This window comes from Branchiostoma belcheri, unplaced genomic scaffold (assembly GCF_001625305.1).
Source record: "Branchiostoma belcheri isolate BF01 breed outbred unplaced genomic scaffold, Haploidv18h27 scaffold54, whole genome shotgun sequence".
Classification (NCBI taxonomy): domain Eukaryota; kingdom Metazoa; phylum Chordata; class Leptocardii; order Amphioxiformes; family Branchiostomatidae; genus Branchiostoma; species Branchiostoma belcheri.
Genome location: NW_017804176.1, coordinates 1,210,047 through 1,279,595, shown reverse-complemented (window position 1 = coordinate 1,279,595; position 69,549 = coordinate 1,210,047). Strand labels below are relative to the sequence as shown.

The window sequence follows — 69,549 nt, the reverse complement described above, 5'->3', positions numbered from 1 at the left end:
GGAATTACATAAAGATTACCTAGTTAAAATCCCAGTTGCTTCAATGCAATTATGTAAATAGTAAAAAAATGACAAATAAGCAACTGTTTTTAAGACAAAATATTGAAGACTCATAGGATGTATTGGTACTGTTGTATTGACTAGTTTGGTATTCTCTGTTCCATGTATGTTGAACAGTTACCGCCTGTAGCCCCTGATGAAGATAACAGGAGTAAGTATGGAAAAAGGCAACTCTGAGCTGCGGATCAGTTCATTAGCAGGCGGGGGATGGTTTCTCTGAGGGGGCAGCTTAGACAAGACGGCACGGGTCAGCTCAAACACTTAACCAGATGTAGAGCCTGTAATTGTTGTCATTCATCCGACCGCATCGTAACTAGCAGATCCGACCAAGAAGGTTGATCCGACTCATGAGTCGTTTGTTAAACATTTCAGAATGACCTCGGTGATGAGGTCACGTTTTGATACATACAGCAACATGCTTTTAGAAGATTTACGTGACGAGTGTCTGCAGTTACTTGGTAAGAACGTTAAGCAACCAGTTCAGTAATTATCTTGAGTATAGATTATTAAAAAAAGCTTTTGTCTGACCATACTAACACATTCTATATTCACGCACAGCATTTTTTCTTGTTATTCAAAATTCTTGACAATTGAGTGGAATCTACTGAAACGGAATCTTACTTCATGCTGATCGAAGCCAAGCCAAAAAGAAGAAACGTACAGACAGTACGTGGGCTTTTTCTCCAAAATTGAATGCTGTGTTCTCATTCCATGTTGACGTTCTCATCTCTGGATCTATAGAGCAATCGTGAGATCTCACCAGCATATGCCGTTTGCCTTTTCTATGTGACTTCCCTATACCACAGACCCATTGTTGTTGGACGTGACCTGAATGGTAGTTCCGCAAACATGGCTGTGAGATATTGAGGGGTGCTATGAATGATGCCGAGACATCCATCTAAAGCCAGAGGTAACTATGATTGCCACAGTAAGTCCGCAGGTGCCGATATTATAACTCTGTAGTCGTTACCAGGTCATGGTAGTCTGCAAATGATGGGTTTCTCTGCCTTCCTGGGATACAGATGGACATAGATGTATAACATGGTTTTGCTTAACCTTGAAATTTTGCAATGAGATACAATGTTGATAGCCGGATATGAAGGATGCTTACTCATACGAATTTCAACAGGACGGATCTTCGATTACCAAAGGAATACAATCATGTATCAATTTAGATTGCTTATGTATTGAGATACTGATAGGAATTCCAAGAAATGAAAACATATCATTGAGGGAACAGCCCAACATCACATCGGATTTTAGTTTGCGTAAATTCAAGGTTATACATGCGATGGAACGGAACTAGCGTTGTCCTCGAGTAAACCCTTTATGAAGATGCATGACCAGACCTGCCGTTGGTTATGTAATTCACCCATGACCCTCCCCGTACAAATATGGTACGATTGGTTTATAGTTATTACCAGGGTCATGGCAGTCAGTAATTGATAGTCTCAGCTCTCTTTGGCTGGGGTACATTTGCACTTATCACACCCATAACCTTATTGGAATAACATAATGATGTACGACATTTGCGCTAATGATCGGTATGGAGAACGCTTGCTCTAGGCGGAGGGAGGAAATTAAAGGTGTTTAGGTTCACAGGTTTCACGCAAGATCACACTGGAATTAAGATCATACAATGTAAGGCACCAAAGGAAGGGGGTGGAAGCGGCAAAGGAAAGCCAGGACAACGGTAAGAAGGCGAGGTCTCTCACCATCCCAGAATTTGAAATGCTAACTACATGTAGCTTCATTAAGGAGACCATACCCTTACCAAGATATATGGCAGGGCCACCATTTGTTATGCAAGTACCCTATCTCCTCCCCTCTCCCCAGACAAATAAGATAAAAGTCAACGTAATTGTGTCTTTTAAGAATCATTGACCAATCTTTCCTCAGCGTGTCCGGGGAAATATAGGTTACCTTGTCGCAGCTCCTTATATGGAAGAAACCACAGACGACATGAAGTACAGGGGTCTCTGGATGAAAATTGACAGCGCCGTTTTTTATGTAGCCAGTAATGAAACAGCGAGGGGCGTGGCTTCTATATGCATGGGTGATTTAAGCCTTCACAACTCACGCCTGCAGGTGCACTGGTTTATTTGATCAAGAAATTATAACAGACAAAGATGAATGTTGGTGGGAAAAGTCGTCAATCAAATGGATCAAGTGGATTTCTGGCATTAGGATGATGAGTCTGTAGCTAGTAATGGTCTGTCAGGCAAAGGCATTGTAGGAAACCATAGACCAATAAAGCTGCTTATAATCCACACTCGGAGCGCGCCGCAGACGAAAAGTAATCAGGTTTACAATTACGGCGTCAAGATGAATTTTTGATCCTGATTGTTACCACGAAAATCCCTGTGGACGTACCCGTAAAAATCGCTAGAGAGCGCACCTAGTCTTGCATCTTGCTGCAATACATGCATTATATTGACAGCGATTTTGATATGCATTTTCCAATAGAATGTGAAGTAACGCATGGTGACTTTCATCACAACAAAGTATTCAAAATTTCAGTAGGTTGACCAAAGCACGCTACGGCGTGCCTCAAATAAAGTCATTTTCCTGTTGCAGTGCATTTGGTTTGTCAGCACTATTCTCCCATGTCTCTGTGGTGTCCATCATTATTCTGTGCGTGCTTGTCTACTGTAAACGCCTATCTGCTGCTGACCTCCCTCTCACCATAACGCTACCGTTTTAATGGGAAACAAGAGATATACCGCCGCATGGAGGGAAGCGGCACAGCAAAAGTGAAATCTGCGATAAATCTCTGCGGTGCGTCTGAGGAATGTACATCAAACATCGCCGTGCCAGACGTGTAGTACGTGTTTAAACGTTAGTCAGCATGTAGGGAAGGATGTTTAGAATAAGTCATCCTCAATCTAGATATCAGAATAATCACAACATGGCGAGACTGTGTAACTGTCTCTGACGGTATTAGAGAGAGTACAGCAGAGTGGCGTTCTGGTGTTCCTTGTTTTTATTTAAAAAAAACTTGTCTTTCAAGGAATATCTGGTGATCGAATCTCAGTGAGATCATGAATATTTCTGTCAGCAAGCCTCATGAGTGATGTCAACTCCCAATTGCACTTGATAAGACAATATTTCTTGTCAGGGCTGGACTGATTATTTTTTAATAACACCCCCCCCTCCCTAACACCAGTTGTCGGTAACGTAAGCATTTTAGTCAAGATCGCTGTTTGGTATAATCTGTATCATAAATCATAATCCTGTCTGATTTTATCGGCAATTGTTCCGCCTGCCGATATGTATCCACCCGCGATGACAGATGGTCGTGCCCCATGGTAACGGCTTTACATGGCGCTAAATAAATGATGACTCTGAATGATGTCAGACTTAGATTTCAGGCCGTAAAGAGGAATCTGGAGTGTTTATGGGAGTATAAAATGTTCCCTACAAATAAACATAGAGGTTTAAGACAGCACATGATTTTATATCGATTTTATTGGAAGGCAGGACCACAGGAGGAGAGGTCCTGTACTTGTTGACATTGTAATCAGATTATTCAACATTTTGCACCTGACAGCCATTTTGAATTATCTGTGATTTAATGCCTCAAAATCTAGTATAGTTGTAAACGTCAGACAACTGTACGGTAGTGTTATTAGATATCATTTTACCAAGAAATCTTAAAGGCTCATAGGCTTCACTTGTCGTGGTGTAAATGATATAGGATCGGTGTCAAAGGTTATAGTTCTCTGCGTCAAAGGTTATAGTTCTCTGCGTCAAAGGTTATAATTCTATGCGTCAAAGGATATTGGTGCCACAAACATGTAAGAAATATTTGAGGCTGATCTTGGTGCAATTTAGACTCAAGCGACTGACCTTTGACACATATGGACAAGGCCGGTGTACAAGGTCTATTTTTTTACCATCACTCTCTACTACATACATATATCAATTCGTCAATGCACCTGTTCGTACCCGTACAGAGATATCGTGCTATACACCCAAGGACGCAGACGCACAGTTCCGGATTGTACGCCTTTTAATGTTGTCCCGATACAGTCATAAAGATACTGTGAGATTCCAAGCCTTTTAAGCGACTTTCCATGCACAAAAGGTCTGTCAGTGTTTTCCCTTCATGGTTGAGTAATATTCAACAGTAATGCATCTTACACAGTAGTGTTCCACTGGAATTGCACGAAAACATATAGCAGTCTTTAAGTTTAATAATTTTCTGTAAGGCTGTGCATTTCCAACAATCGATGATGTTCGTGCCCTAAAAAGGTCAACGCATTTTATGCAACGTGAAAACAATTAGCTGGAAACAATTCAGTCGATGGCTGACAAGAAAAGAACCTTTCCCAACAATTGGTCATATTTCATAGATATTCTGCACGAAGACAATCCAACCACAGGGCCGGGAAGAAGATTTGATGGTCAATCTGCACCAATGACTGGTTGTCCAATCAAATCACAGGGAAGATGGTATGATTTGGTGGCTAATCAACAGCAACGAGTTGTCTACCAATGAAAACACTCGGAAGGAAGATTTGATGGCAAATCAGCACAAAGGATTGTTTAGCCAATCAACTGGTGGAAAGAAGAATTGATGACCAATCAGCACCAAGGAGATGTCTGCCAATAAAAAGGCTTGGAAGGATGATTTCATGGCCCTTCAGCACCAAGGACAGGCTGGCCAATCAAATCGCTGGAAAGAAGACTAGATAGCCAATAAGAGCCAAAGATTTGTGGACAAAATAGCCGGACATTTTTGCAAGACTACATCAAAATTGAATTTTTTTGTATTAATTTTTGTGCGAGATAAATGTTAAAACAAAAATAAGATTTTGGTTACGGTAGAATATTCAAACATGAGGCAGCCCCTTTTACATCCGGTCGCTAGGGGGCAGTGCCGGGTGACGTCATTGGTAGAAATCAATCGATACCCGATGTTCATAACCGGTTTGGCTCCGGTCCAGACTCGGTAACCGAGGTGTCAGCACCAACCTGGTTTGTGTGCTAAGTTTGGTCTCCTTCGTAATCACGTTGTAAACAGCTGGTGTGTTATGCCGAAGGGCGGTCATACCGGCTATACAGATACAGAAACACTATGTAAAGGAAATGGCGACTTAACGAAAATTTAGTTCACAGTTCATAAAAGTTTCTTACTAAACTGGGATGAAGAATTAGCGCCTGGTGTGCTGAAAGTATACAAAACAATTACCGCTGAATCAATGCCTGGAGGATAAAAACACTCTCTACTGTGATGATTACCATTCAATCTTGGATTAAAGGTAGATCTACAAAAAGCTGTTCGTTTCCGTAACAATTGGTCTCTAGATGTTTCCTTATAACCTAGACATATGCGAACCTGCAATGTGTTTAGGAGTTCACAAAGACAAATCAAGGCACTTAATGCATTATCTGCGATACACGTTGATCGAGTCATGCGTTACAATAGTCTTAATGGTACATGTACTTATGATTAATCTATTAAATTTTCCTTTCACGTCAAATAATGCTATTAGCAAGCATATCTGTAGAGTGCTGCCATAAATATCCTGCCAAACACTGCTGAGTGCGGTATATTGGGTGGTTTATAAACCGTTATAAACCGTAGACATATGAAAAAGCAGTTGTGGTCGTCCGTAGACCGTGACTACCGGCAACCTCCCGTCTGGGGGTGACGTGTTATCGATCAGATGCCGGGACATTGTGGATTCCAGATGTGTCGCTTCAAACGTGATCAATTTCTGCCTTTGTTCCCTGCTGTGACGACGCACGCGAGCACCGATCCCGGGGCCAGGAAAAACCTTTACAGACGTCAGACATCGCACGTACCTAACACTTAGGGTCACGTTCAGCGGACAGTAACTATACTTTGTATCAAGGAAATAAATATATATGTGAGTGCCTGTTTAACAACAAAACGTATTTCTTTTTTGCGCAAAACATTTTACATTATTCTGTATCGTTACACGACGGATTAGAAACACCTGCACAGTCCCCAGGTTCAATACGAGGTTCACATTAAATCGACATAATCTTGGCACCATTCAAAGCCAACGTCAGAACCGTATGTTAAAAGCCATGTCAAAAGTGTGATTTTTCCAAATGGAATTCGACTTTGAGCGAAAAAAAATCCCCCCAAATACTACTATTGATCAACAAATGGTAGCAATACGTAGATTTAATTATTTTACTCCAAATGTCAAGGTTTAGAAAAATGATTTCATGTAGTTTTGATAATGTTGGAATTGTTCTTAAAACTTTCCTGTATCTTAGCAAAGTTGCTTTAGGTTTTGACGAAATGATTCATTGCATGTACTAAGTACTCATGTAGGTTCATCACAACGAACCAGCATCTATGCTTATCACTCTTTAAAGCATGACTGTCGTTTGCCTAATCAGGTGGCAAGTACCTCTACCAGCACTCAATTTGAGTACCCCCTACTGCGATATAATTCAATTTTCCCGAGTATGATTACCAATAGACGTCCATGATTAACTCCAATTGCCACCATAAACATTGGAAGGACATCATTTATGCACTTATTACACATTAAGGTCATTATCTGCTCGAATTACGCTCAGATATGACAGTAAACATTTGACAGTCTTTGATGCAGAGGGACTAGGCTAGGTGCGGGATTTTCTTCGTATGACGTGTGATACGCATCTTTGGACAATTTGTATGTCGGGTTACTCTTGATTAGATTTCTATGTTCTATGTTCTTTACAGTAAAGATGAAGTACATAGAGATGAGGCAATTGCAACTGACACGAAATTCCTGATTTTCTGTCCCAGGTGGACACAGATGGAATTGGTTGAATAGACAATACTAGTAATAGGTATGTATATACTTGACGAAAGTTTTAAATCCAGCAATTTTCCTGTTACGAGAAAGCACAGCACAAAAGCAGACAGGTTCTTGAAAGATTTTATCTAATTATACGTGCTGATGTTGCGTTTCTCATTGATCAATGACGCCATACCATCCAGGTGACGCCAACAGGCAATACTCTCAGAATCTTGGGAGAAAGGGCCAAGTGCACAGACGCCCGTTTGATCAATGCTGGTGGGCTTCAAGGCGGCTTTGTGTTCCTTCCTTTCGACGATCAATAAAGCCCACTTGAGACAGAACGTGCCTGACTTGGAGCATATATACACCTCACGCCTCCTGGGGATGTTTTGCCTTCAACCTTCCGGAATGACCTTTTCAAGGTAATGAAACACAGCGGTCAAACGTTTTACAAGAACGTACCGCATTCCTCTGTGAATAGAGGGAAATCTCCTGCTCCCCTGCAGATATAGTTGGAACAGATCTAGAACTTGTACGATTAAGCCAGCCATTTCACATAGACTACAACTACCAAGGCAGGAAAATGACTAGAAGAGCGTATAATCAAAGCTTGACCTGCACAAATCATATTACAATGAGATGACTCGGATGTTCCTTAAGTCGGTAAGATTGGCCATAAATCTACCGACCTTTGTCAGTTATTCTTGTAAGTAATTCAGAAGTCGTGTCCTTGTCTTGTTGAAACAGGCAGGGGTTCGGGCTACCAAATTTCCCCAAGGCATCGTAACAACGTCTTGCTACATGTCTTCACGTCTTCATGTCTTCAGACCTAAGAACACGTCTCAGCGTCGGTTGCAGTCGGTACCACAAGTATTCCTTCAACCTAGAGGTCATCACATGTTCTATTTCAGACATCAGCAGACTTACGTAATGAAGAAATGTAAAATATATGGTATCAGTAAGATTTGATTTGTGGCCGCATATTTCATGTTTCCATATCAACGACAAAACAGCCAGACGCTGTGCTGAGTTGTTTGATGAAATGTCCACGGCTATCTGTATCTGTCATTATCTATACTCAAGTACCATCATATAGGCGTAGTTTTAATCTCAAGAGGTTACTTACGTATACGTTGGGCACGTCTACAAACGTGGGCGTAGACAGCAATTATGTGAGCTCAAAAAGTGCTTTCTGGGGGTATTATCTATATCTGTGGGTTTTGTCTCTGACAAGAAAGCAATAAGCAACGAGATAGAGCTATAGACGGTCTAACCTATTGCCGTAACCATCGATTTAGATAAAATGGCTTAACAAGTATTTATAAACCCTAATGAAGTGCGGAATCCTGATAACTCTAAGAGATAACGTAATTTCCTCAGTGCGTCAGTACAGTTACAAAATGTCCTGTTGCCCATCCAGTTGGTTTGCGTTAAGAACAACCTTCCGTACCAACCGGAAAGCTAACAATGCTGCAGGTGTGCCGGCGGTACACTCAGAAAGGTCGATATCATTTTAACGCCTCACACAATCGTCAGCAATTTTCAAAATGTCAACCGTGCCAGGTAACATTTAATGTACGCCATGCGCCAGAAAGCACGAGCTGTTACGCATTTGGCGGCATTGGCTCCTTTAATTTGCTAAGATGAAGGATTGTTTAGGAGAAAAGGCGAGTAGTTGCTGTGATTTCGTTTCAGTTGGCAGCTTGTCGATACGTCCATTTTTTTTACCAAAGCCCCGGACGCTTTTAATCTATACAAGCGCAAGGCACGGCCACGTACGTTTTCACGTCTGCCCAGCTCAGTGCCAGCCCACTCAATCAGAAATACCAGACAGTCTGCGGGCTCAGATAGACTCCAAAGCGGTCGGCAACCACTCACACACATGCACTATCATTTCACCGTCTACAAGCAGGGATCGAGATGATTATCTGCTTACATAGCCACTTTGTATTGACCTAAAATTGGAGGTGAACCAAATTCTGGATGATAACACCCGATTTAGACGCCCCGTCAGCCATTATTATGATACACTCACTCCTTGCGACATCGGACGACATCATATAGACAGGCGCCGGTCTCAAAAAAATCTTCCACCCTCCACCGCTCAGGCAGAATATAGATGGGCCAGACGGAGAATGAAAATGAACTTACCGTCTACTCTATCAGGGAGTGGCACGGGGTGCTGCAGCCAGCTCGGTACGCCGGGCGGGGGAGAAGGTTGTGAGTGGCGACCATGGCGGTCTCGGCCCGCCTCCCTGCTACCATATCGCGCGCGGGCGTCTTCGGTTCTGGCGGGCGGTACAACCTGCATCACCTGATCCGGCAGCAGCCTCCGCCGGACCCATTGGAGCTGATCGATTACCCTGCAGAGATTCAGCCGGGAGGGGAGCGGCTCAAAATCCTTGCGCGTACGGCAAGGGATACGCTTTCTTACTTCGTGACGGCTTGGTTCAGTTTAAATCATGGATATTTTTTAAAAGAGAATGTATGATTGCGGCTTTTAAATGATTATGATGTGGAATTGCTTTTGAAATCGCAACCTTTAGCGTGTTTGATTTCGATCAGCCGTTATTTTACGATTACGCAATTCAGGCCATGGCTGCAATGTATATGGCTTTCTTAATAAATCAAACAATTCATCCGTATTCATCCTTTAAAATGGAATAGTAGCTTTGAGAATGATTGGCAAGATATTGCATGGTTATTTTGTCTATTTGCTGTGATAAGTCCCGGTATTCTATTTCTTCGTATTTTGTATAATTAGTAAAGTATATCATATGATATGAAAAATCTACAGTAAAACAAAATTATTAATGCACAAACGTATAGCTCTAATGCTTACCCTAACATAATCCTTACAAACATACATATTTGGGCGGATGTGCAATGCATGCGTTAAAGATGGCAGTTCGGTCCATTGACAATAAAAGCATGATTGACGACGACCTTGTACCTGCTACCTGGCAACAGATATGTACCACAGCCTACATTAGCACAAGGCCATATCTGTATCGGTATAGCCGGTATAATCGCCCTTTGGCATAACATACCTGCTTTGCAGGCACGCGGCGCGGCGGCAGCTGTCTACATTACACCGAACGACTTGTTACACCTAACCCTTGAACATCTAACATTGATCTAATGATAGTTATCTATCCTATGTTTGAGCAATAAAAAACGAAGCCCTCCACAAGGATTTCCCAAGCCCTATTTTCCGTTAGAGGTGACCTTTTCGCACAGGTCATTATACAAGAATATAATTACCTGTGTAGTGCCATGCACGCTGCCAATGCGTTCAATAAAGGTGAATTATTTATTCATTTGATTGCAATATTTTGATTGGGTCACTTGCTTGCCTCTTCCAAGCCTTACAAATATTTCATCAAAGGCAGCTGAAACAAGATACTGATGATTAAGATATAAGACAAAAGCCTAAGAACATCGACAATATCAATGGAAGGTTTCTCATAGTTTCTAATACGTGTAGTCATGTACCGGATACGTAGAAAATGTAAAATGCATCTACTTGTGTGCATTTCATGTATGGAAGGCATTTATGTTTTCTACCCAAATTTTCTGTTTTAGCTGCTGGGCGACTGCCGCACAATTTTTCATCAGACTTAAAAAAATTGATTTCGAAACTCGTCGCTCGAGGAATATTCCCATTCGCATGTTACATATCACATCAAAACAGTCTTTATATCAACGACTTCCTGGTACTGGATAGGGTTTACCTTCTATTCATCAACCTCTATACTTAATCCAACGGTTCATTAAAAATTGATAGCGCCGAATGGTTGGTTAGAGATTTATCCCACAAGGACCAGGTCTGCTGATGAATGACTGAGTACGTTCTGAGATCAAAAATCTTTACGATTCTCCGGGTATACGAAAACTATACATATCATCAAGATTAAAAAAAAACATCCAAGTCTAATTTCTTGTGTTGGCACTTGCAGTTTAAATTTGTTTCATAAAGTCCATACTATCGCTTCTAGTCGTATAATTAATGATTTGAATATAGTTCAATTGCCGGTAATATTTTGTGATTCTAGGTGCTTAGAACATCATTGTTTATAATCATGAATATACCAGGGAGCATGAGGAATATATAAGAGTAGTGAAATGAATATCTATTTGTTTAAAATTGGAAAACGTACGAAAGAGCTGTGTTCGGTAATACGACGTGTCAGTTTAATTGGTCGAGTATTCTCTCGGCGTAATTAAGAGAGCTCAGCTTGTGAGAAGAATAAATAACATGCCTACAACTTCACGAGAATGATCAACAGCAGTAATAAAGCTATCAGTTATTGTAATTACAAGGTTATAAAATATACTGACAAAGTAAGAGGGATTTTATTCATTAAGGGAGCTCCTATTACTACCAGGTATAGAGCGCTGCAGTCTAACATGATTTATATCCTATCAACATTGACATTTAGGATGGAGAATGTGGGTTGATTTTATTACAAGGAGTTTGGTATCAAATTTACGGTCAACTACTTCTAACATCATGTGAAGTACTTATCGTAAGAAATTGTGTGAGAATGAAGCTAGTGTTAACAAGGTGTGAGAATATTGATGAATCATGATGTCTGAACCTCCGCTGAGGGGAACTAATGGATTATGTATCCTTGACTACAGATCCTGGCGGCTCGTGTGGGGGGTATATATAATACATCCCCTCTCCTCTGGTAAGTCTGTGGGATTTGTCAACGCAGGGGGAGGTAAAGTGTTTTGTCAAAACGGATCTGTGGTTTATAACATCAAACTATTGTCACTCGCGACTAGACATGAGCCAGCGTATGTTTGTGTTCTTTCCTTCAAACGTCTGGCTTAAAATAGAGAACATGTTTCTATTGTGAATTATGCAAGAATACCCTCAAGTTGCCCCTCTTAAAACTGTCGATATAAATGATGAGCTCTTTCGATTTTCCTTTTTTTCTGTCAGTAAAATTCCAACATGGGCGCTCAGTATGTCCTGTGGCCCCTCCCCTAAGGAACTTCATGCCCTGTGTGGCTCACACACCATTAGGTGACACAAACCATTGGTAGCACTTCATCTCTCTGAGGGCCATCCTAACTCACGCACTGTGCAATGACCTAGATACATGCTGTAATCTCCGTGCGCAGAATGCTAAAGCGTCGCAAATGGTCCCCGCTATACCATAGCTCACACATTATTACCTGCGCAGGTAGACCCAGCGGAGCCGCCGGTATTTGGGGCGGCTCTAATGAGTCATGGCGTTTATCAAACTGGGTTTATTTTCGAGGGCGTGCTGTAGTTGCCTAGAGGATCATTCCATTCGAGGATTCTGGGCGGGGGTGTTCGTGGGTACACGAAAAACCGCTTAGAGCGTGAACATGTTTCTGAGTGAATACAATCTCTCAAATGTGCGCCATGATTAGGGCTTGAAGGTAGCCAGTTAGATCAAGGAGGTTAAAAATTAAAAAAAAAATTAAATTTAAAGCTCCTTGACACTTCCCTCTAACATTACAAAAATTTGGTTTCTAGTTCAATATTTTACCAGGCAACTAATCAAAGATATTTACAATAAAGCAAGTTGTAAAACTAATTGTACCCTACAAAATACACCAACATCAAGAGAGATTCTACAAATTAACCCTATACATCAGTCACAAGACTATGCCAACAGAAAGAGTGTGACTGTGTGAGGATTTTATAGATCTAATATGGAATGCCATCAATAATTCAGCAACTTCCCAACTTGGCAAGATAGTCAAGGAGATTCTGAGAGGACCATATATTACATAGACCATACCTTAGATACGATATGTTCTTTTTATTTCCTTATCATCATATGTGATGACCTGGGGGAAGAACTGTTGCCAGTTAAACTGACTACTAATAAGTGTCTACTGTAAGTAAAGCAAAAGTAATGCAGGAATTCTCAATATTAACCTCTACATTTTTGTCTAGGAAGATCCTTTTTTGTTACATGTACAACTGTAAAGTACATGTAGACTACGACAGCAATATTATTAGAAAAATACAGCACTCCAAAACAGCAAACGTCTGCCAAAGCAACACAAAGGAATGAGGAAAACCAATTCTAAAACATACTTTTGTAAACATGATTTCAATTTCAAAATTTCAAAATATGAATTCTTCAACACTGCTACCAATACCAAGATCATTCTTCTACCTATATTCTTCTATAACTAATGTACTACTTTTGCATTGCATTTTGCATTTGCTTGTTAAAGTGTGATACTAGTACATAAATATGCAGAGAAAGACTATTATTATACAATATATCTTTCTCTGCTGTGATGTACTCCGATTGCATACAGACACAAATGGTAACCAAAACTACCCCCCCAACCCCAAAAAAAAAAAACAATACTGCTCTCAGCTCCATGTATATATGATAACATCTGCTTCTTGAAAAAGCATTATCCTTCACCTCATCAGTTGAGGATGAAAAAAGAAACTCCCATTGCTGACTGAAATGCCATTCTACTAATACAATTTTGTAGCTGCTGAGTCAAAGAGTTGAGAGTAACTGTAGCTGTTGATGATTGTAGCTCTTTGTGTTATTCTGTATCAAAGCGAACCAGTTTTAACTCAGTACTAGTCTGTATCAGAGCGGACCAGTTTCCCTTGACTGTCGATGCCCACCAGTCTGCGTGCGACCAGCTCCATGGCTCGTGGGTAACACTTGTGCTCCGCTGTCTTCACCCTCTCCTGCAGAGACTCTACTGTGTCCCCTGTCTTCACTGGGACTGCCTCCTGGGCTACGATTGCTCCAGCATCCACCTCTTCCTGAAACAAAGAATCAGAAATTTTCGTCACATGACTGGTAATTATAAAGTGCAACATGGAGTTTCAGAATAGTTCTGCACTCAAAGTACAGGACGGAAAAGAAACTGATTGGTTTGAGTTATTGCACATGAAAGCATAGCTCTCCTCTAGAGAAGTATGCTAAGTTATTTTATGTGCACAATCTGCAGTGCCCACGCATAATATGCAGACTGCATAAAGTTTCTCCACATATAGGAAAATGTACATGTCCTGCGAACGTAGCAAATCCACAGTTGACAACATGAATTGGCCACCTAACAAAGCTACATTGTGCTCAAAAAAGGATATCATTCCTAGAATGAACATCACAAACATAAAATGGTATATCATCCAAATCATCTAACAGTATCAGTGACATCAACCCTATCCTGACGTATCTGACTTACCACCACAAAATGAACCGTACACCCAGACACCCTGACTCCAGCCTCCAGAGCCAGCTTGTGTGCGTTCATGCCCTTGAAGGATGGCAGCAGTGACGGGTGGATGTTCAGCAGGTTTCCCGTCCACTGCTGCACGAACCAGCCTGACAGGATACGCATGAACCCTGCCAGACAGATCATCTCCACTCCTGCCTCAACCAGAGCCTCGTGAACCTTCCTGTCAAACTCCTCACGCTTCTTATAGCCCTTATGGCTGATGACCTGCAGTAAACATTATGGCATTAGTACTGACAGTGGCTTCTTGTAGACTGGAAAATTCATTCACTCAAAGGCATTGCATGCTAATTTAAAAAAAAAAGATGAAAAAAATTGTTTGCCATCTTTTCCATGTCTCTTTACATACATGTATCTCTTATCTTCATCATTCAAGAACTTACTTTTGTCTCTCTTCAGTTTGATTCTTTTGAACCAAATAGACTTTGTAGTTTTAATATCCGTACAATGATACAATACAATGTGGCTCTTTCACAGTTATGCTAGAGAGGAAAGTAATTCATTTTAGTAAAACATTTCCTTTAATTTGGAAAAGCTTTTGCTGTTGACAACTAGACTCATATCTTCAATGGGTGGGACAAATTTTAGTTCTAAATGTTGAAAAATTCCCCAAATGTCGAGCACACTTTTCCTTACTTTAGTGGGGATACCAGCCTTCTCTGCCCTCTCCAGACCTTTGACCCCTGGTATGTTAGAGATGACCAGTACAATCTCAGCTGCACTGTTGTTCTTCGGGTCAGTGGAGTGGTCAATTAGAGCCTGTAGGTTAGTGCCTGGTGGAAGAAAACAAATTTCCAGAGATCATTAACAAGAAGAACATACAGCAATGATAACGTTACAGCAATGACCAGGAAGTCTTAATAGATACCGCCATCAAGTAATGTCAGCAAGACAGATATCTAACAAATATAAACAACAATACACTAGGGAGATGGGTATTTTCTTAAGTTTGACAAGTAAATGCCTTCTTGTAAATATTTCTGTGAGTATGTTAAGAAAATTTAGTTTATTAAATTTATTTTTTTGAAATCCGTAGAAAACATGGCACACTTTGCCACAAGCCTTGACTTACTAAATGCTCATTATTGCAGAAATTGGATGTTTCTAATTAATGATAATTAGTTAATAGCAATCTAATTCTTGCCATTTATTCAGCACCTACCTGTCCCAGATATCAGCACACCCACTTTAGTCCTGTGTGCCTGCCCGTTTACTAGCTTCATCTTCTTGTTGGTTGTCCCGTCCTGGGTTGTCCTCTTCAGAGTTGGTTGCACAGCTCTCAGAGCTGCAGACAGGTTGTCAATCGTTACCCTGTCTTGTGCTGGGGAGAAAGAAAAAGGTTTTGTGGTAATTCTTCAGTGACAAGAATCTAAACTTTAAGAACATAAGCTCCATGTGTGTACCAACCCTGAGTGTGTAGACAATGTGTCACTTAAAAAAGTATCTAAAGCTTAGGAACATTGCATTGTATAGTCTTCAACGTGATAAACTATAAAAGGCTTTCAACACCCAACTTTTCATTGAGTTGTCTCAGTAGGTTACCCCCAAATAACCCCATCTGGAGCATTCAGCTTCTAATGCTCCATTACTCTTATGTCTTTCAAGAACCACTGCAGAGACAGAAATATCTTGCAACATCTTGAATGTGCTTTTTTTTAACCCTCTGCACACTTTGGGTACTTTATAGCTGGTTATGCTAGAAAATGGTCATCAACATGTCAAAGCTCCACCCTCACCTGTTGTTGACTCCACACATGTCCCTATAACCCACGCCGTCTCTCCCGCTTTCCTCACGTCCTCCAGAACAGTTTCCTCCTTCCCTCTCTCCACCACTAACACCGCTCCCACGCCGCAGTTAAACGTCTTGGCCATCTCAGCCTCCACCACCCCTCCCTGTCCCGACACCCACCCGAACACCGGTGGTATAGTCCAGCGGGTGGCGTCCAGTTTAACGCCAATGTTGTCCGGCAGCACACGTGGAATGTTCTCCACCAGCCCCCCGCCTGTGATGTGGGCAAAGGCGTGGACGTTTCCTGACCGGATGACTGGGAGAAGTGTTTGGGCGTAGATTTTAGTTGGTGTCAAAAGGGCTTCTCCTGTGGAAGAAATTTGAGAATTACATTCAAGCAGTAAGAACATACAGGCAAGTTTTCTAGTATTGTGATGAAATATTGGTGTCCAGATATAAAATAATGTATATCATAAAGAAATATATGCTTTTGCCACGATACTAAAATTCACTACAACACTATCACCAATAATGAAACATTTCAACCAAGAAATGCCAGAAAAGGTTTCAAGAATTAATCTTGGTTGTGTAAAAGAAAACCCCTATATCCTATACTCTATTAACCTGATGAAACTATTTTGTGAAATACAGACACTGTACCCACCTACAGACTGGTGACTGCTGAAGGGTGCTGCAGACTGGAAGGTCAGACCTGCAGCCTCAATAACCTTTCTCACCAGGCTGAACCCGTTACTATGGACACCCGAGGAGGCCACACCCACAATGACATCACCTGTCAAAACACAGCAACACAGCTTAGTGTCAACACCTGTCATTACATGTATCCACAATGTTACATATACATTTGTATCTGCCACTTAGACAGCGTGTTTGAGATGTCTCTAGTGCAGTACCCCCCATGTATGCACAGTTTAGATATGCAAGAGTGCATTTTACAGTGGAACATTATATTGGACATCTCTTTAGACACATTAGAGACAGTTGCCAACACTTCCTAAAGTATCCTACCACAAATCAATGTTAGCCATTTTTGAACCATGAATCTAAATCTAAACCTACATGTTGTACATAACGTCAATGCACAGGATAGAAGCAAGCGGGCTGCCATCAAGCCCCAGCATTGCTGTGCAAGCACGTCTAACCCTTGGAAGTCGGGGAACAACAGACGATAAACTGGATAGTGAGTGAGTAATGAGGCAGAAGAATGATGGACACATGTCGACCATGTCCCACCCACCAGGCCTGATGGCATCAACACGAGGCATCTGGGTCCCCCTCTCCACCGCGCCGACCGCGAAACCCGCCAGGTCGTAGTCTCCGGCCGCGTACATCCCAGGCATCTCAGCTGTCTCACCTCCTGCTCAAGCAGAAATACAAAACATTTAGCAGAGACACTACCCGGTATATGTTTTCCTTCACTTCTTTTCAATAAGCATTTTTTCTGTAAAGTCTGGAGTCTGGACACATGTGTATGTCAGAGAATGCTTTTGGCACCGGCAGAAGCTGACCTGAAAAATACTTCCTTAGCTAAACAATATGGAAATAGACATTTAATATCTATTTGAAACTTTAACAAAAATGATGACATGTACTGTACGATGTACATGTACTCGCATTGCTGTACTACCCACCTAACAATGCACACCCAGCCAGTTTACACCCCTGTGCCACGCCCTTGACGACGTCCCTGGCCACGCCCACGTCCAGCTTCCCGCAGGCGAAGTAGTCCAGGAAGTACAGAGCCTCGGCACCGTGAGCCAGGATGTCGTTCACACACATGGCCACCAGATCCTCACCTACTGTGTCATGCTTACCATACGCCTGGGCAATCTGTGGGAAATACAACATACGAGTTTAAATACAGGAATGTTTCAGTTTTGGCAAGTGCAACAACTGTACACCGTGAGCCAGGATGTCATTCACACACATGGCCACCAGATCCTCACCTACTGTGTCGTGCTTACCATACGCCTGGCCAATCTGTGGACAAATACAGCATTCAGTATGAGTTTAAATACAGAAACGTTTCAGTATTGGGAACTGGAACACCTCAACCCTGTCAGCCTGGGAAATATGAGAATAAAAAAGAGCATTCGATACAAGTTTAAATACTTCTAACTGGTCTTTCAAGGACATAGTGGAGGACAGAGCTGTATGGAGAATGTTTATAACAAGGCCAACAGTTTACAGAACATTGGCTTAAAGCTGTCAGAGTCAGAAGGGTAAGAAGTTGGACAATGTTTGTGAAGTTCTGCTTACCTTCTGATTTGATTTGAGTCATTGAAATTGCAACAGTGCAATACACATGGGTCACAGGAAGCTGTTGCTGGTGTTGTGTCCCACACATAGAAACAAATACAGGACAGACAATACTAATTTTCACTTGAGTTAAGTGAGGAAAGTCGCTTACCTTGAGTTTTGTGCCCACACCGTCAGTCCCTGACACCAGGATGGGGTCTGTGTACCCCGCAGCCTTCACATCAAACATCCCACCGAACCCTCCCAGCTCAGCCGTGCACCCCTGCCTGGCCGTACTAGCAGCCAGAGGCTTGATGGCCTGGACCAGCTGGTTCCCTGCATCTATGTCCACACCACACTGGGCATAGCTCAGGCCAGGTCTGAGGAGGGAAATGGTATCATTCAGCCTACTGTAAACATGTATCAACTTCTTATAACAGGACAGTTTAGGACTGTTTCACTGGTGTTAAACTGGTGGATAACCTGGTTTCCTGCATCTATGCACCTCAGGCCAGGTTTGGGGAGGGAAAAGGTATGTGTGGTGTTGTGATATTGTGTTTTATATACGTGTATAGATGTATTCTTTTTCCTTGTGGGTAAATTCTTGCAATAATATTTTGTCCCAAAAGGTTAAATAGGTTTGTCTACAAATACACATATGTACACATATTAATATTGGAAGTATCTTTATTTTTCATTACAATCCTAAGTGACAAGTAAAACTAACAGAAGAGATTTAGGCACCACTTTTCAAAGGAGTACCTTGATTATCATCTTTTTTTAAGTGGCTGATCTTTGGTCTGGAATTCTATATGCACCTTTTATTTTCATGTATTCAGTTATGCACACACTCGTGTATGTTGAGTACATGGAATATCATGTGAGTGGAAAAGGAGAAGTCAGCATGCAGAGAAGACAGACCACACAGACACAACTACAGGTTCAAGGTCATACTCCCTTTATTCTTGGAAGTGTTACAAGATCATTCACTACATTTGCATTAGCAGCATCTTGATTCCTCATTATACTATGATGGTATTTTAATCAGTAAATTGAAGTGATAGATACAAAGATTATTTCTTTCCAATCATAGACTAAGTATTATAATGGTGATTAAGTTCATTTCAAATATTGAATTAGGCTGCCATGAAGACAAATTACTTCCGATCAACTTTTGTCAACTGAGTTAAATATCGCACACAAAATTAGAGCAGTCTACAATGACTTTAACAATATTATTCAACTGGACAAGAGTACATACATAGGAGATGGACAGATTTGCTTTGCTTTAGAAAGTACAAGAGACAAGAAGAAAACAGTACAATTCAGCAAAAGAGTGATGAAAATAGAAATAGAATATAGGCATGCAACTGTGAATTCAATGAAAAGGGTATGTTTCCTTGGGTATGTATCTGTACCAAAGTTGAAAATCAAAAACACTGGACAAGATTTAATCCAGCATCAAGCTTCTATTGATTGCACAGCCACAATACTGTAGTATTCAGAGTTGCACCCTCTTGCAGTTACTGCAATAATTGCAGAAAATGTTTATTTCATGGTACAACTAACCCTCCACCAACCTTTTATTCTCTAGGTAGTCTATAGCCCTCTTCCCGATGTCCCTCCTGTACACGGCCTCGGGGAAGGTCACCACCTCTGCTCCCTTCTTTGCCTCGGCGAGGGCCAATGACAGCGAAGATGCGATGGCTGTAACAGCGAGGACGCGCCCTCCAGACGTGACGACTTTCCCGTCTTTCAGCGTAGTGCCAGCATGGAAGACAATCTTGTCTTTGCTGTTCTCCCATTTGTCAATACCTGTTAGGAAAGACATCAAATAAATCAAAGTACAATTAAACTAAAACCAAATCTTATGCCAAAATTAATCCAGTTAGCCAAGATTAAAGTATTAATCCAAGGCCAAAATCTGAAGCCCTTCACTACATAAAAAAACACATGTACTTCTTGCTTAAAGTTTGTGACAATTAATTATGTTAAAAGATTGCAATTGATTTGGATACTTGAAAAAACTGTTCCAACACACTATATACAGCTAAACCTTCTCCCTCTTGAGGTAACCATTCTGGACTAGATTTGAATCTGGGTTGAACACTTAGAATACAACAATGACTGTTGTAATAATAAACATATTTCTCACCACACACGAGTGAACTAACCTGTTATTTCCATCCCCTTCTTGTATGACCCCGGGTAACCTCCGCTGGCCATCACTATGGCAACGGCAGCCCTGTCGGTGTGGAACTGCGGCATGGCGGACTGCAGGTCTCCGTTCACACACTCCATGATGGTGGCGTACAGGTCACTCTTCAGCAGCGGCAGGAGGACCTGAGTAAAGAGACACAACCAAGTCGTTTATTCAGCCGACATTTCGGTGACCGTCTGTCACCTTCCTCAGGGCAGTTCTGACTGGTTCACATTGCACTGCAGCACAGGTGTCACTGCTATAGATGCATTCCCAATCATATGATATTTACATATCTACACATATGCGTGGTTACAGGGAAGTGTATTTACAATGTTGTTCCAATATATGTAGAAATATACGTAATTGTGGTCAGTTATTGAATAAAAGCAGTTACAGAGAACAGATATTTATAAAATAGTACCTGGGCCTCCGGGTCTCCAAACCGACAGTTGAACTCCAGAACCTTGGGGCCGTCTTTTGTCAGCATGATACCTGCATACAAAACACCTGTGGGGGAAATAGGTAGATATTTTACATCTAAAAAGTATTTGTATGAGTCTCTATTACTGTTTGTGTGAAACTTCTCTGATACTTCTCTTAAAATGTTATGGAAATTGTTTTTGGTATAGACACAAATTACATGGATATGCCTTATGTATCTAAACATTAACGTCTTATTCTTGAACATAAACATAGACGATGTCATGTAGTGAGTACCATACCTATGTAGGGAGTACCATCCTTGTTCATCCCATCTATAGTCTTCTGTAGAATGTCTGTCTGGATTTTCTTAAGTGTAGCTTCATCCACCTATGGAAAACATGATAGTGTTAACTACATGTGCAGCTTCTTTCTCAAATCCACCATATGGTTTTTATTGTCATGGTCAAAACCTACAAGCACTTCCTATTTGAAATCAGCAAAGCTATTTTCTTCATTTTTCCATGGTGGAACAAATCTCCAAGTGAATGTTGGGGTAGAAACGTTTTCTACTGATCTGTGATCGGTTGTTTTTTCTGACAGCACTCTACCCCAATGGATAGTACTATGAGTGGAGTATTCACAGAAACAAAAAAAAAACATATCAGAAAATATTTTTACTTCTACAACAACATCTGCCTGGAGACTACGATGTAAGGTCTAAGGTTCCACAATCATTTAAAACCTAAAAAAATCTGCCAAATGGTAAAGCTACACAGTGATGTCAGGCACAGTCCCACCCACCTGCGGGGTGGGGCAGTAGGCCCCCATGCCCCCCGTGTTGGGGCCCTCATCGTTCTCCAGCAGCCTCTTGTGGTCCTGGGCTGGAGGCATGCAGGCGATCGTCTTACCGTCGCTGAACGCAAGGCACTGGGGGAAACATGGTTACGGATAGTGTTATGAACTTGGGGCTCTTTTATTTGGATGGAGGGGGGGTGTTTGTTCAAATGTAGCAAAGGCCTTGTTTCAGTGTCAGTTTATTTGTCTCACAAGTAGTATGCACTTTGGTTGTCTATAGAAATGTACTAACTTGTTGTTAGAAACAAAGAAAGCCTTGTACACGTCACATAGCAACATATCACAGTACATGTAAGACTAGTATGAAGGCAACAACACTACAACCACTGATGTCATGCACTTTGAATTCCTAAACTCTAGGATTTGTCATTATGCCAATTAGAGTTTGGTCTACATTTGCCTGCGGACAGCTTAGCTGAAAAGGAAGCATATTAATGATGATAGCGTCACTCATAGAGCATAAACCCCTGTCAAAGCAGCACAGACAGTTGAGGGAGGAAAGTCCTTTGTCCAAGCCACCCATGCATGTGGGACAAGATTCCTACCTTAATGTGGTGCTGTTACCCCAACATGCAACATACAGGGATGGGAAAAGGGGAACCTTAATGTTGTCTGTTAGTGTTACAATCATAACATGCTATAACAAGAGCAAGGTAATCCAGGCTTGTATAACACATCAATCTGTCATATGAGATTGAACTGAGCAAGTCTAGAATGAGTCACCATGTTCAGTTGTTCATTTTATGTTCCGAGGCATTAAAAATGATTAAAAATGATTAAAAATGTCAGTAAAGCCAAGGTCTTAGCTTCCAAACTGTACAGTATACCCAAGAGTTTGGTATTTAGTACTCCATAAAACTACTGAAAAGTAAAATACCAGTTTCATACTGTAGTAAGGAATAGAACTTGTCACAGTTACAAGTTTTACTTGTCATAGAAAGTAATTATAATAAATACTTACAGAACACTCCTGTCCCACCAGAAGCTCTTCTACTACAACAACATCTCCTGCTGCACCGAACTGGTGGTCCTGGAACATAGGGGGGAAATAAGTCAGCTACAATGTAGACTACATCTACAATGTACACCAATGGCTTGAATTTAGTTTCCTAACAGGAACAGGGACAAAGTTGCAGCTTGAGCCGTTGACTTTTGAAATACATGTACAATACATGTTGCCATACTGCATGGTTTTATTGTGTTCTTCTGAGGAGAGGGCTTTTCATAACTGCTTTTTGCCCAGTCCCCCTTAAATAAAAAATAATAATAAAAATATAAATAAAAATACACAGAACATAAAAAGAGCTACAGACACAGCTCACAGAACAAACCTCAAGTATATCCTTGACTGCAGAACAGGCATCAGCCTTGCTCCCAGCCACAATCACACCCTTCCCTGCTGCCAGGCCGCTCGCTTTCACCACCAGGGCAGGGAAGTCAGCACTGTGGACAGTTAAGTCTTCGGTTAAACTTTAAGTTGACAGACTCCATCATGGTCAAATATAAACTGTCACAGTTTGCCATTGTGAGTACATTACAGTGGCAGAAGCCTCAACTATAAGGACATTATAAAATGCAGGGGCAGAACATAGTATGGGAAAGAGAGACACATTAATTACAAAAAAAATTTACTCCAAATGTTACAAAAATATTTCAGAAGACCTGTTGATGAAGTCACACGCAGACTTGGCATCTGTGAACTGCTGCCATCTTGCTGTGGGGATGTTGTGTCGATCCATGAAGTCTTTGGAGAAGGCCTAAAGATGGAATAACAATATAACAAAATGATCATTGGTGTTGTGCAGATGATTAAGTGTTTGAAGTCCGCAACCATTCTGTATCTTTTGTCTTTGTACAGTTATTATAGACAGGAGTATATAGACATATGATAGACATGTGAAACATCAAATTACAATTACTTACATGTATATGTAGCCAAGTAACATTATTGTGTTTCAAGTTGTTATGAACATAAATGTACCAGCTATACCACAATAACTGGAAAGTTTATGTATACAGGTATCTCCTGTCACAAAGGCTTTATGCTCAAACTCATGACAAGGAAAACAGGTACACAAAGACAAAGACCAGACAGTTTTAATAATAACTTTTATGCTAACCTTGCTAGCTTCTATCTGAGCAGCTTTAGCAGTGGGTCCGAAACACGGCACACCCTTGGCAGCTAGTGTGTCGGCCACTCCGTCAGCAAGCGGGGCCTCTGGACCTACCACAACCATGTCTATCTTGTTATCCAGACACCACTGGGCAAGGTCGGCAAAGGCTTTGGGCACATCTGCAATGTTAGAAATATGGTGATTAATTTTTGGAGTATGGATACTATGACTTGTGACATTAACTTTTAACTACAGAGTACTGGAAACAATATACATGTACACAACATCTTAACTTGTATTGTTTTATGACTTATTGTTACTTGGATATACTTCAGTGACAACATTACCCTCCAAACATCACTGATATGGATTTCTTTGCATGTTATGTATTAAACTTATAGAGCCAGTATAACTTCCCTAAAGCATAAAACACTGGCTTCAAAGGTCTGTGATTACATCTTGTTACACTCCCTTCTTACATATATCTCACTCCAACTTTTCCAAAAAATTGTCTAATACATGTTATTTCATTATTGACTATTTGATTAGTCAGTGTCTCAGTGTACACTTCTTCTTCTTCTTCTTCCCTTGATGCCCACAATCGAGGCGTCGATTATTCTGGCATTTCAGGTCAGAGGTCCTTATACTTAAATAGCAACACGATAACAAGGTTCTTACCTGTGTTGCTAATTTTACCACCTGTTGTGCCGGCGTTGCCAGGGGCGACCAGCACCTGTCCGACGTGCTGTGACTGGGTGATCTTCCACGCCAGGACGTGTTCCCTCCCGCCACTGCCCAGCACCAGCACCTTGTCTCCCATGGCTGAGGATCTAGCTGAGTTCTATGAATTATACCTTGCTGCATGGCAATATATAATGATAATCTATAAAGGACATACATGTACTCATCATATAACTTATTAGAGTAGAGTTAATATAAATGATTGATATCAATGTCTATTTATATCATTATAACAATATTAATTATCATTATCATGATTGATATTATAGTTGTTATTATCAATCATAATTATTATTATTGATAATAGTGTCACAACAAAGCTACCACTAACAAACTACATAGTTTCAAAAGCAAGTTTACTTCTGATTAAATCATGTACATTTGTAATACCTGAGATGAAAAATTTTCAGAAGAGTGAAATTCAAGATTCTTTTTACTATATCAGACAATATGATTTGTGTTATAAAAATAAATTTTCTGACAAGGCCGCTTGAGATTCCAAGTACCACAGCTTGACACCGTAACTAAATCCTTTTGGTTGTCACCAGAGACGTCTGTTCAAAGGACCAACTACGGTCACGATCACCGGAGCTGGGTTTTACTGTCACGTTTTGTTCACGTGTTATCGCATGGCACTACCGGTATTGCCAGTGCCCCCCCCCCAGAACTATAAGAAAGATTTGATCCCAGTATATTCTCCATTCCGATAGACATATTCACAACAACGTGATTGCTACTGCTTTGTGTAGGAAGACCTTCTCAATGTTCGTCCATAAAATAATTCTACACGTGTTTGTACCGGGTATACACAAAGTACACAAGTCTGAAAACACCACATGATCGTGTCTGAAGCTACGAGCTCGTCCGGTTTACAATTATTCTGCGAAATATGAAGCATCAGATGAGCTGGTAGAAGCCGTTTTATCTTACATACAAATCAAAGCATGGTCTGTGTTAATACATTACCTTGATTAAGAGCCGGAATCAGCGGCAAATCACAAATTCTTCCAGATCAGTGGCTGATTCACGAATCAATCGGTCTGCATGAATGCAGTTTCCCGCCAATCATGGCAAACGTGGGTGACCTATGACCTTTATGGTAAAATGTAAGATTTTCATGTTTTCAAAAAGAAATCTGATATTTTCTAACATTTTAGTACATATTTTTGTTTATTGAATAGATTCCAACGTTTTAGAAGAAATAAAAAGTGAAATGTATAGTTTTTTTTCGATTTAGGTCAAGGGTCACCTTACGAAACAAACAAGATGGCTTCTTTTCGCCGGTAGGTGGAACGCAGGTGAGTTTTTGCTTCATATTTAACTGTCATAAAGTTATGGCGATGAGTTTTTCCTACGCATATACGACTTAAGTACCCACGTACATGATCCGTCATATTCTTCACTTGACAAGGCCTAAAAAGGGTACAGAAGACGACTTTTCACTGTTTGCGTTTCTAGGTCAACGTTTACCTGTAACTTGTGTCGACGTGTTAGTTAATAAGTTACTTTTAAAAGTTACGTAGAAACACGCTCTAAGTCCGAACAACCTAATGATACTAGCTTTTTAAATGTGATCCTTGTCTTCTGTACTTGCATCACATGTTGTTGGAGTGCAGCAGTCTGTTCATATTTCTCTGCTATAGTATAATATGGAGGATATTTCATCAAGGACATGTATTCCTTTTGTGTTTCAGGGAGGCGCGATCCATATACAAGATATTGGCATGACCTTATGTCTGAAACAGGCAACTGCAGACAACAGACGCATTTAGCTGCAATAACGGCCAAATGCGTAGCCCTGCCTGCTTGCTTCAAGTCACCATGCAGTGTGCAAGAATTCTATCACACTCCCTTTGGGGCAGAACTATCCAGTTCCACCCACTTCGACCTTTTGTAACAAGTGGTCGGCTTTTGGGATACAAACCTGGGAAGAACCTCAAAGACTGTTACAGTCTGCTGGGCGTCGCCGATGGCTGCAGTGAAGCTGAGTTGAAGGAAGCCTTCATCAGGCTGGCTAAACAGTACCACCCTGACAGTGGCTCCAAAACGGCCGACCCCAGCAAGTTTGCCCAAGTGGAAGAAGCCTACAGGACTGTGCAGGAAAAGCTTGTAAAGGAGAGAAAGAAGGAAGAAGAAGAAGTTGAGGAGAATGAAGAGGAGGATGTTGATATAAAACACACAGTGCCACAGCACAGGCAGTACCTGGGGTATGAGGGAGTTGGATACGGGACTCCTACACAAAGGCAAAGGCAGTACCAACAGTATAGGGTGGACCGGGCAGCCAACAGGGTTGTTGACTACAAAGTTACCAAGCTGTCAGCAATGTCAGAAAGTGCGCTTGTCTTGCAGGAGAAACGGGAAGCGAGGAAGGCGAAGATCGTGCAGGTGATCGACCGTTTGGTGGAGGATATGATCGCAGAGTCGATGGCCAACGGAGAGTTCGACAACCTGCCTGGCAAGGGGAAACCACTGACAACCTTAAAGAAGTCCGAGTACAACCCATACCAAGACACCACCACACATCTCATCAACAAGATTCTCAATGACAACGGATTCAAACCACAGTGGGTAGAGCTGGAAATTGAGGTTAGAAACCGCATCAAGGAACTCCGGAAAAATCTAGACACAAAAAGGGCCACATTGGGCCCTGAACCCTTCTCGCTACAGCACCAGAAGCAGTGGAATGTGTACCTAGACACATTTAGGGAGGACATAGCAGCACTGAACAAGAGAATTGACAAGTACAATATGATCGTTCCCATCATGGCCAAACAGCTGGGTCATGTCAAACCTGACAGGGAGGTGGCAAAGGTGATGGAAAAGTTTAGAGTCCAGGAAGAGCAGCAAACTGTAGCTGTGGAGGAGACCAAAGCTGAAGAAAAACCAAGTCAAGAGAAGATGAGATGGGGCATCTTAAGGCACTGGAGGTTCACACCTCTTAGTGAATAATCTGAAGCACTTGTATATTCAGTACTCCTATTGCTGGACTTTTTACCAGGGGTATTGTCCCTGATTTTTGACTGTCAAATTTAATAGTACTTCCAAACTCTAGTTTCTGTTACATTTATAAGTGAATTATAACCCAAGCAGATGAAACAATCTTTAATTTGAACCGGAATCAAAGTTCAAAGATAGCACTAATGAAAAAAGTTTCAATAAAAAGTGTACATTTTTATTGTCATAACAGAATGAATCTTATCTTAAGGTAACATTTGAATCATTGATGCAATACTGTAGTTGTTATTTTCTTCCATGGGTTCCTATCCTTGTGCTGCTTGCACAACATACAGAATGTTATAACTCTTAATATGATTACTTGAGTAAACAAATGATATGTACTGCATGTACAAGCACTGCCTATGCAGATATAGATCAGTTGTTCTATTCTTGAGCTCAGGCTTCACCTCAAGTAAGGTAGTTCCTGTCAACTGACAATCATTACACCTTTACAAGTTCTTAAAAAACATCATGTAATTTTTATATCTGTTGTTTCCCTGCATATTTACACAGCCACACATCAGAAAATGTCCTCAGAATGTGACTGTCAGAGAACAATGCTGAAGTTGTTGTGACTTGGTCCTTTCCTCACCACCTGCTTTGGAAAAGACCTGCAACAGAAAAAAAAAGATTCCAATTTGTTTGACATTGATCATGTGGTCTTGAGCAACCTTAATTGGCATATATTGACTTTGTTTCAGCTGAAGTATGAAGTCAAAATATACATGTAATACCCGTGATATTGGATTAAAAACATGAAAGCTTCTTACTTCGATCTTCTCTTTCCAATTCTTTGAAACATGAGGAAGCTAAGCCTCTTGCTGTCATGACAACACAGTTTCTGGAAGCCCAGGCTGTCCAGCATGTCACAGAACAGTTTGGGTGTCAGGTATCTGGAGTTGGAGAGGCAGGGCAGGGGCAACACTACCTGAAACACAGTGTGAAATGTCTGTAAATGTATGTATATATAGTGGGCACATATGCTTAGAGTTTGGCAACATACATGTGAGTCCAAACATATTTGCCACATGATTGCATGGTTTCTCAACAATACTGAGTTAAACTGAAGATCAAACAAGAAAGATTGTCACTGCAAAATATCACAAGTTCCACAATGTACCCAAGGTTAAAGCACTTACAAATAGGTGGCCATTTTCCTTAGTCACTCGGCAACAATGTCTTAACATGTCTCCTGAAATGGAACAACAATGTGGTGATTAAGAAATTTGGTTACCGTTAATTATGAGAGCTTTACTGATCATTTATGATTCAAAAGCTCTTACATTATATGTATGTTCAGTCTGAGTAAAGAATCACCTCTTTTCTTAGGGTCTCCCACAAAGTTGATGACGAGGCTCAACACGACAGCATCATATTCACACCCTTCCTCTACCTGAAACAGTAGACATGTAGTCATTCACATGTCAAACCCAAACTAGATCCATCTAACTTCAACATTAGAATAAAAATCAATGATACACCAATGCAGCCTATTTGCAGAGAGGACAAAAGAGACTCAGCAGCTAAAATAGTTTGGATACCAGGCTAATACCAAAAGGAATGACCAGTCTTAAAAGAAAGAATACAAACCATGAGATTCAATCATTATGTCACAGCTTAATAATAGAGCTTAACTAATGGAAGTTCCGTAGCTCAAATCTGCAGATACTTCTGGCTTTTTAGAATATCAGGATACATGTAATATAAAGTACATTTAGATGTTCTTCACCTTGTATTGAAAGAAGTCTGCCTTGATGACCCTGTCTGTCTGTGGATTCAGGTCTATGGCTGTACAGTCCAGCCAACCGTGTCTCTGGTAGTGGTTATCAAGTGCTCCCACATCTAACAATCTCAGTCTCCTTTCCTATTGAATGAAAACATGCACAACATATTCATAAGATTAATTTTTATTAGAGCTCGAGGCAATGACAAACATACATGTAATCATAATCACGACACATGGCTTGTATAAACTTCTAAATAATTACTCTTAATCTCTCTAAATAATTACTCTTAATCTCCAAGCAGATCCTATGGTGGCAAGGTAGCATCCAATTTGCCAACTGGTGTCCATTAGGCACTACAATGCTTGGCAAATTGGATACTTCCTTGCCACCATAGGATCTGCTTAGATATTACTACATTGTAGTATACTCTCTCCTTACTTCTGTAGCTGGTTTGACTTTGAACTTCTTCAGTTGTTTGATAACCCAGTTGGACGTAGTTGTGTTGCCATGGCAACAGGCTCCACGCTTGGATGCTGCTTGATAAGCATCCAGTCCTCCTATCTGTCATGAGGTACAAGTCAATAGTCAATCATGGAACTTGGGGGCATAAATGTATACCTTTAACTGTAAGCAATTCATGCATAATTTGCTACAAACTGACATCTGTTCACCTCATGTACGGCATGATAACATAGGACTCATTTGGTACACAGGCTGGTTAGAATTTGACTTTTCACGAGATGGTGTTTAGATGGAAAAGGTGTTAGATGCCTCTGCCATCTTAACAGTTTTTCAGAACCTTTAATAAGTTTTGGTATACTAGGTTCTTCACTAGACCCCCTCTTCTCTACACTGAAGAATATTCATAAAAGCAAGGACTTGATAAAAGCGACTGGTACCTTTTGGATCTCTGTCTCCAGTTGGTTGACTCTTGCCTGCTTGGTTTTCTCTGACAGAGACTGGTCTCTCCTGACGGCGTCCAGTTCCTTATTCAGGACGTGCAACTTGGAAATCACAGATCTATCCACTCTGAGAGGGGTAACAAATTGGGTGATAAGCGCTAATTAAAATTTAAAAAATATGTTTACAAATGTTACAAGCAACGTTAGGAACGCCCCCCTCCCACGATCGTTCAGCTAGTACTATATCTCGCTCCCTGCCACTCCAAAACTTGGGAAAATTACCTCACTTCCGTTACAGGCTTGGGCTTCTGCTTCTTCTTCTTTTTGCGATCCTTGGGCACAGCTTTGGAGCTCCCACTTTGTCTGTGAGAGGCTTCAGTAGTTTGAACCGGAAAATTATTGCCGGGCGCCGCCATGTTGAATCTGGAACTGCCCACTATACTAAAGAGGCGGCAGTATGATTGTTTGTGACGACATGTGCAGCACTTCCCACTAGTAAAACTGGGATTTCGAGCTAATCAAATTTCTACACCGCTCCTGCAGCCTGATTATCTCTGATAAAAAAATTCACTGTATGGACGAACATTTTGGGTGAATATAACAGTTTTCAACAAGCTTTTCCAAATCTTGGTTAACAGATCTATCAAGTTAACTTTATGAATGTTGAATGGATGGTGCTTAAATTTCCCCTACAGTATGACAAAGCATTTTAATGGCTTTGAGGAAATTAATTGATTTTCAGCATGAAAAATTAAAACTCTCAATGTCAATGTCTTATTTCTGAAAAGCTCATCAATAACAGTAAGTGGTGGGGGTACCTCCAAGACAGTGAAAGCAAACAAAATGAAGAAGCAAGACAGTGTTTAAATCTTGTTAGATTTAATTGCAGAGCTCCCTTTAGTTTTATGGGTGATTGAAGCACTTGTCATGATTTGTACATTTTCAATATTTGTAAAAGCACAACATTTAAAAGGTATACAAGCTTTTGATTCTATAGTCTACAGCAAGAGCCATTGAGCATTTAATGCATGATTCAGAATATTGCAACTTGTTGTGTTCATATTGCATGCTACATTCTATGCACATGTTTTTAAGTCCTAATGTGCAATATCGAACATCATATACATGTCATGTGTATTGTAGTTAAACTTTGAACTGTTAAAAATCCTAATCTCAGAAAATTGTGATGCATTAGTTTACATCTGAAACAACTATTCTGGAGTCAACCTTATACAGTGGAGGAATGGTTACATGAAGTAGCAAAGTGTGATAGAAATTCAGGGCCTGTTGGGGCTTTCCAGGCTTAACTGACTCAAGTTGTTGGATGGAGGAGACTGCAGGAGGCTGCTGCTGGAAGTGTCAGTTCTCTGTACCTTTGTAGGAGTGCTGGGTGGTAATGCCTTGTCTTTCTCAGATAGTATTCGCTTTGGTGATGTCACACTGTTGCCCCCTGCTGATGGTAGAGTGGGGGGACTTCTTGATGGCTGTTGTAGTTGTTCAACAGCACTACTAGTGGTTCTTTCTGGTACTGCAGGTGTAGACAACCCACGAGCAGACTCCCTTTGCACAGTGCTCTTACCAGGTTGTGTTTTATCACCATCTACATGTTTGTAGCGTGAGCGGCGAGATCCTTTGAATCTTGTAAGCCTTGAAGTTTTTGGAATCCTGATGATTGGAATCTCTGGGCTTCCTGGGCTAACTCCAGAACTCTTCACACCCTCCATACTCATCTGAGTGTTTGTATTTGTGTGATCAGCCTGACTTGTAGTTCCCAAACCACTGCCATTGGCTTCTTTATTTTCTGAGTGAAAACTCCTGTCTGGGTTTTCAGGTTCTGCAAACATGTCTGGACTGTCATTGCCATGCCGACCACTTACTTGGCCCTCAAATGTAGTGCACTCATTTTCTGAAGAATTCTTTGTTGTTTTCGATTCGTGCAGTTCTGTCATTGGGAGATCAACAACTTGTCCATCTTCTGCTTCCCCAATCCTCCACATCTCACTGTCTGTGAACTCCTCATTATCTAGTTCCACAAAATTGCTTTCTGATGAACTGTCACAATGTTGTGTGACAACTGAGCTTGATCTTTGCCCTTCGTGTTGCTGAGAAAGCCTGACTTCAGCCTCCAGGACTTCTTCCACAAAACTGCCTCCCCAGTCTGACCATTGCTCGCTGCTGTTCCGGCTGTTGTTGCCAGGGGTCTCTTTAGCAAAGCTTTCAGAGGATGCTCTTCTCTTCTTTGCTGGCGTAGGGCTGGTAAAGGGACTATCAGCTTCCACAGCCTTGACTCTGAATATTAGAGAAGCAACAAAAATTCCTTCATGAGCCATTGTCAATGGGCTAGATTTCAGTGCATGAATACATTGTATACACATTTGTAATGAAACATAGCAAGAATCTTTGTCTACTTTGCTCAAGCAACAAGTGTTTAGAAAGTGTTTGTGGTAACACAAAGCTAGTCCACCAAAAACAAAGGCGTAAGAAATTACTGACGTACATGTACTGGTAGCAAGAGTTATAAATCAAGTGTTCTTACCTGGGTGTTCCTTGCCGTTCCCCCAGAACTGTCCCTGGTGCTGAAATGGCAGTGAACTTCCCCATTTCTCCATGGTCTGCTGCAGTGCTGGGCCCTGCACCACTGTCTCTACCTGCACAAAAAACACCAACATACATGTTCCCACTTTTTGCTGTGTCACATTTATTACTAAATTTATGTAACGGTAATTGAAATAAATTTTCATTGCCACAATCAACAAAGCATTTTTGAGAAAATCCAGACATACATGTAGGATGTACTGATTGATGACTCTTGTCACCTGTGCACAGGTCCAGTGCTGTAACAGGACCTCTAGCCTGGGGTTGGGTACCAAAAACTCCTCTAGCTGAAGGAGGCCTCCAGGGATCCAACACCTAAAACAAGAGGGAGTTCAGATGGAAGAAAGGGAGACATGAGGTGGTCAACAGTGTTGCACATTTTCCACATCACAATGTAGAATAACATCAGAGTCACACAAATGCAGGTCAGATAGATACAGGTTACATGATAGAAGTCCTGACAGATTCATAAACATAAACATGTACATAATAAAATCATAGACGTATGGGAATAGAGATGTACCTTTACGAGGAAATTGCGCAGGTGAGTGTTCCTGAAGATGGGCAGGGTCCGGACAGACTGGCTGAGAGCGCTGGGAGATGTCACCACATACACCTCCTTCCTGCCCCGTGTCACCGCCGTGTACACGTGCTGCCAGTTCTGATGGCGCGTGGGGGTCCCCACAACGTACAGCACCGTGTCTGACTCAGAACCCTGCAAACATACAGAACAGGTAGCAGTGGGTTTTAGTACAGGGCTATGTTTGTACTTCTAATTTGTTATGATTTGGTCAAGTACATCAAGTATCAAGAATTCTGAAAGCTACCATTTAAAACCCAAAATCAAAAGATGCAGCCACAATGAAATAGTAACTGTACTAAGTGACAGTCTGTCAAACCTGTCTAGGCAATCACTCAAGGAATTTTTAAATGGTCACAACAGACAGGTGGCTACAATAGTCAGAATTTTTAGGATCTAAATGCTTGGTTCAATAGAAAAATAATCTAAGAGATAGCCAAAAGGTGCTCCAAATGAAAAGTTGGTCACAATACTAGCACAGGTTTGATCATTATATATTTGCAAGCTCTGCGAAACAATTTGACATTCAGCATTATTAATTGTCCACAGCTCTGACCTGGTAAGTGTGAATAGTTCTCGCCCAGGCGTGCTTCAGTCCTCCTTTGTTCTTGACCTCACCGTAGTCAACCTGGATTTGCCTCTCAAGGTCATCCAAGGTCAGCCAACGTCTTGTCTTGCCTTTCTCTGTGATAGTCCTGTCCTACGTTGTTTAATGGGACACAAGAAATTAAGTGATGTGACCCAATGTACACTTTGTACTTTGATTAATGACAATAGAAAACCAGAGTTAATTTTACCTGCATTAAAACGCACATGCATGTTCACTTCATGAATCGTGAATTTGCACTTTTCTGTAATGAAAAACTTTTACCTCTATGATGAAGAAGATCTCCCCATTGCACAATCTGACAGTGTCACTAGATTTCTTCACTTTTCTCACTTTCTTCTCCTTTTCCTCATCATTTTCTTCATCTTTGTCTTTTTCTTCCTCTTTGTCATCTGTTGCTTTTGCCATGTAATCGACAAAAATACTGACATTGGCATTTTTTGTACAGCACACCTTGTCTCCTACCTGTAAGGGAATACAAGATGGCAAACTTTATACATGTTCTTTCTTTTATTTTAGATCTATTTTAAGTCATTTTTTAATGTGATGGTGGTAGGATACCCAGTGGAACTGTGTTTATATTTATATTGTGTTTATATTTATATTTGCTTGCAGATGTTATATGAGAACAGACTTAGTATAGACCACAAATTTCACATCCTACCTGAAACCAGCTACGGTTCTTGTGATTCTTTATGGTGTGTGCAGAGTAGTGCTTGCAGCAGACTTCATTGATGATGTTGCAGTCCTTCCTGTTAGGTAAAAATATGTTAGAATGTAAATCTATTATATTGACTAAAATTTTCAACTGTCTTTTTCCTTGACAAAAATTGATGTTGTATAGTCAAAAATTCCGGTTTGGGTTCTTTCAATTCTCTGTGTTTACACATTAGAATTACAGATTAAAATTGAAGATCCTTCTTCATAATCATTTCTACCAACATAGACAAACTTTCATGCCAAAAGCTAACCTTCTAAAGGCAACAAACTGTGAAGTCTTGTGGTCGTTTGCACAGCCATTCTGCAAAAGACGAGTCACGGCACTGCTTAACACTGCAGAAGACAATTAATAACAACATTTCACAACAATGTATGCAAAGTCTGGTCTATTTAGCAATTTTGGGTTAAAAATTATGAAAACCAAGTTAATAGTATGCGTCCGTAATGAAACTGTTTACTTACTGTCTTCCCTGTCCACTCTGACTTGGTGAAAATTCCTTTCTGGATCAAACTGTGGGAGTCTCTGTTGTGAAATCAGTGTTGCATTGTCCACAATCAACTTGGACTCTGATCTGAAAGAAAAGAAAAACTCAAGTTAGCATTTGCACGCTTCTGTTTAATGTGTCAAAAGAAGGGAATACCTGTGTCTACAAAATATGTACTGTAAGACTTTCTTTTCCTTTTTAATTACAGAACAATAGCTTTGCAACTGCCAATTGACGGGACATAAAGTCAAAAAGGTACTAACTTGAGCAAACTTATTAAACAGGCTGTGTGAGGTTCATTTGTACATTATAAGTTGAAAGTTATTCATACACAGTGAAGGCAATACCCACCTGTGATTGGTCCTCAGCTTGATACTCCAGCCAATGGGAGCCAGGGAATGGTACATGTCTGTGAGGAAGTTCCCAGGTTCTATAGAAGGCAGCTGGTCGACATCACCCAGTAACACCAGCTTCTGTAGGCTGGCATGTTCCAGGAGGATCCAAAACAGGGTAGAAAAGGTCTGTACAGACACAAGACTGCTCTCGTCAACTACCAACGCTCGCACGTCCCTGAAACTCCACTTACAGTCACGTTTCTTGTGCCTGTAGGACCAGATGACTTGATGTAGCGTGTACGCTTTCAGGCCTGTACGTTTCCCGAGGAGGTGAGCGGCCTTTCCTGTGGGAGCAGTCAGTAGGATTGCTCCGATGGATTCATCTTCCTCTTCCTTTCTGGCTGGACTCCGGCATGCAGCATGCAGAGATGTACCCCTTAAGCTTGTGCCTCCTGATTTTCTACCTGGTGTGCCTTCACATCCAGTGTCCTCCTGGCTGCTCTCCATGTTTTCCTGCCCTGACAGACCGTCCATAGTAGAGTCTAGGCTCCTATTCAGACGCTCTTCATCACGCTTAGCTGCTGCTTCCTCCCTAAGAATTTGCTTGTGTGCCTCTTTGAACACTTTACTGACCACGTAGGTCTTCCCACACCCTCCTTTCCCTGACATGACAGTTACGGGATTCTTGCAGATCAGATCGGACGCCTTCTTCTGGTCTTCATCTTCTCCAAAGACTCCTTGAAGCCTGTCAGAGTTTATCACCCACTTGCTTTCCTTGTCTCTATGAAGAAGTGCCTCAATACCATCTTTGATATTGCACTCATAGTCATAGTACCTCTTCAGGGAAACTTTTCCCTCTAGCTGAACTGTGACCCTGTTGTCCTCCAGAAACTTCAAGGCTTTGACCCTGTTTACGATATTGTGGTCTCTGAAAGTCCGCCGGTGGAGGGTTTTCTCGTATACGAACGTGTGTCCCTCCCTGCGGCACTTTGACTTGATGAAGTCGTAGATGTAGATGGCATCCTTCTCTGTGGGAGGAAACCTCTCCAGGAGGTTGCAGTGCTTGAAGGCATCTAGCGTCGCCTCACAGCCGATAAATCTGTGCTCCCAGTACATGATCTAAAAACAGAACATAACACATGCACATGTATGTTACTTACTTAGATTTAGAAAAGGATTTTTTTCAATGGAAAAAAGGCTTACTAGTACTAAGTACACAAAATCTTCCTTCATAGATCACAATACAACATACTTGTAAAATTATCTATTTTCTTAGACGTAAAATGTCATTGCTAATCAGGTCTTGCTACATTGTAGTAAGAACAACTAGGTTAAGTTACAAAAGTGTTACTGAAAAATTCCAGAATCTGCATGTGACAGTATATCCCTCTGCATTAGAACCCAACTACTAGTACATGTAGGAGAAATCCCATCAAAAGAACCTACCGGCCCAAAGCCAAGCTTCCATGGCTCCTGTGCAGTCACTGTCTCCAGGACTTTCAGCCTTTCTTCTTTTGACATGAGCAGTCCGTAGAACCTCCTGGGCAGCAGTTTGGGGCCATAGCGCAGCCAAGAGGGGGCCAATAGTGCCTTAGCCTCCTCTCCACCCACAGCTAAGGAATCAGGAAGAAATAGTAATATTTCATTGTCCAAACCTAGCAGCAGTCAAAACTACCGTATGGACAGGTGGTTACCATAGACAGGATATTTTATGGCTGAGCATAGATTGGCTACACTTTATGCTAAATTCAGGCACCAATTATGTTCTTTTGCAAAATGCACCTTTTACAATTCGCCTGGCATCCTGGCTACAAATTGTTTTGGATTCAATGTCAAAAAGAAATTTTAAGAAAGAAAGTTCAAACAAATAATACAGTCACTCACACTCTATGTGTTTAAGCATTTGACCAGACACTGCCTGCGTAGTCTCATTTAAAGAGCCATACTGTTCCACTACTTCCCGCAGGTTCTGGAAGTTCAGTGTAGTCCCCTGGAGTGATGGCTCTCTCTGTAGTGTGTCGTGAAAGTCTTTGACGTGGTCCTCATGGACTTCACATTTCTTCAGGAAGAGTAGGATTAGATGTATGGAAGGGTTCATGTTGAGTCGGTACTCAGGATAGCCGGTCGTCAAGTACATGTTTCCTCCGCTTGCACGACATTCCACGCTGAGGTCCCACCAGGGATCCTGCAAAGGGAACCTCCCCTTCACACGGTGGACTCTGCCAGACTTGTCCCTCACATGAACTGTAGATACATGGTAAAAAAAGTTGGATATACATGTAAATGCATTGTACACACACACATAAGCATGTGCAAACAAACTGGAGGGGGAACCATGTGACAAAACTGGAATTTGAATTGATTCTGCACAGAATGTAGCCTGGGTACCATCCAGATTTTCGCTACGCAATGCTAAAAAAAAATTGAAAATCCGGATGGTACCCAGGCTACACAGAATTCAGAGGCAAAGTGATACACATGAAGAGGAGGGGGAACAATACAAAGTGTAAGACAAATAATGGGCTGTCCCAAAAATAAATTATGTGGAGGGCCAGGGGGTTGAAAAAACTGCATTGGATGGTTGTGAATAGGATTTGCGTACTTTCATCTGGATTGAAACTTCAGTTTGAAAGTTTAGGTATTGTTAAAAGCGACCTTGTATTCCTACATGTGTATAACCCCTAGGAAGGGCTCAAGGCCACATCGCCAACGTGTCTTTTAAAAGCACACTTGTTGGAACAGCCTGTAACAAGTTGCAGTCGCGTCGATCGTTATCATGCGGTGGAAAGTGACAAATACAAAAACAAGTGACGAACTGTGTTACACTTAAGCAGCTACACTTAACATAGTCATATATAGCTGCAAACCAAAGCTACCCTACCACCCAACAAACCACGCCAAGTGGACAAAGGATCACAAAGAAGTTACATGTACCTAGCTGGTTGCAGAGCCGTTTGGGGACAGCGACAGACACGCCTGCGTTTGCATCGTCGATTTCGTTCATATCCAACCACTGCACATCTCCGTCTTCGTCATCATCTGATCCTGAGTCGTCTCCAATATCGCCAGCTCCTGGGGCATTGGGGACTTCGCCTTTAGGGACGATATAACCGCTTAAAACGGTCAGACTTCTCCAGCTACGTTTGGATGGGCCCGCCATGTTGGTGCTCTTACCGACTTTGACACCGCATCCAAACGTGACCAGGAATCGTTTGTCAGGAATATGGGCAAATCATTCTTATTTATTTGTGATGATGTATTAAAAATTAGAAAGGGAAGTTCGCACAGGTATTTTTTTCGATGTTATGGCAGTAGTGAGAATTAGATTTCTTGTACTGTTACATTGCGTTGTTGTGGAAAGTGAAATTGGAATAGTCGATTTCGAAGTGGGGGAATACCAGCCTCTGCTGAACGAGTCTGAACACGACTGTTAGCCTAGTAAGCAGCTGCTGGGTCTCTTTTGTCCTGTCTCTCAGCAAATATTTGCAGAGAGGACGAAAAAGACTCGGTAGCTATAATAGTTTTGAATACCAGGCTACACGACTTCGCAATGGCTCCCATTACTATGGAAACAGCCTTCATTCCTCTTTTTGTTCAGTGGAACAAAACTATCAAACTCATTACTAGTACCTTCACGAAGGTTACATTTACGGGCTACGGATAGCGACAAAAAACGGGGTATAGTACAAAGGCAACAATCTTCCTCACTAACCCCTGCTTGGAGAGACTTATACATCTTCTTTGGACAAATATAAGGAGAGAATCAGCAGGTCTCCATTTATTTCAAGCAACAGTCTGATGTACAATGTATATAACACAGCAGTGAGCATGTTGACCTTAATAATCAAGCGCCAATTTATTCTTTGTATAGTGTCTTTTCCAGCTTCACAAAGTGAAAAAGGAGGAAATTCAAATATATACATGTGTGTTTCACCACAACATCACTTTTGCCTTCATGACAACAAATGTATAACATAGATCAAACATCACCAATTCAATTGTACGTTTTGTTCACTACTCAATCTCACTCAACTACGGTTTATTGTCCTTAAACATTTCTTGTTCAAAGCAGAATGTTGATACAGCAATATGGCCATTTCATGGCCTCACATTATGGTACAAACTACACAGAAAAACATTATCAAAAACAGACACTTGTTGGCATGTGACTTTTTGTGTAAAAAAAATGGTATCTAACTTATCCGAGGGTCAAAACACCAACAACTTTTGTGCTGTAAGCTATGGAAGTACGTGTTATCTTCTCAAATTGTACACACACTGAGAGAGGTCAGAAAGTTTTCAAAGCAACATGAATTGGGGAGGCCTAGAGAAATCATGTACAAAGATGACCCTAAGGTGGGATACTGGGAAGCCAAAAAATTTCAGTCCCGGCTGTACAGGTAATTTATGTATCAATTGAAAGAGCATACTGTCTGCTATATCATAGTACATGTAAGTTTATGTCAGTCATAAATTGAATCTTTAAAATCTACTACCGTATATTTCCCAGAGTCTGTCTAGATTTTAAGTTACCTGCCTTACATGTAGTCTGAAATGATAACTGTTACAACCTAAGAAAAAATCCCTGCTGTGACTTTCAGGCCTCTGACAGTGACTCCTCCTCTCCAACAACCCCACACTAACACATTGATGTGGACCATGTCATTTCTCGGCTGAATCACAGTCTGTCGTGCCTGTTTTCTGTGAGTCTGCCTGTGTGTCTGTGTTTGTAGTCTGGACCGGTGGAAACTTGAGTTTGTGGATGACCATCTCCCTAGAGTCAAGCCTGCTCACGATCTCGTTGGGATCTTGGAGGAGTCGCTGAGGAACACCTCGCTTCTGGATGGTCAAACAAAAGACCTATAAGAATCTATCTACCAGTAAATCATGCATGTCTTGTAAAGCATGTACAAGTATTTGTGAACACTTGGCTCTTTATTCCTTCTCATTAATGTACTCAGCATTTTGACATTCATGATTCTAACTGATCTTTGAAGGATTGATTCTGGTAGAAATACATTGTACATGTACTATGATGTATTTTCTTACCACCAAGTCATCAATGTTGTTCTCTTTTGCAGAATACTCCCTCAAGAAGTAGTCCTTGTCAGCCTGAAATTAAAAGAAACATGACTTAAGAACACTTACGTATCAACCAGAACATTCTGCAAGGAAAAGAAACCCCATACATTTTGTACAGTCATATATACAACTGTATAGCAGATAGATCTAAACAGATAACTTTGCTTGACTGTCAATTCTGGTTGCTGTACTAATTTAATGTTTTATTTCTTTTTTTTTTAAACTTGCAACCATGTTGCATACATGAATTTTATTTTCAGCATCAATTACTCTGCTGTTCTGGTGTTCAGATTCCAGCTACACAAGTTTCTTACTCCATTGCAACAGAAAATACAAAATCTATGAACAGTCTTGTCTCACCTCGTGGTATAGTCTGGTATCGTGCACTCGGATGATCACATTATCCACTCTCAAGAAAAACCTCATCAACAGGAAGAAGCTTGTTGGCATAACTCGCTGTGGGTAACACAAAAAATATACTTTTCAAACACTTTGATCATTTCCATATCTTATATCTTACATATCTAGCTATAGGGTTTTTGTCAGACACAGAAGAACTGTGTTATAGAAATGTAAATTACTGAGTGTATCTTAGTGCATGTATTTTATTGTCACAGTGGTAATCAGTTGGATTTGCCCCAGAATTTTTGGAGCCACTGTGTATTAGCCTGGGTACCATCCAGATTTTCGCTACGCAACGCTTGTGATTTTTTCAAGCGTTGCGTAGCGAAAATCCGGATGGTACCCAGGCTAACTGTGTATAATGTATTGGGTATACCGGTAAGTAACTTTTGCCATCAGACTCATGATCAGAATGTTGCCATGTGAGATAAAACATTTCCTTCATATTTTAACTCCACAGTCTTGAATAATTTGCCATATAATCTAATGATATCTAGAGCTTGCATAGTGGTGCTACAGTAACCTGAATTTTTTTTATCTCCCATCTCCATTTTCATCTTTAAATTGCATTTTTACAACATCAACCCTGCCAATTTCTACTTACAATTTTGACACTGAGTGTTGAGCAGCCGTTGTCAGCCAGCTCATCCTCGAACAGAACCACCTCCTCAAAGTACACAATCCTCTCCCTCTGCTTCAGCTTTTCAATGTCAATCAGTTCTGTGGTTTCTTCCACCTGTTGGTCCAACACAGCAGATGACATAGAGTTATAGCACCAGGTACTGGTAATTAGCTAGTACTGCATAGCTACCCATAGCCAGTGCCTGCATGGTAGTAGCTGCCTAGTGCCTGTATTGTATTGTCTTCTTGCAATCTCAGTTAAAAAAGAAAGACAGGTACAAATGTACTACATGTAGCACATTGATTTGAAATATTTCAAGGAATGTGTTTCTTAGAGTCTTATTTGGCCCAACACACCAGCTATGGCCGGCTATGCTGCCATAGTGATCACAGCAATGAAATGCTTCTAACTGACTGATCTTGTTTAGCCTGGGTACCATATGCATCCTGGTTAGTTTATGTCCACTCCCTCAGTCTACAGACTGTCTGTAGCAACTATGGGAGTGGACACAAACCAGGATTATACTAGTACCCTGGCTAGATCCTGTTACAGTACTGACCTGCAGTGGGGCACTTTCCTGCAGTAGTGTCCCTTTGTAGTCACTGGTGAAGGTCCAGTCAAAGGGCTTGATGACCTCCTGTATGTGTTCACTGCCAGCCCTACAGGGTGGCAACAGCATTTTAGGCAGTGACAATTGAGACTTGCGTACTCTATAGAGTTTTTAAACGAGTGTGAGGTCAACACTACTATGTACTATATATAGCTCTTACACTGAAGAACAGTCTTCTCACATTGTCATTGGCCACATGTTTTCATGTTTTGATGTTCTAATCAACTTATTTTATCTCAGTACCACTTCTAACGTAACATTACAGATCTAGCATCACTTGTACCTTGCCTCCCTCCAGGCCTCAGAAACAGCGACCTTCATCAGATCATGTTTGTTGTCCACCAGCTTCATGTGGTCCACAGCGTTGAACTCTATCCCAAACCCTCCGGAGTGTTTTATTCTCAGCACATTCTGGCCGAACAACATCTCCGGCAGTTGTGGGATGTCCAGCTCGGAGGCCAGTCTATGTTGGGTAACAGCATCAATGTTAAGGCATGTTGGCTTCTGGAAGCCAGTATATAGACATACAAAAGGGTTCCCAAGTCGCAACTGCTAAATCATTGTGAGAGTACAAAATATGCAAATGTAGATTGTACAATCAACAGGGTAACTTGCATGAGCCTAGGTGGTGTACTTGTACATGTAATGAAATTGCAACATCATGTAACCCAACACTAATTACCATGGTGACAGACGTCTGAGTCAGATCATTGACTCTTATTTTGTTTTGTTTGGAGAAGAAGAGAAAGAAACAGAGCAAAATCAATGTTTTTCTTCGAAAATTATTTTTGACAAGTAATAAAATACCATGGATTTCCCCACACTGTTCGACCTTCCAAGGATACTACAGATGATACTTACTTGTCCATGTCGTCTGACGGCATGATGTGGCTCTTCACGGCAGTGATGGTCCATGGACCGAACGAGAAGTCTTCCACCTTCCGCGCTCGTGGGGTCGGCATCCTCCGCGGAGGGTGCGAGGTCTGAGGTTCGGGCGGCGGGCTGGAGCTTGCCATGGCCGAAAGATATATGAATTTGACAACCTAGAGAACCTGTAGTTTTCTTTCTACGTATAACAAACAGTATCGTAGGATGATAGAATCAGAGCAGCGTAACAAACATAATTTGTAGATCAGAAGAGTGACCAAAAATTCACGATGAAGGCGGCCATGTTGGTATGGATTGGTTCATTCTTGGTAGTGGGGAGGTTGAAGGATAAAATAAAATCTACCCTGATTTCAATGTAGAATATACAAAGTAGCTGTAAAATACTATATAATGTCTTTAATAAATTATAAATCTAGAATTGCAATTTTAATGAACCTTGATTACGTTCATTTTTTTCTTATGAAACTTTGCGTAACCTATTTTCTATACTGGGAACTTCCATAAAAAAGGTCTCGCGAGAAAATGCCAAAATACGGGGTGAACCACTAACACACATGAGTGTGATCCTCATGACATTTCGTTAAGTTAATTTAGGACTGGAATTTTCCCATTAAAACTTTAAACAAAATTTTAAGTGATTGCTGTTGTACAATTGTCATTTTTGTGTATTCTATTTACGAACGCACGAGATGTTTTCGTATACAATGCGTTGTCCCTGACTTTATTTTCAAGATGGTGGCATGGCCTCCAGGTTACCGCCTTCCGCTCTCTCTCTGAAACACGTAAGCTTCTGACTTTCATTTCCTGTTTTCCTCAGATCGGTTGGTTCACAATTTATCCTGTACATCGGTAGAATATTACCGTGCCTAGATAGACGTAGAAGTTGCAGTGCCGAGGTCAAACAGGGCTGTGTTTTGAGACATACGGTCGAACGCCATTTTTACAACCTTCTGTTTTTTATTGAGGTGAAAACTTGTGCGTGTGTACTCGGCACTGCGTGGGCGGATGGCGATGATTCGGCTAAATTTTCTGCGCATTTCTGGGTTCTAGATCTGTTTAAAGGGCGGCTTCTCTAGAACTAAGAACAGTGGGCACCTAAAAGTGAGTCAGGACGGAATCTTGGTCACCTGTTATGAATGCCGCGTGGTCAGACTTACTGAACCTTGACCACGCCACGGTGCAAAACAACACATTATATTTGTGCATCGTTGCAAATTATAGTGCACTTCGATCAACTGTTTTCTGCAACTGTCCACAAATTGATCAGAATACATACTACATGAATATAAATCAGCTGCATAAGATTTGCTTGGTTATCTTTTTCTGTTCCCAAGATATTGATTTTGATATATATTTTTCCTCTTTCAATTTCAAAATGTTATACCCAAATCAAATGCAGAACGGTTATCATATATCAATCCTACTCTGTTGATGTCACGTCTGCATTGGTCAGCATGTTTCGCAGATACAAAGAAATATAGCATGATTCATGTGCTAATGATGATCAGTTTGTGATCAATAGATTATCAATTAGTTCTTGACTGGACAATACTGGTGTAATTTACTGTAAACAAAACCTTGCATATTTAATCATGGGCACTTAACTTAAAGACAATGCACATACCTTTGGGACCATAGGTGGTCCACAGCAGAACTTCATTACTACATGCATAATCTGGATTAGCCCACATGTGTTGCCATAATCCCAAGATTAGCCCAGATTAATCCTCTATTTTCACTTTCAGTTTCGTGCCTGTAACTGTGTACTCTTCTCTAAGAGGTCACAGTGAATTGCATTTTTTCATCCATTGAAAAACTGGTACATTACACAAGCTAGATGTGTACATGTGTTACACCAGCTGGTTTGTTTTGCCAAAGGGCAGTCTTATACTGGCTATACAGATAACGTTATAGATACAAGTACAGATGTTGCACATTTTACTACAAAGCAGATGCTGAACAGAAACAGACCAAACACACTTCTGCTTAGACCCTAGCAACAACTATGACAAGTTCTGCATTACTGTTGACTCAGTCCCATGTAAACATGCTTGTCTGTTGATAGTGTTGTATTTGCTGCTGACTCATTAGTTGCTTACCATAATCTTTAAAGGTTTAAGGCTCCGATATTAGACAATCCATAGACCAGTTTTTCTGTCAACTTAAGTTATAAACACATGGTGATCATAGTGTTGTCCTAGTACATGTGTACTTGTACTTTAGCCATAACATAAACTTAGGGAGTATTCATTGCTGGTGTTCTAGGTGTGGTAGATGTTATAACAAAGTGGACTTTGAACTGACTGAGTAGGAGTGTACCATACATTCAAAACTTGTGTCCGAATCACTGTGCCGGAAGTTGGGGTTCATGAAGTAGATTTTATAATGTCATTGCTCTCAATATACTGTTCATAGTCATATTACTAGTGTCTCCCTTCAATTCAAATCTGGATACTGGTAGAATTTGTTGTGTTTAGATGTTTGAATTTTCTTTCATGTAACAGTTATAGTTATATATAGTTAAAAGACTGTGTAATTTTGTAAATCATCAATGTGTATACCCACTCAATCTGACAGACAGATGACCTGAAAACTTGGTAAAGGGATAGTGTCAGGGTACTAACTGGGAAACATGGACAGTTCAGTCAGATTACAATGTACAACAAATCACTATATGGACATGTATCTCATGTCATGGCTTGTAGGAAAGCTTGTGTTGTCTTGTTATCCAGCCTCTTGAAGTTGAAGATGCTTCTTGTACAAACTTTGATATCTAGAATTAGAGACAACCTCTCACTTGCCAACCCCAAAACCATTTCATTTTGGACGCTCTCGCCGACCTGCACAGACTCAGACCTCCAGGAGGCCAGTGAAGCTGCTCGGACTTTTGCTGAGAGAAATAGCGACAAGCTATGATGATGATGATTTTGGACGCTGTGTGATACTGATTAACATGTTACAACATATCAGATGAAAGTCTATACTTGGCACTGACTTGATGCCAACTGTCAAAAATCACATTTTTGAGTAATGTAGAATTCCTCTCTAACCTGGGTGCCATCCAATTTGTAACGATTTGTAATGGCAGCCTCAATTTTTTCGGGGTTGCCGTTACAAATTGGATGGCACCCAGGCTACTTCCTCTCAGGAGAAGCATGATTATAACAAGGTTTAAATCTCCTTGATTAAAATCATGTAGTTGTTCCTGATAAAATTGTGAACTTTGCGCAACTACCACAAGATATTTTGCTATACTCCTCTAAAGTGTGGTGGGTACCAGTTGTATCAAAGTTTATACTTCGACTGGATAAGTCCATATTTGTCATAGTGTCAATACATGTCAACTTGCCAAATGTAAGAATGTACCACCGTCCCACCAACATACAAGAATGCACCCCTCCACCCTCCTGAGATCTTAGACTTTCCAAATGTAGACAGCAATGTCAGAGGGTGTGGCTGTGTATGTAGGTTACTGGAGCACTGGACTGTAAGGGAGACATTCCTCCTTATGTCAGTGAACTCTGCAGTTCACATCTACAGTGTTACAAGTCAAACCAGGATATTACATATACCATTGAGAACAGGGACATGTATTGCTAACACTTTGATTTGGAAGAATATATTCATATTCATAAACATAATCTGTGTTTATGCAAGTCATAAATTTGTCATAGCTTTGTATGTTGTAGTATATATGTAGTTACAACTGTAGTCAATTACTAGAAATATTGGGTTCCCAGTCTTATTCTCTCAATGCATCTTCTTGATTAAAATTATTACTGTCAAGTTTCATTAACCTGAAGCGCACCACAGTATACTTAAAATTGAAGACCTTCTCTTGATGTTGCTGCAGTTTCTGCTGCGCCAGCAGGTTCTCCAGCTGTACCGTGACATCCTGCGGAGTCTGCGCCAGGTCCCGGACCCCGAGCACAAGAAGTACCTCGTGGACTGGGCTCGCCAAGAATTCAGGCAGAACAAGGGAGAAACTGATGAGGTAGGACTGAAGGTATACAGGACTGCTTTCTGAAGTTGAGGTAAAGATTTTAATTTTTATGCTTGTTTTTTTTTTCTTTTTTATATATATCTGCTCCCTCCACTGTTTGGGACATTGAAACACAATTCTGAGTATTGTCAATTTCCTTATCGTGCAATCCTGCTGTCTTTGGATAGTGAAAATTGAATGTTTCTGTGTTTTCTCTGAAATAGGAAGTCATCCGGATGATGTTATCACGTGGACGTCTTCAGTACAAAGAGTTACAGAAGACCCTGTCCCTCGTCAAGTGAACCAGAACTCACATTCAGAACTGTAGTCATTCCAGTTAGCAGTTGTTGTCTCTAGAGAAACATGGCTCCCCCCAAGCAGCGTAAGGTGGCCGTGATGGGCTTCCGTGCCGTGGGCAAGTCTTCCCTCACCATCCAGTTCGTGGAAGGTCAGTTCGTAGACTCTTACGACCCCACCATTGAGAACACCTTCAACAAGACGATAAAAGTCCGCGGACAGGAGTTTAACCTACAGTTGGTGGACACGGCCGGCCAGGACGAGTACTCGATCTTCCCTCAGGCCTACACCATGGACGTGCACGGGTACGTCCTGGTGTACTCCGTCACCTCGCGGAAGAGTTACGAGGTGGTGCAGGTGATTCGGGACAAGCTGCTGGACCTGACCGGGGCCCAGAACGTCCCGATCGTGCTGGTGGGCAACAAGACGGACTTGCACATGGAGAGGGTGATCCCACAGGAGGAGGGGAAGGGTCTGGCCGAGCAGTGGAAGTGCCCGTTCGCCGAGTCCTCCGCGAAGGAGAAGGAGAGCGTGAACTCTGTGTTCCAGCAGCTGATCATGGAGATCGAGAGGCAAAATGGCGGCGGCCAGCAGAAGGAAGATTGCACTATTCTGTAGGGGGTGTCAGGATATTGTAAATCTATACCACACTCTCTCCCCCATGTATGGTATGGTTGAGTCCATGCCAAAGTGGACAAGTATGTTTAGAAGTGTTACCAAACTGGACAGCTTACTTGTAGTGCAGAACTTGTGTCCAAACAAACCAGGTTGCTAGTATGCTTAACAAGACTTGACAGTTTTGCCAACCTAATCATAGCTTTGTAGGCTGTAGATACATGTATAGGCAAGATAGATGTTATTTTTGCCCCTATGACAGAGCAATGTATGGCAGTGATCATGCTTATACCAAACCAGCAGTGCTTTATTGTGTTAGTACCAATGAATGGCTTCACCAATGAAAAAGACGTTTGATTTCTACACATGGTAGTATTCCTAAGGTTGTGGGGGAACAAGGTACACGTGTATGTGGTGATTTTACACACATTACATAGGATGGCCTCACCTTTGCTATTGTTTATATCTTAGTTCTTTTCTTGAATGTACACTTGTATTAACTTTCATTGTCGTAGTGGCATATTTGGACTAACCATAGCCGTTCTAGTGCTGAGTGAAATGTTTCTTGGATTCACCTGTGCAAAAAAGCTTGTAATGCCGTCATCAAAACAAGGTCAGACATGTGATCTTCAGACAAATTAAGTCAAAGTAAGTTTTTTGCCCTGTTTCTTGTTAATAAACTGGACAACACATTTTTTGTCAGACAGTTTTTGAATAATGGATATATATATGCGACAGAGTGCAGAGGTTCGAAAACATACTTACATGCAGTTTGTAGTTGCCAATGTTTAAGGGACCGTCTGTCACCTTCCTCAGTGCAATACTAACTGGTTCATTCTAGTTTGCACCGCAGCTAGGTGTCACTGCTGCAGTGTGAAGACTGCAGTCCCAAACCTGAGTTGATATCCACCCTCATCACTGCACCACATCGCTGCGGTGCAGTAGAACCAGTCAGTATTGGGACTCATGACATACATTAAAGCCACAATGTCCAAACAGGTTTTCTGACCCATTAATATAGACTTTTGTGTTGTCTTCTTAGGTACAAACTAGCTTTAAGCGTATTGGGCAAGTGTACAAGTTGGTCTGTGACCACAGAAACATATCTGTACTTTTAACACTTTGTTAATGTAAAACAATTTGGTGGTTTGTAATTTAGGCATTATGACAGATTTCTTTCAGTTTGCTGATGGGAAATTATAAATGATGTAACCCACAATCAGTACATGTACTGTGCAATGATTGGTGGAGCCACAGATAAAGGATGTTGCTAGAAATACTGCACCTAGTTTTCACCTGTTCTGTTGGAAAAGAAATCGTCTGCAACAGGCATGATTCTGATGCAACGTTGACCAAGCATCCACCAATGAAACCCGTGAAAAGTCCAGGTTTTGCACAGGCGCAGTACGTTCTGCTGACATGTTCACAGACTCTGAACCCCCTGTACTGTTGTACTGTAGTTGTATTGAGTGGAGTGCCATTCTCAGTTTCTGAAAATTTTGTTTCTGCTTGATATGAATGAATTTTTGAAATCGGTAATTTGAAACCCATGTAGTTCTTAAGATTTCCACCACTTTATTATAAGCTATAAAAAGATCTGAATGTCACTCAGTACCAATCTTGTGCATCATGGTTTAATATGCTTCTACACATTGAAAGTTCCAGCTGTGATATTAACATGAGGTGCTCCCTGGTATCCGGTAGTGTGTTGTGTGTAGCATGTCTACCTCTGTAACAGTCAGGGTACTACAGATTATTTTGCCTCCGGAGAATTGGTGTCGCAAGCAATATTACATAGTTACAACTAACAAACTACATGTATAACTATAGTAGAAAAATACTAACTTCTGTACAGCAGAAATTCTTTGCACAAATCTAGAATCTGTATTCTGACTATTCACATACCAACATTTATAGCTGAATATCAAATAAAGATGTACAATACCTTTCTCTTCCTGAAAGGAATGTACAGAACATAGCAGCACATTCGTAGACAGGGTACTGTTTCTCCTAGCACTACATACTTGTATAGAAGAGCTGTTGTTGAAAAACAGTGTACATAAGTAACTAGTGTGTTACTTTGAAAAGTGACAAACAACTGTGCAACTGTCCAGCCAGTTTCCTGTGGTCTGACGTGTATGATTTCTGTTGCCTTTTATTGTGGAAAATAACCTACTACTAGTAACTTTTTCCATTAAATTCTGTGAGTAGCCAAAGGGGGAGGGGGGCATGCTGTATTGTGTATGTAAGGAATACTTTGCAACCTTGTGTAGTTGGTTCCTTTGTGGATGAAAGGTACAAAAACCTTGACTTTGCACTCAATCCGTAGTGACTGATCGCTTTGATATCATCTCACAGTCATGAATTGCCTCCTTGGCATTGAAAGCTGAAAGGTAGCAATATACTAGTATACATTTTCCATTCCTTTTGCTTTGTATGAATAGCTTACTGGAATGGTTATATCCCCCCCCCCCTTTGTAGGATGTAAAAATTGACATGCTCAAAGTCACTGGGATGTGCAATTACTTAACTCTTCAGCCTTTCTGTTGATGATGTAATACGTATGGTTGTGCACTTGATGTTGGTATGAGGACAGTGGTTGTGACATATTGTTTGGACAAGTCTCTTCATTGTTATGTTTGTAGTTTTCCTTTTTTTCTTCTTCCCAAATGTTCAAAATAAAAACACTCAAGTGTTCCATTCATTGTGCATGGCTGTGGAAAAATCCAAGTTTCTTTTTTTTTGTATAGTGTTGCTATGCAGTTTTCACTGTGTTAACTTTGGTTGTTGTTTTTTTTTTTTACACGCAATTGTTTACAGAACACCACCATTGACATGAGAACTTAGACCTTTATGGATGAGTATTGTTTATGTTGGACTTTATTGTTGCTTGTACAAATACATACAAATATGAAACATGTTAACTTTGGACAGAACAGTATATGTATATAAATACCTGAGCTCAACTGGTCAAACATAGTATAGTTTCCTGTTATAAATATACACCCCTTACAGTACAATCAAACTAAGTATTACAGTTTTCATACTTATTAGAGTAGACACAATCTATGTTTACAAGAAAATGGTCTGATTGGTGTGTAGTACGTGAGATGGACGCCAGGAGGCGTTTTTACATAACGTGCACTAGCAAGGCTGTATTATCTAGATCTCCCAATTGATTAAAACAGCACTTTTGAAGGAAAGTTAATGGAAACTTTGCTAATAGTGGATGAGTTGGACATTGAGACCATCTTGCAAGAGGTGCCTACCAAAATTGTTGTTCTTGCTGACTTCCCCGTTATATTTTAAAACTTTTCCCTGATAATAAATAAATTAAACATATGTACATCTTCATTTTCTGTACAACATGCACATATGACTATAAATCACACGAATCCCTGCCTCTAATATTCTAGAAAATAATTGTACCTTAGTCTTCTAGTAAATAAGAAAACTTAGGTACGATAATAACCATTTTCTTGAGTCTGTAACACAGACGATGAGGTATTTAGTTATTGTTAATAATGGCAGTTTTATCAATAGTCGCACGGTGGCGCCACTGCACAGTCTCTTCATCTTTTGTCCAGGTTGTTATTGGTAGGGAGGCTGGTGCTTTCGTTCTCGTTTCTTCTCGGCAGGGGGTTGCATATCCTGACGTCACAGTATTGCCACTCCGTGCCCTGAAGTGTCGTAAAACACCACGGTCGTGACCTTCGACCGCCCGGATTGCGGCAGTAGTTGTGGTTGCCCAAGCCGTCCATCTGAAGAAAGTAGTCAAGCAAACGCCAGGAATTAAAACATGTTACCAGTAACTGCTGGAAGAAGTAGTTTAAGATAGATTTTCTATTCGAATTCGTATCTACGGAGTATCTCGTTCAAATTTTGAGTAGAGACGCCTGGCTTTTTATGCGTGTTCTTATTCCAGCGATTTTTCTTCTGGTAAAATCAAGGACATGAATTATTTCCTTGGTAAAATCCTTAGATGGCTCCCGGGCCCCTGCTCTGTATCACAACAATCCTGACCATCCTTTCAGCTATTAGAGTAAAACACGTCTATCTCAATCGGCATAACGCTTTTTCTGAGCAGAGTAAAACAACGTTACGACAGACGTACAAGTACCTTGTCGCCGAGCCAGTACTTGGACATGACGCAGTGCGCCTGTGGCCACTGTGACGTCCATTTCTGACACGTCACGCCCTCCAGTGTGTAGTCCACAGTCCCTCTGTAGTCCCTGCCGTCACCGTATTTACTGAAGAAACAGACATCTGCGTGGAAATAGACAAAAGCTTTACGTGAACAATGCAGGAAATTTCTTTTTTTTTTCCTAGACCTTTAAGGTGAAGAGCAATTTCGACTGTACTTGGTTCAGTGGTTTATTAGCCATGCCTGATGGTTTGCATTAGCTTAATCTATTGGGTTCGAATGAAAGCTCATTTGTGTTGGAATAATCTATAGTTATAGAGTTCAAACTTTGTTCCAACACAAAAAGTAAACCATACATTTGTGGAGACAGCGAGTGCATCACACATCTGACGAAGGTTGACCGAAAATTTATGGTGACTCTTTCAATTGTGTAGGAACGAAAGCCCTATAACTACCAATCTATTGGGTTATTTCATAGTACATGTACATGTATGTTCTTGGCATATTCTAGAAGTCGTTCCGCTCACCCTTTCTCCGCCTCTGCATGTCTCTCCTGTTGCACTGGTACATGTGCCGAGTCTGCGCCACGTCCAGCTCACTCAGCACCTTCCTCTGCCCGATCTTAGGCTTGGCTCTCCAGCCGATACGCTTCACCTGGGGAAACAGTCACACAAACAAGCCAGATTAAGTTTACTTTGCGTAAACCCAATATTCCAAGGATATAGAAGAACATTTCAGTCAGGCTATATGGTATATTATCACGGGGACAGCGCGGGAGTGGAGAAATAAAGTAATGCCCATCCGCACAACCTCAGCGCAATGATGTGCATGTGCCTGAACTGCTGTGTATATTGGTCGCAGGCGTTTTTGCTGCATTTTCACAGGGTCGCGCCAGAGTACGTCATAATGTACGTCATAATAGTCCTGCAAGAAAACCGGACCCTCTATGGCCGGACAAAAAAAGAGTCTGCTGGAGACTATACAGGCCCTACCTTGATGGTAGGTTTCCCGTTGACGGAGAAGTAGTTTGGTCCGTAGTGCATGATGCTGTTGTAGTCGTACGCCACGCCCAGCGTGTTGATGGTCTTAAACGTCATCTTGTCGAAGTTCTCCTCGGCTCCGGGAAGGATGTTTCCCCGCAGGATGCGGATGTACTTGTTCCGATCGTACCGGGCCTGTACAACAGGGCAACAGCGAAGGAATTATAATCTACAAGAACATATTTTGCTGGAAAAAGTGTAAGCAACCAGTTAACAAGACAATTAGTCTCCACCACAACGCGGGTTCGAAAAAGGTAAAGTGTAGCCAATAGTAGCCTCCGTAGCAGGCTTATAGAACTGGAGGTTTGGTGGTCTTCGGCTTTTTTCTGATACAAAACGGGGGTAATAAAACCAGGCCGGCTATTTTGTCTATATGCAATCAGAAAATAGCACATTAAAGATCCCAAAGACCATGAAGACCCCCAGTTTTTGGCATGCTATGTAGGCTGAGCCGGCAATAGGGAAAATAATTGACTATGGGAGTTTTGCCAGCGTAGAGTTTATTTAACCCTCCCGTGGACTGATTCCTCGCTAACTATTTCCCCCCTCCCCCTTTTTTTAAAACAAATTCAATGATCCGTACCCCCGTAAGAAGGCCTGGTGGAGGCTATAAGACAATATCCAATAGCTAAAACACTATCGGAAAACGGTATATAGAAGAGGGCGACTCTTGACTCTTCCCAATCAAAGTTTGCTCAGAAATAAGTAGATTAATCATGCATCATGCATATATTAGTTTAGCTTGAGGTTTGGTCTTCTTTGGTTAGCCTAAGTTAGCCAAACCTTGGTTAATTCATCTGTGCATGGATGTAGAAACAATTTTTCTACCTCCATGATCTGTGCTTTTAGAGCAACAAAGCGTTGGCACAACGTCATAGTCAATTAAACGTTACTGTAAACATCAATCTTCAGCGTAACGATATGTTAAGCCTGCCATTTTCTGCACAAAACTTAACGGTTCTCTTGGGTTAAAACCTACCAAAATGCCTTTGCCCTAAGGTGTCAAATCACAAAGGCAGAGTGACGTACACGTAACAATCTTCATAAGGCACAGAAATCACCTAACCCTCACAGATGACATTTTCTTGGGGCGTCCAAAGCCGCATTTATGTCAAAGCTGCGAAATGATCTCTCCTTAAATGTCGCTGAAAAACACTGAGACTCCCAAAGACCAAGTCGTTTACGGGTAAAACGAGAAATGGAGACTTGCTATGTCTAACTAAACCTTCTCACTCGGAGATCAATCCCGTCCATTGTGGGAGCAGCATTCAGCCTGTGGAAGTCTAAACATACCGAGCAGACAGTTTAAAGCAGGGATAAACAATTCTATCCCTCTAACCTCACAAAGAAAAGGTGCGCGATCTTTGCAAATCCTTTGATTGCGTCTAATGGTTGCAGTGTGGGGAGAGAAAGCCGTGCATGAGAAAAGGTAGGCGGTGCCCAAAATTGGTAGATTGAAACTTTAAGCTCCTTAGAGGAGGACTGAACAAAAGTCACCAACGGAATGATTGTGTTGAAGGACGTAAGGCGACCTCCGTGACAATGTGAGAACATGTTCGAATCGGTAATTAGTCCACAGGGTTATTTATAACCGAGGAACAAACTAAAGTAAACACTGCGATGTTGGAAGCCTTCAAGTTAAAGAAAAAACACTAGAAATACCAAAAAGGTCAATGTGATTAAACGACATTGGTGCACTGTACTAAAGTAGTTTCATGTTTTTGTACCTCAACATTCCTGACGTAACGCAGCATTCTTTCGACACTGATGTCATTTTCAGACGATAATTTGAACACTACCACAGCGATCATGAAGGGGTGGGTGGGTGTGTTTTGGAGTGAGTTAGAGGTCACAAGGACACACAGGTATTCAGTGGTGCATGTACTACAGGTATCGTCTGTGCTGCGTTTTCTCTTTGATCATTTTCTGGCTACTGCTTTTAGTCGTTTGGCGCCAAGACTAGACATCTGCGAAATGTAAGACCTACTGTCTGCCACAATATGACAGGTAACTACAGGTTGTGGAGTATGGGCAGATTTCAAGTACATATTCAAAAACAATTGACAGCGTACCATATAAAAGTTTATCTTATCAAGAAGCGTGGCAAAAAACATGCGAAATACAGCATGAACTGTATATACTCAATGTCAACCCAAACGAATTCTGTTTAGGTGGAAATGATTATATAAGTGACTGACACTTTTCCAGTATTTGAACAATTTAATGTTCGGGGTGCGTCGTGCCTTGAGGGACGGTACCTGATGACACGGTTTGTGTCGACATGATGATGGCCTGCATTATACAGACGTCGGGGTCTGTCATTTGCGGTGATTAAGCTAATTAATACCCCCGTCCGGAGACAATTAATGGTTAGAGAGGGTATAATTGTATGACATCATGTTTCTGGGCAGGTAGGAGAGCCTCTGTAGTTTTAAGGCGCGGTCATTGTGCGTTATACAATTTTTGTCGTATGATTTTCAGTGACGGTCTGATAAAAACGGTCTGTGTAAAATTTATAGGAACCGTTTTCCCGCCACAAGACAGGTGAATTATATACGACATAGCCACGACTGTCTCAGGAACGTCGTGCGATCTCGAACGTGGCCGGGGTCTTATATGAAGATCTCTCCTCAGGACGGCGACTTTTATGTCTGCACAGATCCGCCCGGGGATGAGACACATCCGGCTTCCACAGCTACCTGCACGGCTTCATTACAATAATTACACCCTAACCCGGCTATTTACTCCACATTCTTCACTAAGACGTCAGCCTAAGGGTTACACTACAGGTAACTATCCCGAGAAAATAACATAGACACCGCGTATTGAATTACAACCATGTTTTGGAATTTCTGCTGAGATACTAGTAAACACCATCGCATTACGAGGGAGGGAAAATCATCAGCTCATCTTTTGTTCTTGTCTTCCCGTTCCTGTCGTTTGATTGGTTTTATTGGAATGAGCGCTCAAAAATTTCACAACGATCTTGTTTAACCATACCAAACATACCACGAGATAAAATAACTCATTATTTCACTAGAAAGAAAGTATGCCGTAACCCGTTTTGAGCTTGTAGCTTTATCCGGGGCCATAACAAATTTAAGTTTCGCTCTTTACCTCCTAAACTGATGAAATCCAGACAAGATGACGAAGTTTTCTCCGTCTGCCACCCAGTTTTAGTCCTCATACAGAGAGGGTGCCTAACTAATGCCGCCGATAGGTCCTGTAGTATATACAAGGTCCACGGGTTAGCGGGGTTAAGCCTGCCTTCCAGCGAGCGACAACGGGAAGAATAAAACTGTAATCCTCGCGGGCTGAGAGGGGATACCGGCCGGGCTGTATGTGGAATTTAGAATATCGCGCATAATTTCGAGTTAAGGATCTTCCTATGTGGAGTCATGCAGGAATTAGGTATGAAAATCAAAACATCGTTAAGTGCAGGTGCGGAGTGGTAAATAGTCTTTTAATACGGGCCAATTTACATCAGACTTTACAGTGAACTAGTTCTAACTTCTCTCTAATTTGTCCTATTTGTAAGTACATATGTTAAATTGTGTATAAACTAGCCTTTGAAGCTCCTTGCAATTGTCGGTGTCCCAACCCCTAGATATTGAACTACCGAGACTTATTTTTACGTTGAAAAGTAATGATGTATTGATACGGGGGAATGGGCGAGCTTATCACAAGCCATCAGCCTCTGCCCAACCGAGACGGGGGGCGATACACACTTGAGGCACCTTTCACCCATGCAGTCACACACAAGTTACCTTTTTTTTTTAATTCCAACATTTCATGACTAGACATGGTGATGGAACACTGAAGTTATGTCAACTCACTTATGCCGCCACCAACGCAGAGGACAAATACAGGACAATACTCATTTCCACTTGAGGTCGTGTGAAGGGTATTTCCCAAGGGCACAAGATCAAGTCTTTTCCGGTCAAGATTTCCGGTGGCATGTCAGGACTCGAACCCGGGACCCCTAGGTTCTGAGTCGAGCACGCTGCCGTTACGCCACACGACCCTACAGATGAAGTTTTAAGCTGTAGAAGTTACCTGTTCGTGCCAGAAGCCCACGGCGTGTCCGATCTCGTGCACCACGGTGCCGAACAGCTCACAGCCCGACCCCAGGGACAGCTTCTGCTCCCCGCCCTGCATCCCCACGTACGACCAGCAACTGGAACATGTCCGGTAAAGTGATATTATGTAATAATTTCAGTATTTTAAACATCGTTGCTTTACACAATCGTTTTCTTGCGCTATAAGCCTACCTGGGTTCATGATGACATTTGTGGAGTAAAGGATCGAAGTCGTTGCGCCGCAAAACGACTTGGAAGATGCCCGAGTTGCCCGAACGAAAACCTCGGTTTGTTTACATTGCTTTTTGAGAGCCTCCTAAAAATACAGCGGGCCTGGAGCAACTTATTCTGAGACTCGCGTTGCGCTGAGTCGCCAGAAAAGCGAAATAGCATCGCTAATGTGCTGAAAGTTATTGAAAATGACAATCTAGATGAGAGAATTACCTGGTTATGGTAAGGATATCTTAAATGATTGAGACTCCTAACTTCCATATACGAGTATGTGATCCAATAAGCTTTATAGCTATATGTGAAGTTACTTCCGGGTTCGCGCGGTACGCGGGAGTTTATTTGACGCGTCCATGTATGGGATACCAGAAAACCGAGATATCTCGGCTTCCGCATACAGGGAACACATGGGAAAACCGAGATATCTCGGCTTCCGCATACATGGAACACATGGGAAAACCGAGATATCTCGGCTTCCGCATACATGGAACACATGGGAAAACCGAGATATCTCGGCTTCCGCATACATGGAACACATGGGAAAACCGAGATATCTCGGCGCCCGCAGGACTAGGGTTACGAGCGTAAATTCTGAATTATATTAGTAGCACTCACCCCGCATCTCCGATGAAATGGAGGAAGTTGACGTCGTTTCTTTTCTTCTTCCTGAACTTGATGCACGTCTTTCTCATCCAGTGTCTCATGGCGGCACGAACCACCTTCCGGGTTTTCCTGTCTTCAGAAGGAAAGAGGAAAATAATGTTTTAAAAGAATCCTCCTGGGAAAGCACAGGTCACTGGGTCAGTAATTAATCTTATCATGTTGGTGAATGATTGCATTAATGTCAAAGCTCTTGATTCACAACCACTTGTTGATTGGAACCAATGACCGTTTTTTCTCCATCCCCCCATACAAACAAGTGGTTGTTGATTGATAATATCCAGACCACTGGGTTTCTACTGCTTGCAATGACTTTCTGGTGTCCTGTGTTTCTTTGTTACACGTTATAACGTTATACTGGGCTGACCATGGCTAGGACAGATCAGTGTTTTACACTGCAAACGCAATTATACAGACGCAAAAATAGTTAGAAGATAGTAAGAAGATTTAAGAAGTAAACTTTGAATTTCGCTTCTCAGTTCTCTGTGATCAAAGTCATGAACATTCTTCAACACGTTCGTATCTCTCCGGAGCCTATGCCACATACAGTTTCAACTAACGATCAGGAAAAGCCTTACCCAGAGTTGTCTTGTTGAGGTGGTAGGGGATAACGCCCTCTGGCCACAGCAGGAGGCGGTCCTTCACGGCGGCCCGGCGGTGTCTGAGGGCCTGGAGGTCCGCCTGGGGAACCACGATGTCACCTTGGTAGAACGGCGAGGAGGTCTTGTCTGTAGGGTAGAGTTAATCATTAGTATTATCATCATAATGGTAGTGCCATGTTGACTTTGTTTTCTGGCATATGTTGGGTAGTGCAGGTAAAATTGGAGCTGTCCAGGTTTTTCTGGATTTCAGGTTATAACCGTATACTGTATAACTTCACCAAACCTGCACTGGTTCATATGTACAGCGGGTTTGAATATACATGCATGCAGGTGTGTGTGAAATTCTAATGGCTGCGTTGACTGTTACCACATACGAAGCATAAAAGAAATAATGTCAATGCATCTGTACAGTATTTCACGGGATTAATACTTTTTGGGTGGTTCAGGTAATTTTCAATGTTGCAGGTAGGCAGAATACACCCCCATCAAACTCCTTTCAAGCCGTACCCGGAAATTCAAGCCGTACCCGCTCAAAAATTCTGGCCGTACCCTGTACTTTTTCGCCGTACCCAATGGCGGATATCGCTCAGCCCCGGTGCGTAGTCACTCGGAAGTCGTGTCTAAATACCCTGTAGGGCAACGATACACAACCTCATATAGCCTATGCTCTGCTAAATATTCCTGGCCACCTACCTGCCGAGTGGCGTCGTACGGCGAAAAAGTACAGGGTACGGCACGAATTACCGGGTACGGCTTGAAATTTTCGCGGGTACGGCACGAATTTCCGGGTACGGCCAGAATTTTTGAGCGGGTACGGCTTGAATTTCCGGGTACGGCTTGAAAGGAGTTTGATGGGGGTGGAATAATGTATTTCGAACCCTGATGCCTTTCCCCCTGTCCTGTTGACTGCAGGGGAAATATGTTCTGAGAAGCTGTGGTGGTGTGAAGCTGAGAAGCTGTGGTGATGACAGTCTAAATAGACAAGCAGTCACACGGAACGGTACTGTCCGTGACCTCTCGTGACCCCGACATAGTCGGACTGGACATGGGGTCACATCTTATCTATCTTATCTGTCAGAACACGGTTATCAAACGGCTTGGGGTCATCATGAAAGCATTCTTTTATTTTTTAAGTTGAACAGGAGACAAGCGAGAAAGTCGCGTCCCACAAAATGGAGTCTTTTATATTGATGTTTTATTCAATGAATTTTTACAAGAACCTTACCAAAAGGTTTAATTTTGTATCAGTCTCATCCATGACATTTGGAGGATCATCCTTGATAGAATTTGACATTTAAAGGTTTATTTAACCAAAGACGTTCTGATTTAACTTGAAGTTTTTCAGACAGACATGCGACAGCCCCCCGCGGCGCGTCTCCCCCACATCGTCCATCCCCAGACGACAGTTTGAGAAATGTCTGAACTGACAGAAGATGGATTTTTACGACATGATAGAAACCAGCAGCGGGCGTGACCTCACCCAGGAAATGGTGACCTTGAGTCATACGTCATTTCCGCCACGTCTGACGTTGTCCACTGAGAAGCCCTATCACTCGTGTAACAAGGCGGAGCTAATAGATCAGGAAGACACTAATTGAAAAGCAGATAATTGATTGAAGACAGAAGCTATTGACAGGTCTACAAAGACACAGCGCACTACCTTTGAAAATATTTCAATTTAGAAGGCTTTGATGAATTTCGGAACGCAGGATCAAAAGGTACAAAATCACTCTTGCAGAACGTCTTAACTTAACCCGGTCCTCCACGATTCTTATCAGGAGATGATTGACTTGACGAATTGCTTAATTGTCCATCTAATGACCGGTCCCTTGGGGATGGGCAGTAGATAGAGACTAGCGACGCGGTTGTCATCGTGTATACTGCACTACCTACCATCGATGTTTACTAGTTACCTCACTGTCTCGTCCTTGCTTTTCTCAATCCGCCGATTTTTGGAGTCAATTCTGTCATATTGGTGTAAATTTTTCTTTGATATTTGTTTGTTTGTTTGTTTATTTGTTTATTGACTCACCTTGCATATTTTCCTCCATCCTTGATTTCTCGGAGTCGGCGTCCTTTGTTGTTGCGGCGCCCTTACCACAGAGAGACTGGGGACAGAGGCCTGTAAGTACGGGACGAAGCAAAGAACATCGATCAGTCCCAGCAATGGGAGACATTCCTCTCACACAGCGGTGCGTGTAAAGACCTTACCTGTGGTGCCCACATCTGTTCCACAGCCAGGTAACAGATGGTCCCACATCACTCACAACTTCTGCCGGACAACAATGGTTCCGAACCGGATCGATATGGAAGAAAAAAAAGGACAGTTTTCCTCACACGGGAAAATGTCTGTAAAAGAAGCGACACAAGGGTGTGGGATAGTCAGAAATAAGCTGGGGTACAGATAGAGGTCCATATATGTGGCATGGTCGGGGATGGGACATTAAAAAGAATTTATGATCTTTCAAAATTCCTAAGCACACGCGACCGTTTTACCGTGTCCCCTTTCTTTTCTCTTCAGTCTCTCTTATTTCTCACCCCAACTTCGAAGAACGTTGTTTTGAAGTGCGGACAGTGTGGTTAGAAGATAGGACTTCTAACGCTTATCTGAGTGTACAGAGATCACCTTGGAGATCACCTCCGGGCAAACAAATCAGCCTGTGTTTACAACGTCATCGGATACAACATGCTTCAGAATCCTGTCTTCTGTGTTAGGAGGTTTCCCGTGGTTGAAGAAACCAAACTCAGACCTGCTTGGTCTGGTAGCTGAAGAGATATCCTTTCGTCCCATATACAGTTATTCTCCTTCAGAATTATTCCACGACAGATACGGTCGCTAGATCGTCGACTCGAGGGTGTGCAGCTTCGAATAGAAACGCCAAATAAACTGTGTCTTTTGTAAAAGAAAATTTTCATAACATGTAATCATTTTCACAACAACAGAACTGTCAGTCATCTATTATGAAGTTCTGGGGTCGCTGTTTATGCATAAACTCGGAGCAAATGTTATATTATTCAAGGAGGATTGTTAAAATATTTGGGGGTTTATAAATAACTTTATATTTTGTGGCATGTATTCTTTTCTCCAACATTCATGCATCTGATTTTTTCATCACGATCCTTTTTCCGTTCGCTCTTCACTTGACACCCGGTCGCCCATACCCTACTGTAGTAGAGAACCGGTTTAGAGCCAGGAAACGTATATCAGATTGTTCCCATCTTTATTCACGACCCAAGACAGGCTATTTGTTACAAGAATGTACCTCTGTTGTACCAACACCGTCGCTTCCAATGTTGGCAGCCGTTGACCGTCCTTCCATTCAATCCTTCCTGTACCACGTGACAACTCGAGTTGCTTTCTTAGCGCTAGCGTAATACAATTGTTTATATAATCTCCAAGTGGGTTAAACGGATTATTCTTACAGTAATACTTTCACGACATCCATCTGTACGCGTCTTTCTGAAACCATCTGCAGTTTCTCACTTGTTGGCCAAACATTGGATCCTGTAAGCCGAAGTAGGGCCTTCAGCGGCATGTCGTATAAAGATGTTTGCGGCCAACTTTTAAGGCGTGACCAAAATTCGAAGCACGTCTTTTAAGCCGCCCGTTAAAAGGACACAGTGTCTTCATTCAACAATGACATGCTTTCATAGCCAGGGTGACGTCCCTAGAACAGGTCAGGGGAAGGAACAGCGAAAGGGCTTGTCGAACATTTGATCTTACACGTAGTGTTAGTGTAGTCTCTACCAGACTCCTTTGCAGGCTGAATAAATACGTAGTAGAAATCGGCAAAGGGGGAAATCATTGGCCAGAGGAGTTGGCCGGCCATAGAGGGTCCAGTTTGCCTGCAAGGACCCTCTATGGACTCCTCTGGCCAATGATTTCCCCCCTTTGCCGATTTCTACTATTTATTCAGCCTGCAAAGGAGTCTGGTAGAGACTAGTGTTAGTACGCGGGTGACCAGCCTCATGACCATGGATTAGGCTTCTGACAAATGATTCCTTGTGCAGTGGAGCGTAGCTGAAGTCATTTGGACGTGTCGTGGAACAAATGCAGCAGCATGAGGAAAAAGACAAGTTCGCAAGAGGGTCAAGTTTTGCAAATCACTGAGCAAATATTTGCTCTTTCATTCATTCAGACTTACGAACATGTTCCAGCCTCGCACACTTCATGTTCTCTCAAACTACTGAACAAGATATCGAGAAGAGCACGTGTCTGTTGCTGCCGTGTGTCAAGAGTAAAACGTGTAGTGTTCTATCGACTGTTTTTGTTGTGTTCACAAAAGTGTATTTCATGGAAAGGTAACGAACTGAAAAAGCAGCTGCACACGCGTTCCCGCCACCAAATGAACAATGAGGAATATTTGTGGGCCTGTCGTGCTGAAATGCGGTTGTAGCTGGAGGGAGACTAGAACTATTCATAGGTGACCCTTTTTCTGCTTTTACAATACTCGTATATTTTTCTTTGCCTCGTTAAAGTGTCGGTTGTAAGGCGAAGTAACAAGGTAAGGTGGGACAAAAACTGGTCTGTACGCACATTGTTACGTTAGTAGGAAAAGACAAGGTTACGGGCACCGAACCGTGCAGATAGAACCAAATATCGTCACAGGACAGGGAACAGAAATGTGTCCATAGCGGGCGCGTATTGTGCCCGTCGCCGCCCAAGGGGAAAGGTGGTCCGCGTCGGCGGGAAGGGGACACCTATCGCACCGGTGCCGTCCCCGAGTGCGCCCGAGGGCACGGGAGGTGCTCTCGCTGATTGTCCTGTCGTGAGGTCGGTATCCGACGATCGGCTTTATCAGACATGACGCCTTCTGACTTAAGGACTTTTACAGCTATCACTCAAGACGGTCTACAGAAGATCTCTGTCCTAATCTCGGGTTTAGGGAGCAGTCGTAAACACCACACGCCTCAGACGACTCGGCTACGACCCCAAGCAGCTTTCCAGACGGAGAAAGCGATTACTCTAAATCAATATATCTTATCAGATCGAAATCCTGGCATGTGTAGAATAATCTTCGACACTTATTGTCCAGGCAGCTACCAATATTTCGTTCAACGTTTCTGCCTATCTGGTCTCATTGCGACGCAAACTTTAATACATGTACGTACTTTTTGGACTTGTTGAAGAAAGGTACTGTCAGCCTGCACATGTACGTACGTATATACGGAAGTAGGGAACACACAGGCATAGATCACAAAAACATTTGCCAAGGCCTTATGAACCTAGTCGTTGTTTAGTTACGAGACACCCAAACCGTGACAGGACAGGACGTGAATCCATGTGTCTTCTCTAAGCTCTAGGACCGAGTAGAAAATACCTGGCGATGTTACCTTGGTTGATCTGCCATGGCTCGGGCGGTCCGTCTGCGTCTCTCTCGGTCTTCCCGTTCGTGTTTCTCCGGCGCGCCCTCCCACCTGGCGCGGTGGCTGACGAGCTAATCCATAGCAGCAAGACCAGTGTGTGCGTCCAAACGTTCACGTCCATCCTGAGCTAGCGCGGGAAGCTAGCAGGCACGTCCACTCTAGCGGGGGGCGCTGAAATGCACCGGGCGGCGGTCAGTTCCAGACGAACTTGTGGGAGGACGGTGACTCGTCTTCTTGATCACCGCCTGGCCGCTCGCTGCACATGGTGCGTCCAAAATGCCCGATTGATCGCGGGTATGTTTTTCCGCGGCATACAAACAATAGCGGTAATGATGGCTGATTAAGTGTTTCTGACCAGGTGAACAGACGCGGCGAATGGGAGAAGACCAACAATCGCAGCCACCCGTCGGACATTATCACGTGGAAATCAATATTTCTCAGCAATTACTCCCAGGATTTGAGGGTGTTCGCTCCGCGGTGCTGTTCGCCCGAGGCCATGCAGAAGCAGCTATGGTATGTCTCATGTCCTGTCCGGATGAAGTGACGGCGTTGGCCCGCGGCACGCCCGCACTCCGCTACACAAACCACCGGGGCACGCGCGTCAACAAGCGGACCTGAACCTGACACGGACGGGACAGTCAAGGGTCGGGATCGGCGGCACGGATTAGTGTGATAGACGGGGAAGATCTTCACACTTCTGTCACTCCTTCACTCTCAAGACATTTCTGAGATATCTGCTGAGACATCGCATTGGCGTTGTACCAAGTCAAGCGGCCTGACTCTTTGCAATATCACTTTTAGAAAGAGAAACTTGAAGCGTTATACCTATCGACAAAACGTTAACACTTCTCTCGAATATATTCACTGCTTCTACTTCCTTTCCTTCAGTTCCCTCACTGCCTGCGACTCGTTTTATCCAATTTTTATACACCTTGTCAACGTTAGGCTTCCAATACACACAGATGGAATGACAGGTAAAAGGAAAGCCTGTGCGCACTGCTGAACAAAAGAAAGTTCACGCCGACTATTTAGCATGTATACAACTGTCCGACATCGGTCTGTTCAGCTCACCGTTTGTTTATCAACTCACCGGTCACACGTAGAACAATAGCTTATTGTTTTTGGACCAGTACCTGCGGTAGACACAGATTGGCCACACTGATGCTAATGTTCTTCTTTTTTCTGTGAAACTGAGCAACTTCCGTGGCGGGACATTCAAAAACACAATGCGGGCATTTCCTAGATTCCTATATTTTTTCATTCTGAATTCATACTTTTCTTCCTTGGTTCGTCAATCATCATATTCTTTATTCTTTTAATTTGCATGGTTACATCATCTGTAGCAAACGCATATTAAGTTATAACTTATACATTTGACGTAGCGAGGTTCAAGTTTTCTTTAAACAGACATAGCACAAGTTACAGAGCTTCTAAAGATTTCTTCAGACCACATCTTGAAGAGCTAACTTTCAAAATAAAAAGAAATCCATAATCAGCGATCTTTGATTTTGCATTAGTTTATATGAATTTCTTCATTACGATTTCTACATATTTGTTGTGTATTGTTTGACCCCTTGACCTCCATAAAAACTTTTCAAGGTTGAGTAAAGGTACAACAACGAAAGCAAGCTTAGAAATGCTTTACAAAATCAGACAATAGTATCTATGACTCACCATAAAAACTTACCAATACTAGTACTTCCCTTCTTGTACGACCAGTTAGAATATATACTTAAACCAAATAGCTATAATATTCCTGTCATGATTCTTGTGGGACGAGGTTGTAGAATTTATTTGCGTGCCTCGCAGGATATAAAAGCCTTTGGTCTGACGTAATCATTCTGTGAGGAAGCAAAGGTTATTTGTAGGTCACAATTTTTTGTTCCCATTTCTTATAAAGCAGAAAATAGTTGAAACTGGTCAAATAGACTGAAGAATATTCATTTTTTTACTTTGAATTTATTAGGATGATCCACAATGTAGTTTGACATCTCAGCTATTCTTCCATGGAATACATCAATACAAAATACCGGGTAACAACTGTCCTCTTCCAGAGGAGTTGGGCGACAATAGCAGTACACTTTTCAACCCATGTGCACTCACGTGGTTGGCCAAGGGTCGGCATCAACTCGGCAAACTCTTCTTTTCGTATTTAACCTCCTTGGTATTATTCAGTCTATTTGGCCAAGTTCTACAATTTTCCAGCAGCCCTCCAGTTTGACTTAGCTCTGGTGCCTTCCGAACCCCCGTTACAAATCGACGGGCACCCAGGTTAGTGGTTTTACAAAGAAACGGAGGCGGCGAAGATAGCCTGTTCTCCACCGGACAGCGCCTGTACTGTGTCAAAAACTACACCCCAATTGAAGACGAATTTCCCCGGGTGATTACGGGACGATTATCCACCGCCGCTAGGTGCCAAAACTTGCCGTGTTTTCATTATGTCTCATTAATCCGTTCAAACCGTTCCTTTCTTCGGGAAGTTGGAACTGCGCAGAACCCGCAATTTTGTCGGCGGAAGCACTGGTCTGCCGCCGCCTGCTGTCACACAGGGCGCCGACAAGTGTCGGCCGGGACCGGGTCATTAGCCCGGCTTTATGATGACGCGCAGGAAGTGTATCAGGTGTAGAAAGAAACCACGGATAGGGATTCCTGTGTGCTATAATAATTTACGTACTCGTTAAAGAAAAAAAAAGTCTAGTTGATCAAGAAGATAAAGGAAAGAAAAAAGGGAAAACCTCTATCTCTGTGTCTACAGGCGGGATTAGGTCAAACTCAGTTAACTGATAGCCTTCATAACAGACTTCGCCGGGGCCCATTTCGACATATTATGACCTGTTTTCGGATTGTGTATAGCAGCGTCAAACCCTGGAAATATAGAGGCTAACTTGTTTACACTCCGTGAAACGTTAACGCCGGATCATCACACTTGTGTACACAAGGATGGGCAGAGATCCAGGTAATCGGCAGATAGGGAAATCCAATCCCTGTAATCTGTTCTTTAATTATCCTCTCTCCGCACCTGTGTAGCCTCCGTACCGTGACCAGCTCCTCCGCTACAGTACCTCACACATCCGCGGGGTCAAAAGTTTAGACGAGTCTTGGTGGAAAATCCTATAGTACCCCCCGTAAAGGCTTGTTTGTCGGTGAAACCCTCTCTCTCCCCGGCAAAGTCCCTCGGCGGCAAAACCATCCCACTGCGGCATACTCGCGTCGCTCCCCGAAAAAAAATTAAAGCCGCCGCCCCACAAGTCTGCGAAGGAGGCTGTAAAGGCACAGTCGTATTCTTAGTATGATTTTTCTTGTCTCTGGAATTTCAGCAAAGCTGTGACAGAACCGACGATTCGCAACTATCTACGACAGACTTTTTCGTCACAAGGCTCTGCACTAAACGTTCGCAATTGTCAAGTGAAATGTAATTAATTTGCTATGTATAAACACTTGGTGAAATGGGAGTTGTTCACTTGTTGTATGTTACTGTTTTGGAAGTATTCGGCGTGCAGGTCATGAGCACTTGGGGATCCTCTTGTGTGTGTATGTGATATATATTTAAAAAAATGAATGATATTCATTACACATGTTCTTGCCCACATTAGATAAATGCAGTATTTACACTATTGCAACAATGTCTGAAGATAAATCTAATATCAGTAACTGTAGTATTGAAAGTAAATGTTAAATGTAATCACTATCGTATATATGCAAGATATATCTATTGCTAATAAAATAGTTAACATGTTATGCTATCACTATAATGTCTATATCTACCGTACACATATCTGAAGTTCTGCGTGATCCTGCGTATGTGGCCTGGCACTAACCGGGGGAAGCGATTTCCGATAAGGATCAGTCGACTTGAACTCAGGATGTTCGGACCACCGAACTGGTTACTCTGGTCATTCAGAGGCGTGTTAATCAAGGAGTTGCTGACGCAATTACCACCCTAGTCTCTTTCAGGCTAACGACATTGCTAGAAAAATACTAGAAATCGAACAATCAGACTTTATGGTATGCCAAGAAATCTTGCCAGCTAGTACAGTTTGCAGCCCAGGGGCAAAGCGTATCCCTCCGAATTCGTTTAATCCCTATGGCACACTATCCAGTGTATCTGGCCAATTATATTTCTACCATTTTGCCAGCAGCCTAGGGAGCCTGGTAGAGGCTACATTAATCTTTCTAAGGATTTGCTGCTAAACCGCATTCCGTCTGTTACACTCGGGCCGTTAAACAAGAGAGGCTTCCAGGGTTTTAATATCTCATGACTAACCGAGGAAGGAATCATGTACTCGCAGGGGTCCTTTAATATCCTCGATGATTCATTGCCTATATTCAAGACTATTGATACAGCTAGACGAGACAAGGAAGACCACACATCAAGATCAGGCACCGTACGCGGAGTTTAATTAAATTAATAATGAAGTTTTCCGTTTTCCCCAGTAAAGGCACGCTCAAACCAAAACCGCAAGATTTCCCTTCCGCTACAGCTGGATTGTGCTGATGTTGACATATTCTACCGGTTTCTAATTATAATTGATATAAACTGAGCTGTACATGAATAATGTAGCAGCAACTGTTCTCTATTTTTAGTCCCGTCGTGCCACTCCTGAACTAAATCCGGCCCGTCCAATGCAATACTTTAAGTAGGTAGTCTTGAACTATGACTATGAAGTTTGCAAGTTCACGGACTTCGTTTAGTTGCTTAACAGACAGACCTTCTCTCTGTATGCAAAGGAGGCAGGAAGTTTGAAATTCTTTTGTTACGTTATGATTATGTCACAGAGTTTGCCCGATGTGGCCCATTCAGTGAATCCGACACGTCCAATGTAGTACATGAGTTACCCTGGATATTGAGCTATCGTTATCAATTTTTTTTCAAGTTCACGCCCGTCTAGCAGCCGTCTAGCAGCCCATAGGTGGGACATGTTGATGTAATATAACCTAATTCTAGTACCGCGTGCCTAGTAGGGGGCTGCAAGGCTAGTGTATTCCGCCAGAGGGCGGTTATACCGACTGTACAATCAATACATATATATTACGATATGTGTTTCTTAAAAAATCACGAGTTACTAGTAAGTTTAGCATGCTGGTTTTTATTGGTATGTCTGATTTGTTTTCACAAAATACTCAGCAACTTTTAACTTATCACTATATCGATTTGAAGAACAGAGATACAAGTTATATCATTATGCACAATTTCATAAGAAAGAAAAACCTTTAAAATGATAAAAAAGATATATCAATATAATATCAATATCATATCGTTATAGAACATATGTTCATTCCATACATGCAACGGTCGTGGCAGGTTTTATAAACGGTTGCAAATAAATGCCATATTTTTAATTTTTCAGATTATTTTCCATCATTCATATGTTTTCATAAGTTATGTCATGATTGATTATAATTTGAATGCTATTTACAGCAGTGAGGTTCTTGATGGTCATACTAAAGCAACTTCATAATCTTATATTATGCGTGAGCTAATTCATTTTTACAAAAGCTCAATAACTATTACTTATCACTATATAGATTTTGAAGAACAGAGATACAAGTTATATCGTAACGC

At 41.8% G+C, this 69,549-nt stretch overlaps 7 protein-coding genes across 9 annotated transcripts; 2 read left to right on the top strand and 5 right to left on the bottom strand.

Moving 5' to 3' along the window:
* Nucleotides 1-13,177: 13,177 nt before the first annotated feature.
* LOC109481176 (trifunctional purine biosynthetic protein adenosine-3-like) lies at nucleotides 13,178-25,491 on the bottom strand. Its single transcript, XM_019783680.1, has 20 exons — nucleotides 25,387-25,491; nucleotides 24,358-24,513; nucleotides 23,686-23,858; nucleotides 23,228-23,322; nucleotides 22,897-23,008; nucleotides 22,527-22,595; nucleotides 21,512-21,637; nucleotides 21,010-21,097; nucleotides 20,709-20,794; nucleotides 20,259-20,427; nucleotides 19,665-19,899; nucleotides 18,257-18,464; nucleotides 17,478-17,676; nucleotides 17,084-17,203; nucleotides 16,490-16,618; nucleotides 15,833-16,192; nucleotides 15,259-15,417; nucleotides 14,733-14,869; nucleotides 14,046-14,303; nucleotides 13,178-13,620 (listed from the first exon to the last, which is right to left on the bottom strand). Exons 2-20 carry the CDS (start codon nucleotides 24,497-24,499, stop codon nucleotides 13,429-13,431), a joined length of 3,057 nt encoding a protein of 1,018 aa, XP_019639239.1. The 5' UTR covers nucleotides 24,500-24,513; nucleotides 25,387-25,491; the 3' UTR covers nucleotides 13,178-13,428.
* Nucleotides 25,492-25,577: 86 nt separating this feature from the next.
* On the top strand, nucleotides 25,578-27,459 carry LOC109481138 (dnaJ homolog subfamily C member 28-like). 2 transcript variants are annotated; one of them, XM_019783632.1, is made up of 2 exons: nucleotides 25,578-25,718; nucleotides 26,115-27,459. In XM_019783632.1, the coding sequence occupies exon 2, from the start codon at nucleotides 26,209-26,211 to the stop codon at nucleotides 27,367-27,369; it is 1,161 nt and encodes a 386-aa protein (XP_019639191.1). In that variant the 5' UTR covers nucleotides 25,578-25,718; nucleotides 26,115-26,208; the 3' UTR covers nucleotides 27,370-27,459. The 2 variants fall into 2 exon arrangements, with proteins under 2 accessions (XP_019639191.1, XP_019639193.1); XM_019783634.1 differs by lacking the exon at nucleotides 25,578-25,718 and adding an exon at nucleotides 25,724-25,842.
* A 291-nt stretch (nucleotides 27,460-27,750) lies between these two features.
* On the bottom strand, nucleotides 27,751-30,470 carry LOC109481157 (25S rRNA (adenine(2142)-N(1))-methyltransferase-like). Its single transcript, XM_019783660.1, has 8 exons — nucleotides 30,329-30,470; nucleotides 30,044-30,173; nucleotides 29,583-29,705; nucleotides 29,147-29,281; nucleotides 28,735-28,810; nucleotides 28,557-28,609; nucleotides 28,188-28,345; nucleotides 27,751-28,028 (listed from the first exon to the last, which is right to left on the bottom strand). The coding sequence occupies exons 1-8, from the start codon at nucleotides 30,460-30,462 to the stop codon at nucleotides 27,965-27,967; spliced, it is 873 nt and encodes a 290-aa protein (XP_019639219.1). The 5' UTR covers nucleotides 30,463-30,470; the 3' UTR covers nucleotides 27,751-27,964.
* An 851-nt stretch (nucleotides 30,471-31,321) lies between these two features.
* On the bottom strand, nucleotides 31,322-38,563 carry LOC109481105 (DNA helicase B-like). 2 transcript variants are annotated; one of them, XM_019783580.1, is made up of 13 exons: nucleotides 38,303-38,563; nucleotides 37,253-37,612; nucleotides 36,815-36,981; nucleotides 35,385-36,487; nucleotides 35,011-35,120; nucleotides 34,800-34,881; nucleotides 34,493-34,580; nucleotides 34,093-34,293; nucleotides 33,778-33,921; nucleotides 33,165-33,356; nucleotides 32,863-32,956; nucleotides 32,583-32,694; nucleotides 31,322-32,335 (listed from the first exon to the last, which is right to left on the bottom strand). In XM_019783580.1, the coding sequence occupies exons 1-13, from the start codon at nucleotides 38,526-38,528 to the stop codon at nucleotides 31,324-31,326; spliced, it is 3,891 nt and encodes a 1,296-aa protein (XP_019639139.1). In that variant the 5' UTR covers nucleotides 38,529-38,563; the 3' UTR covers nucleotides 31,322-31,323. The 2 variants fall into 2 exon arrangements, with proteins under 2 accessions (XP_019639139.1, XP_019639140.1); XM_019783581.1 differs by lacking the exons at nucleotides 36,815-36,981; nucleotides 38,303-38,563 and having other exon boundaries at nucleotides 37,253-37,354.
* A 648-nt stretch (nucleotides 38,564-39,211) lies between these two features.
* Nucleotides 39,212-43,217, bottom strand: LOC109481154 (TIP41-like protein). The gene is made up of 7 exons (XM_019783656.1): nucleotides 42,946-43,217; nucleotides 42,368-42,547; nucleotides 42,034-42,133; nucleotides 41,457-41,588; nucleotides 40,811-40,906; nucleotides 40,418-40,480; nucleotides 39,212-40,207 (listed from the first exon to the last, which is right to left on the bottom strand). The coding sequence occupies exons 1-7, from the start codon at nucleotides 43,098-43,100 to the stop codon at nucleotides 40,031-40,033; spliced, it is 903 nt and encodes a 300-aa protein (XP_019639215.1). The 5' UTR covers nucleotides 43,101-43,217; the 3' UTR covers nucleotides 39,212-40,030.
* Nucleotides 43,218-46,825: 3,608 nt separating this feature from the next.
* On the top strand, nucleotides 46,826-50,575 carry LOC109481170 (GTP-binding protein Rheb-like). The gene is made up of 2 exons (XM_019783674.1): nucleotides 46,826-47,006; nucleotides 47,179-50,575. The coding sequence occupies exon 2, from the start codon at nucleotides 47,318-47,320 to the stop codon at nucleotides 47,867-47,869; it is 552 nt and encodes a 183-aa protein (XP_019639233.1). The 5' UTR covers nucleotides 46,826-47,006; nucleotides 47,179-47,317; the 3' UTR covers nucleotides 47,870-50,575.
* A 96-nt stretch (nucleotides 50,576-50,671) lies between these two features.
* On the bottom strand, nucleotides 50,672-64,852 carry LOC109481187 (zinc metalloproteinase nas-4-like). The gene is made up of 8 exons (XM_019783692.1): nucleotides 63,954-64,852; nucleotides 58,596-58,745; nucleotides 57,973-58,093; nucleotides 57,107-57,227; nucleotides 53,003-53,185; nucleotides 52,538-52,664; nucleotides 51,987-52,132; nucleotides 50,672-51,627 (listed from the first exon to the last, which is right to left on the bottom strand). The coding sequence occupies exons 1-8, from the start codon at nucleotides 64,105-64,107 to the stop codon at nucleotides 51,439-51,441; spliced, it is 1,191 nt and encodes a 396-aa protein (XP_019639251.1). The 5' UTR covers nucleotides 64,108-64,852; the 3' UTR covers nucleotides 50,672-51,438.
* Nucleotides 64,853-69,549: the final 4,697 nt, after the last annotated feature.

Coding starts and splice junctions, on each gene's coding strand:
- LOC109481176 (XM_019783680.1), bottom strand. CDS start 24,499: ATGGGAGACAAGGTGCTGGTGCTGGGCAGTGGCGGGAGGGAACACGTC. Junction 23,859..24,357: donor TGGTAAAATTAGCAACACAG/GTAAGAACCTTG, acceptor CTAACATTGCAG/ATGTGCCCAAAGCCTTTGCC. Junction 14,304..14,732: donor AGGCTGGTATCCCCACTAAA/GTAAGGAAAAGT, acceptor TGTTTACTGCAG/GTCATCAGCCATAAGGGCTA.
- LOC109481138 (XM_019783632.1), top strand. CDS start 26,209: ATGCGTAGCCCTGCCTGCTTGCTTCAAGTCACCATGCAGTGTGCAAGA.
- LOC109481157 (XM_019783660.1), bottom strand. CDS start 30,462: ATGGCGGCGCCCGGCAATAATTTTCCGGTTCAAACTACTGAAGCCTCT. Junction 29,282..29,582: donor AAGTCAAACCAGCTACAGAA/GTAAGGAGAGAG, acceptor TTCATTCAATAG/GAAAGGAGACTGAGATTGTT. Junction 28,610..28,734: donor GGGAGACCCTAAGAAAAGAG/GTGATTCTTTAC, acceptor GTTCCATTTCAG/GAGACATGTTAAGACATTGT.
- LOC109481105 (XM_019783580.1), bottom strand. CDS start 38,528: ATGGCGGGCCCATCCAAACGTAGCTGGAGAAGTCTGACCGTTTTAAGC. Junction 34,882..35,010: donor CAGAGTGGACAGGGAAGACA/GTAAGTAAACAG, acceptor TGTCTTCTGCAG/TGTTAAGCAGTGCCGTGACT. Junction 33,357..33,777: donor GAACTATTCACACTTACCAG/GTCAGAGCTGTG, acceptor GTATGTTTGCAG/GGTTCTGAGTCAGACACGGT.
- LOC109481154 (XM_019783656.1), bottom strand. CDS start 43,100: ATGGCAAGCTCCAGCCCGCCGCCCGAACCTCAGACCTCGCACCCTCCG. Junction 42,548..42,945: donor CCGTCAGACGACATGGACAA/GTAAGTATCATC, acceptor TACCCAACATAG/ACTGGCCTCCGAGCTGGACA. Junction 41,589..42,033: donor AGGAAAGTGCCCCACTGCAG/GTCAGTACTGTA, acceptor TTGGACCAACAG/GTGGAAGAAACCACAGAACT.
- LOC109481170 (XM_019783674.1), top strand. CDS start 47,318: ATGGCTCCCCCCAAGCAGCGTAAGGTGGCCGTGATGGGCTTCCGTGCC.
- LOC109481187 (XM_019783692.1), bottom strand. CDS start 64,107: ATGGACGTGAACGTTTGGACGCACACACTGGTCTTGCTGCTATGGATT. Junction 58,094..58,595: donor CCTCAACAAGACAACTCTGG/GTAAGGCTTTTC, acceptor TTCCTTCTGAAG/ACAGGAAAACCCGGAAGGTG. Junction 57,228..57,972: donor CATTTCATCGGAGATGCGGG/GTGAGTGCTACT, acceptor GACATGTTCCAG/TTGCTGGTCGTACGTGGGGA.